General features: G+C 46.3%; 4 protein-coding genes and 1 long non-coding RNA gene across 6 annotated transcripts; 3 read left to right on the top strand and 2 right to left on the bottom strand.

The window, feature by feature from the left end:
* The first annotated feature begins 23,468 nt into the window (after nucleotides 1-23,468).
* LOC127318553 (protein trichome birefringence-like 14) lies at nucleotides 23,469-27,721 on the top strand. 2 transcript variants are annotated; one of them, XM_051349030.2, is made up of 5 exons: nucleotides 23,469-24,136; nucleotides 25,583-25,738; nucleotides 25,816-25,998; nucleotides 26,165-26,360; nucleotides 26,473-27,721. In XM_051349030.2, exons 2-5 carry the CDS (start codon nucleotides 25,585-25,587, stop codon nucleotides 27,299-27,301), a joined length of 1,362 nt encoding a protein of 453 aa, XP_051204990.1. In that variant the 5' UTR covers nucleotides 23,469-24,136; nucleotides 25,583-25,584; the 3' UTR covers nucleotides 27,302-27,721. The 2 variants fall into 2 exon arrangements, with proteins under 2 accessions (XP_051204990.1, XP_051204991.1); XM_051349031.2 differs by having other exon boundaries at nucleotides 23,470-24,136; nucleotides 25,834-25,998.
* Nucleotides 27,722-32,118: 4,397 nt separating this feature from the next.
* On the bottom strand, nucleotides 32,119-33,228 carry LOC139834160 (uncharacterized). The gene is made up of 3 exons (XR_011749590.1): nucleotides 32,902-33,228; nucleotides 32,704-32,824; nucleotides 32,119-32,242 (listed from the first exon to the last, which is right to left on the bottom strand). It is a non-coding gene; the product is annotated as an uncharacterized lncRNA (long non-coding RNA).
* Nucleotides 33,229-41,369: 8,141 nt separating this feature from the next.
* LOC127318535 (uncharacterized) lies at nucleotides 41,370-44,670 on the top strand. Its single transcript, XM_051349013.1, has 3 exons — nucleotides 41,370-42,164; nucleotides 42,426-42,749; nucleotides 44,602-44,670. The coding sequence occupies exons 1-3, from the start codon at nucleotides 41,370-41,372 to the stop codon at nucleotides 44,668-44,670; spliced, it is 1,188 nt and encodes a 395-aa protein (XP_051204973.1).
* Nucleotides 44,671-45,927: 1,257 nt separating this feature from the next.
* On the top strand, nucleotides 45,928-49,581 carry LOC127318512 (probable GTP diphosphokinase RSH2, chloroplastic). Its single transcript, XM_051348992.2, has 6 exons — nucleotides 45,928-46,675; nucleotides 46,812-46,997; nucleotides 47,809-48,269; nucleotides 48,397-48,555; nucleotides 48,628-48,979; nucleotides 49,083-49,581. The coding sequence occupies exons 1-6, from the start codon at nucleotides 46,001-46,003 to the stop codon at nucleotides 49,374-49,376; spliced, it is 2,127 nt and encodes a 708-aa protein (XP_051204952.1). The 5' UTR covers nucleotides 45,928-46,000; the 3' UTR covers nucleotides 49,377-49,581.
* Nucleotides 49,582-51,960: 2,379 nt separating this feature from the next.
* On the bottom strand, nucleotides 51,961-57,576 carry LOC127318414 (uncharacterized). The gene is made up of 6 exons (XM_051348895.2): nucleotides 55,658-57,576; nucleotides 54,984-55,417; nucleotides 54,118-54,279; nucleotides 53,267-53,342; nucleotides 52,475-52,627; nucleotides 51,961-52,337 (listed from the first exon to the last, which is right to left on the bottom strand). The coding sequence occupies exons 1-6, from the start codon at nucleotides 57,521-57,523 to the stop codon at nucleotides 52,245-52,247; spliced, it is 2,784 nt and encodes a 927-aa protein (XP_051204855.1). The 5' UTR covers nucleotides 57,524-57,576; the 3' UTR covers nucleotides 51,961-52,244.
* Nucleotides 57,577-70,819: the final 13,243 nt, after the last annotated feature.

Here is a 70,819-nt window from a genome sequence, read left to right as displayed (position 1 = left end):
ATGACAAAATTGAGTTCAAATTTTAATTCAACATAATTAAAAACTAGGTGAACTCCCACTCAAAACAATATCCCTCGAATTGTCTTAGTGATCACACGAACCAAATTCACCACACCAAGTCCGATCATCACGAGACAAGATGTAACTTCAATGGCGAACACTCAAAGTGTTCATCATATCAATCATATGATTCATGCTCTACCTTTCGGTATCACGTGTTCCGAGACCATGTATGTACATGCTAGGCTCGTCAAGGCCACCTTAGTATCTGCATGTGCAAAACTGGCTTGCACCCGTTGTATGCACTTGTTGATTCTATCACACCCGATCATCACGAGTTGCTTCGAAATGACAAGTCTTGGCAACGGTGCTACTAAGGATGAACACTTTATTATCTTGATATTTTAGTGAGAGGGATCATCTTATAATGCTACCGTCGTGATCGAAGCAAAAAAAGATGCATAAAAGGATTAACATCACATGCAGTTCATATGTGATATGATATGGCCCTTTTGTCTTTGTGCCTTTGATCTTCATCTCCAAAGCACGGACATGATCTCCATCATCAACGGGCATGATCTCCATCATCGTCGGCGTAGCGTCAAGGTCAATGGCGCCGTCTTCATGATTGTTCTCCCATGTAGCAACTATTACAACTTCTTTGGAATACTACTCAACATGAAATTTAAAGACAACCATAAGGCTCCTGCCGGTTGCCACAATACAATAATGATCATCTCATACATATTCATCATCACATTATGGCCATATCACATCACCAAACCCTGCAAAAACAAGTTAGACGTCTCTAATTTGGTTTGCATATTTTACGTGGTTTAGGGTTTTCGAGTGAGATCTAATCTACCTACGAACATGAACCACAACGGTGATACTAGTGTTGTCAATAGTATAGTAAATTGAATCTTCACTATAGTAGGAGAGACAAACACCCGCAAAGCCTCTTATGCAATACAAGTTGCATGTCGAACGAGGAGCAAGTCTCATGAACGCGGTCATGTAAAGTTAGCCCGAGCCGCTTCATCCCACTATGCCACAAAGATGCAAAGTACTCAAACTAAAGACAACATAAGCATCAACGCCCACAAAACCATTGTGTTCTACTCGTGCAACCATCTATGCATAGACACGGCTCTGATACCACTGTAGGGATTCGTTGCATAGAAAACAAAAAATTTCCTACCGCGAGAACGCAATCCAAGCCAAGATGCAATATAGAAGACGGGAGCAACGAGGGGACGAACGAGACTCACCCTTGAAGATTTCCAAAGCCTACAAGATGAGGCTCTTGTTGCTGCGGTAGACGATCACTTGCCGCTTTCAAAAGTGCGTAGAAGATCTTGACGGTGCCACAATCGGGCAGCACCTCCGTACTCGGTCACACGTTCGATGTTGATGAAGACGACGTCCACCTCCCCATTCCAGCGGGCAGCAGAAGTAGTAGCTCCTCCTTGAATCCGGCAGCACGACGGCGTGGTGGCGGTGGCGATGGAGATCTCCGGCGGAGCTTCGCTAAGCGTTGCGGGAGAGGGGAGGAGTGGGGCGGCTAGGGTTTGGGGAGAGGGGGTGGCCGGCCTCTATGGGGTGCGGCCAGGCTGGTGGCTTTGTGGTGGACGCCCCCCTCCCCTTGGCCCCTCATTATATAGGTGGAACCCCCAAGTGTTGGACTACAAGTCTTCGAATAAGACCCCAACCCAAAACCTTCCATGTTGTAGGGAAACCTACCCAAGGTGGGACTCCCACCCAAGTGGGATTCCCACCCTTCCATGAGAGGGGGTGGCCGGCCCCTGACATAGGCATCCCCAATGGGCCTGCTGAAGATGGTACCCGGGTTTACTGAAGGCCCACGACCCGAAGGATAAGGAGAATTCGGAAGCCAAACTTGCTAGTTAAGGAAAGCTAGAGTTGTATTAGGAGAGAATACTTGTAATATTACGGGAGAAGTTGGAAGCCTTCCCGGACTCTGTAACTTGTACATCACGAATCCCTCGGCTCCACCTCCTACATAAGGGGGAGTCGAGGGACAAAGAAAGCATCGATTCATTGTCTCACAAACCCTAGTTTTCATATCGTCGAGTACTTTTCGGCTGAAACCTTCGAGATCTACTTGCCCTCTACTTCTAACTAAACCCTAGTCTACAACCCGTAGGCATTGACAAGTTAATCCCTTGTCAATTGGCGCCGTCTGTGGGAATTAGAGGCGTCAAGGATCTGATCTCGATGGCACGTTCAAGATCGTCGACTTCGTCAACAGCAAGTAACGCGATGGATCGAGGTAAACAAATCGCAACTGGTCCTGTCGATTTTGTTCCTCACCCGCCCTCCCGTTTGGATGCATATGCGTATCTGGAGGAGCCTATGGAGATGACGTTCGGAAGGTTCCACTTTCGCATCGAGAAGGAGGGAGCGTATCGTCTCGAAATTCCGATCTCGTCGGGATTATCGGCGGTCGATTCCGATTTTTCGAACTCTGCATCGTCAATCAAGTCAGGCGAAGAGGAGACTTCATCGCCACGCTTCATCAGCACCAGGGCAAGCGAAAAGCTTGCCAAGATCTTCAGCGACATGTCCTTCGAGTCATCTGCGGACTCAGATATAAGCGATGACTCGGATAGCTTCGACAGCTTCAACTTCATCGACAGATCTACTACCATTGGCAAGGTCTTCACCAATCTCTATGATGGTGTCACCAAACCCAACATGATTTAGCATCCAAAATATCACCAGATCTACGCAATCGGAGAACCAAGTCGCCCACAAGAGAAGACGTCATAGAATTTCGACGAAGCAGGAAATCCGTATGTCGATCCTGCAGATCTCACGAGAGGTCTAGGAACAAAATATGTCGGACCAGGAACACGAGAGATGGTGCGATTTCCGCAGGAAGTATGGGATCGAGTCGCAAGAGCCATTAACGGTACAGAGCCAATGACTGTAACGGCGACACCGGAGGAGTTACAAGCATATCAATATAGGCTTGCACGTACCAGGCGGGAGCTCGAGAAGCAGAAAATCGCGCTGGACAGGAGGCAGGAAGCAGCCTCTGCATCAAGCAGGCGAAGGGCGGAGTTAAGTTGACATTCAGGAACTTCGGGAGATAGCCACAGAGAAGCTCGGAACAGGGCAAGATCTAGGATGCAAAACATACCTGAAGCTGATAGAGAGCACTTGGTGCAAATCCTCGACATGTCCTTTATGTCGATAGACACACGAGGGAACATTATCCCTAAAACACCGGAAGCTGGGTATATGGCGACACAAGCCTTTATCCTCGCGTCTAGGCCACCTCCTGGAGATCCAAGGGAGGCATTATACAACATGGCCATGGCAGGTGTTGGGGCCATGGGAACAGCGTTTGCATCAACACCTCCTGAAGGTTCAGCAAGGCAAAATAGTCCACGACCTGCGGCAGCAGCAACAGTTCCCGAAAGAACAGGTGGGGCAAAAGACACAGCAGCGCAAGCAAGGGTGGACAGAGCACGTCAAAATAGAAGGGAACATCGGCACTCCCCAGAGATAGATGACGAAGATATGTGCGGGCTACCGTGCTTCACAAGGAGGGTCCGAAAAACTCGAGTTCCTGCGGGGTTGAAACTGCCCGATAACTTCAAAAAATTCGACGGCCTGCAAGATCCAGAGGATTGGCTAGTCGATTATCTCGAGACGGTCAAATTGACAGGAGGAACCAGAGCAACGACAATGCAGAGCATCCAGGTACATCTGATTGGAGCTGCGCGTTCTTGGATAAAGAAGCTTCCTCCAGGTTCTATCGACAGCTGGGATAGCTTTGAGGATGTGTTCGTCAAGAATTTCCGGTCTACTTGCAAAAAACCTGCATCACTAGAGGAGTTGCGAGCGTGTCGACAAAAACCGGATGAATCAATGAGAAATTACATCCAAAGGTGGAATATCATCAAAAACTCGGCAGAGAATATATCTGACGAGAGAGCGATAGATGCGTTTGTCGCAGGAATCCGACAAGGAGATTTTGTCGAGGATTTGGGGAGGACAAACCCAAAGACAATATCTGCATTAATGGAGATAGCAAATAGATGGGCAGATGGAGAGGATGCTATTCACAACAAACGGCATAGGTCGCCAGAGGAGGACCGTGGTCAAAATTATCAAAATAGACGCCGGTTTTCTCGGCAATACTCAAACTACGATGCACCTAGCCAAATCTCGGCTGGATTTCGAGCAAGTGCTGGAGGAAACAATAGAGATGATTTTCAAAGGAGCAATGAACAGCGAGGCGACAATAGAGATGACTCCCGAAATAACAGGCCAAATAATGGGCCTAGGTTCCAAAGACCTTTCGTGTCCCCTGAGGAGATGATGAACGGGCCATGCCAGATGCATTTTTATCTCGACAACAATGGAAAGAGACAGTCAGGACACCTGCAGAAGGATTGCCGAAATTTCCAGGCAATGCTAAGGTGGGCAGGGCATGCCAATGCCCAGGCGACAAATAGAAACCCGCAAGGGCCCAGGAGTGAGATTCAATTACCACCTCCTCCCGCAATTACGGACGAAAATCGACACCAGCTCAGAATAGCGGCAGCACCAGCGCCACCACCTTACGTTGATCCCAACTCCAATGGAGCGGTCTCGATGATTCAGAAAGGCAGGCCATCCAATAGAGCTCAGAAAGTAATCTCGCGGCAGGTGTTCATGGCAGAGAAGATGCCTCCACCAACGATTGAGTACCTCAATTGGTAAGGGCAAGACATTGGCTTCACAATAGCGGACCATCCGCATCAAGTTCCTCGACCAGGGCAGTCAGCACTTATCTTACCAGCAGTAATCACGGGATTCGACGTATCACGAGTATTCATAGATGGAGGCAGCAGCCTAAACCTTATGTATGCAGATACACTAAGGAAGATGAACATCTCTCTAGCAAATTTGAAGCCAACCGATACGCGTTTCCATGAAATTACGCCGGAGAAGCCAAGTTATCCATTGGGGAAGATCAATCTCGACGTTCATTTTGGGACCCGAGAAAACTACAGGATAGAGAGGCTGGAGTTTGAAGTCGTGGATTTCCCATCACAGTACCATGCTTTGTTGGGGCGCCCAGCGTATGCCAGGTTTATGGCGGTACCAAATTACACATACTTGTTGTGGAGGATGCCTGGACCTAAGGGACCAATCACAGTTAAAGGAAGCTTTGCGCTAGCCAATAAATGTGACAAGGATTTTCATCGACTATTAGAAACCTTTGGGATGCAAGCAGAGTACATGGCGTCAAGGCTCACGACTGATTATGATGTGCTACCAGATGTAGGAAGGCATAACAAGGAATCAACCTTTAATACTGCGAAAAATTCTAAGGAGGTGCAGATTCACCCGACAGACCCCAAGAAGACGACGTCCATCGCGACAGACAAGGACCTCGCATAGGAAAGCGCGCTCGTCGAGTTCCTCCGTGGGCACTGGAAAATCTTCGCATGGTGCCCAGCTGACATGCCAGGAGTACTCAGGGAACTTGCCGAGCACCACCTAAACTTGGATCCACTAGCAAGACCAATCAAACAACCTTTGCGGCGTTTTTCGGAGCCAAACCGCAAAGCTATGCTGTCAGAAATTGATCGACTGAGAGAAGCTGGTTTCATCAAGGAGCTGCATACAGAGGCCACGTGGGTAGCAAACCCAGTGTTGGTGCTGAAGAAAAACACTCAAGTCCTTCGCATGTGTGTCGACTTTACGTGTCTCAATAAACATTGTCCAAAGGATCACTTTCCCCTCCCGAGAATCGATCAAATTATCGACTCCACGGCAGGATGTGAACGTCTTTCCTTCCTGGATGCTTACTCTGGTTATAACCAGATCAGATTGAAAGAAGAGGATGAGGTCAAAACAGCGTTCATCACACCTTATGGCGTGTTTTGCTATCGAACAATGCCTTTTGGTCTGAAAACGCGGGAGCAACATATCAGAGGATGATGCAGAAGTTCTTAGCAACACAGATTGGGAAAAACGTACAAGTATACATTGATGATGTCATAATAACATCAAAAAAGGGAGCAATGCTAATCGAGGACTTGAAGGAAACTTTTGACAACCTCGACAAATTCTGCCTCAAGCTGAATCTGACGAAGTGTTCTTTCGGCGTCCCTGCAGGAGAACTTCTCGCGTTCCTCGTCTCAGCAAGAGGGATTGAAGCTAACCCCGAAAAAATCCAAGCTATCGTAACAATGCGGAAGCCCACAAAGTTAAAAGAGATACAACAGCTAACTGGGCGAGTCGCAGCTTTAAGCAGATTCGTCGCCAGGCTGGGAGAAAAGGCGTTGCCGTTCTGCGCCTTAATCAAACAAGGAGAGAAGTTCCAGTGGAACGAAGACGCAGATAGAGCCTTCGAGGATCTTAAACGCACAATTTCGACACCACCAATCTTGGTGGCGCCGAAAGAGAAGGAACCCCTCTTGTTATACATTGCAGCCACACCTCAGGTGGTCAGCACGGTGCTAGTTGTCGCAAGAGAAGAAGAAGGAAAACTCCACGGAGTGCAAAGGCCGGTATATTTCATTAGTGAAGTTTTATCGCCTTCGAAACAGCGGTACCCGCAATACCAGAAGCTAGCATATGGAGTGTTCACAACCGCAAGGAAATTGCGCCACTATTTTTCGGCACATCCGATAGTAGTGGTCAATGAAGCACCTCTATCAAATATACTGAACAATCTAGAAGCTACAGGTCGTGTCTCCCTTTGGGGAATAGAACTTTCTCCTCGGGACATCACGTATGAAAAAAGAAAAGCAATAAAATCGCAAATTCTGCCAGATTTCATCGCAGAGTGGATGGAGTTGCAAAATACAGGACCCCCAGATTTATCGAGAACTTGGACTATGAACTTCGATGGGTCCAAGAGGGTAGAAGGAGCCGGTGCAGGCGTGATACTTATATCACCTGAAGGCGACAAACTGAAGTACGTCCTACGGATGACGTTCCCAAACGCATCTAACAATGAAGCAGAATATGAAGCTCTTATACACGGGATGAAGATGGCGAAAGCTTGTGGTGCAACTCGATTAAAAATCTTTGGCGACTCGCAATTGGTGGCTCAGCAAGTCATGAACCAATGTGATGCAGTCAACGACAGCATGGTGGCATACAAGGAAGTGTACAACGAGCTCGAGAAGTTATTTGATGGATGCTAAGTAAATCACATCAGCAGGCTAAGCAATGATGAAGCCGATGTTCTCGCAAACATCGGGTCGCAGTGCCTCGCAATTCCGCCAGGTGTGTTTTGGGAAGAGATAGACGAGAGATCCACAAAGCCAAAGAAGGCGCAGAAGAAGGAGAAGGAGGAGAAAACTTTGACGCCTCCCAAAGAAGCACTAGAAGAAGAAGAAGACCAGGAGCTGGTAATGATGGTGCAGGTCCCATGGATGCAAGCGTATATATCATATATCTTAAGGAAAGAAATACCTGACGACCCAGTTGAAGCAAGGCGAGTTATTCGACGATCCAAAGCCTTTACAGTGGTCAAAGGGGAGTTGTACAAACGCAGTATTTCAGGCGTGCTACAAAGGTGTGTTACACCCGAAGAAGGGAGGATAATCTTAAAGGATGTACACGAAGGAATATGTGGTCATCACGCGACCAGTCGAGCTACCGCAGCAAAGGTTTTTCGAGCCGGATTTTACTGGTTGACAGCAATCGAGGACGCAAAGGAGATAGTACGAACTTGTGACGCGTGCTAGAGATTTGCCGCAAAACCGCACTCTCTAGCAGCAGAGATGATGCCAATACCATTGTCTTGGCCCTTTGCCCAATGGGGTCTCGATATGGTGGGAAAATTACACAAGGCCTCGCCAGGAGGATACGAGTATATGCTTGTTGCTGTCGACAAATTCACCAAGTGGATAGAAGCGAAGCCAATAAATTCACCAGATGCAGCGTCAGCAATAAAATTCGTGAAGAGCATTGTTTTTCGATTTGGAGTACCTCATAGCATCGTCATAGACAATGGCAGTAACTTCACGTCCAAGGAATTCAAGGCATACTGCGCAGAAGTAGGCATCAAATTGCACTTCGCGTCAGTTGGGCACCCGCAAACCAATGGTCAAGTCGAGAAAGCCAATGGTATCATCTGCAACGGTATTAAGAAGTGCTTGCTAGGACCACTTGAAAATGCTCGACATACTTGGCCAGAAGAGTTGCCAAGTGTTTTATGGAGTCTTCAAACAACACCAAATACAGCGACACAGGAAACTCCGTTCTTTCTGGTCCATGGAGCTGAGGCAGTATTACCGATCGAAATAGAGCATGATTCCCCAAGAGTAACAGAGTATGATGAAGAAACTTCAAGAAGAGCATTAGAGGACGATGTAGATGCACTCGATGAAGCTCGAGACGAAGTACTATCATGGGTCACCAAGTACCAGCAAGACCTGAAAAACTACCACAGTCGACGACTGCGGCCAAGATCCTTTCAGGTCGGAGATTTAGTCCTACGGCTCAATCAACAGAGTACTGAAAAACTCGAGTCGCCATGGCTTGGCCCTTACATCGTCACAGAAGTAATCGAAGGAGGAGCATAGAGGATCAAGGACAAGAAGACAGGGGTTTCCGAGAAAAACCCCTGGAACGTGGCGCAACTCAGGCGGTTCTACGCTTAGAGTCGAAATATAGTCCCCCTTTGTAAAAATACAATGTACTGAAACGCCCGCGAGTTTTCAGACGCACTCTTTTCCTTTTCAGGGCACCGAGTGGGGCTGGAAAGGTTTTTAATGAGGCGGGCTCGCGGTGCTACAATATGGTAAAAGATATTGGTGACATACATCTTTTTCGTCGACAGGCTCGGGGGCTCATAACCACGACAGCAAAATATATATATTCTTGCAAAATAGTAAATTCATCGAGATGAAAAAATAGTATAAGCTCCGGCCAAAGGCTCGGGGGCTTCGCAATATAGATTACACTTCACAATATAGACAACTTCATTAACACAAAGAATTCGACAAAAAAATATAGACATGATTTCTCGCAATATAGTACAACTCAGTCAATGCCTAATATACTATCTATGGATAGACCTTTGTTATTTGTAGCAGTCTTCGTATGATCAGCATAGCTCCCCTTGACAAAGAATTCAGAGTCCATCCGAAGAAGTTCGTCCATCATTTCTTCGGCTACAGGTGTCACAATGTCATTAATTTTGTCGACGTTACTTTTTCGCTTCGATTGCTTGGCCAAGCATTTGGAGACAATCGTCGTCAGGTCTAATTTTCGATGACAGATTTGTATCATGATCATGGCGAATCTTGCTCCAGCAGTCAACTGAGCTCGTACAAAGTTATGAATACGAGGGGCATCCCGAAACTTTCCATCAAACCAAGAAGAGTGTCGGACGCCTCGTCCCGAGGAAACATCGTTTTGTAAAAAAGGGACAATGTTCTAGTGCAGAAATCAAGGAACTCGCGAACCTGACAGGCGCGGTCTTGAAACCTGACAATCTGTCGGGTCCGCTCTGGAGTGGCCCAGAACAGAGAACCGTGGTCAAGAGAAAGGTTAACGAGAAGATTTGTCCTTGTGCTTACTCTTTCATCTTCAGCAGCAGCGTCAAGAAAGGAACCTATTTGGTGACGGCACGAGAAATTCAAAAAAAGATACAGCAGAAAAATAGAAGAAGTTCTGGTTTGAAAAAGCATACCTGACATATCCATACTGGCTTCATTCATCAGTTCGAGCATACAATTCTCTCGAGTGGTTGCCTTTTCAGCTTCAGAAACGGCGGCTTCCTTGGCAGCTATGGCTTCTCGAGCTTCTTGAAGTGCAATTTTCTCTTTTTCGGATGCCTTGCGAGATTGCTCCATCATCACAAGTGTTTGCTTCTTCGCATACTGAAGTTGTTGACGAAGTTCTTCCAAATCTTGTGATAAACTATTACTCGAGGAATCTCCACCAAGTTCACTATTCACAAGCGCTTTCTTCGAGCGAGAAGAGGTAGGCAAAACATCGGAAGGAGCAGGAGTTGGAGTATAGTTATCGAACGTCAACTGAAAGAAAAGGTTCGACATCAATCATCAAGCAAGATAGAATTCCATTGATTTTCAGAATATTTACAAGACATTACAATGGAGAAAGCCCTAACAAACTAGTGGGGTGGGCGTCACCAAAGCTACTTTGGCGACAGCATCAAAAGAAAAAAAAGAAAGAAAGGGTGGTCTACTTGACCTCCGGCTTGGATGCGCTTGGAGCAGGAGTTGGTTTAACACCAAGGTAGGCAAGGATTGGCTTTGAGGGAGGTTTGGCAGCTCTAATTAGAGATTGCCACTTCTTCGTTTCCATCTGCCCTATGTCGCCAACCTTGGTCAAGTCGACATTTTGCTGGCTATCAGCAATCAGCGCGATGGTGCCCTCCACGCCAACCTTCAGGCCCTCTTGGCGAAGTTTGAGCCCAAGATCTTCCGGCATGTTGAAGCTTTTGGCAAGAGCAACAAAAGTGTTGGGCTCCTCTTTCTTCGGGAAGAAGTAGGGGAAAAGTTTCGACAGAACTGCCTCAGCATCAGCAAGGCCTTCGCGTGCTTCATCCCCATGGATTTCAAGAAGGGTCAGCGCGTCGAGAAGCTCGTCGCCTTCAGGACCATCCACTTCGTATTCTTGACGAGTTCTCCCTGAAAACAAGCAACGGGTAGCTCGTAAATAAAGAATGCTCGGAAAATGTGAAGTAACCCGAGGAAATGCACAAGGATTCGAGCACTTACTAACAAAACGTCGACTCTATGACTCCAAGCGACTGAGGATGTTTTCCTCTCGAGTAGCTTGCTCAGTTATTTTGTCGCTCAAAGCAGTTTCTGCGTTGTGAAGCCTCTTCCGAAGATCTTCAACACCAGCAGCATCTACCTTGGCCTTTTCAGCATCTGCCTTGGCCTTCTTAGCATCTGATTCAGCCTTCTTATGAGCCTTTTCACTTCGCTCCAATTTTTGAGCAAGTGCATCGGCACGCTTGTTGGCTTCCGCAAGTTTTTCTGCCAAAATAGTCAAAAACAGTCAAAATCACGACAAGAAAGGAGTGAGAAGTCATGGGCCAGGAGAAGCAGAAAAATATTACCTTCAGCTTTGCTAACATATTCACGGTACCCGACGAATTGGGCACCGAAGAGGATGAATTCCTTAATCAAAGGCTGATAAAGAAAGATAGAGAAAGAAAGCGTCGATATAGTCAAAAGCTCGATAGCACAAAGCAAAAAAGAAGCAAATAATAAAAAAAGTCGATAGCATCGGAAAGTACTTAGGGACTTACATCATCCAAAAGAGGAGTCGTGGAGCTACCCAATTGTAAGGCAGGCTCCATGACTGAATCAACCCTTGCCCTTTTTGGCGAAGGGACACGGGGGCTTGCAGGAGGAGTAGGTTGTTCGGTGTTTTGTTGAGGAGGCGAAGCTTCTCCTTCAACTTGCACTTCAGAAACAACTAAAGTACGCGACGTACTCGTTCGAGCGGTCGCGTCAATAGCTTGCGCTTCTTCCTCGTCACCACTACAGTAAAATGGCGACAGTATAAGAAGCGAGATAGACACAAAACATCAAGAGCAAAACAGTATGAAGCAAGGGGTAACTTACGAGCTGACGAGGGCATCAAGGTATGGATCGAAAGCTGCCTTCATATCTGAAGGACCAGCTTCTTCGGCTTTGGAGGTGCCGGAATCTTCGACTTCGTCCCTCTTCCTCTTGTTCCTTGGAGAAACAGCAGGATGAAGGGAGTGTGTTGAGGCAGTGGCCTCAGACTCAACGTCTTTTTCATAAGAAGCCGCGTATTTGTGAGAACCCGCGACATCACTTTCAGGACGCGAGGTGCCTTGGTTGTCATCATCGACAACGGCACGGTCTTCCACTTCTCCACCCTCAGGAAGAGGAGGAAGAGAAGCGAGAATGGGGTGGTTCTGAGAAAAAGAAAGAGTGTCGATAAAAAAGAAGTTATGCAAAAAAACGAAGCTAGCAAGATAGTAGTCGATAAAATAGTAAAACTCGAGGAGACAATATAGCAGCCAAGAGGAAAAATTACCTCGGGGAGGGGATTGGCGCCACTGTATGGCATAATGCGGCAAGAGGACGGAATTGGATCCTTCTTGTTGAGCGATGAGATTTTGCGGATAAGCTTTTCAAAATCCTTCAAAGGAATGTCTTTTGAGAGCCTGTCGACATCTTCTTCACCAGCATACTTCCAGAGGGGATTTTTGCGAGCCTGGAGAGGCTGCACTCTAATCCTAAGGAAATAGGCAGTAATCTCAATACCCGAAAGTTCCTTGCCGCGGGTGTTCTGAAGCTCATGGATGCGAGTCATCAGCGCTTCTGTCGCCAACTTCTCAGCTTCGGTAGCTTCAGCATCCCAGGGCCCGCGGTGAAGGATTTTGGCTTCTCCGTCGAAAGGGCCGATGTTGTCCTCCACTGGATTGGAGCTTTCTTCGTGGATATACAGCCATTTCTTCCGCCAGCCTTGGACGGAGTCGGGGAATTTGACGTCGAAATATTCGACGTCAGAGCGAACACAGATAACAACGCCGCCAATGTTGTAGGCGACGTTGTGGGAGCCATTACGGCGAAGGCAAAAGATGCGCTTCCACAGAGCCCAATTAGGTTGGACCCCGAGGAAGCACTCACACAATGTGATAAAAATCGACACGTGGAGGATGGAATTAGGCGTCAACTGATGCAGTTGAAGCCCATAGACAAACAAAAGACCCCGAAGAAACTCGTGGATTGGGGGAGAAAGACCTCGGATGAGGTGATCAACGAAACTGACCCGATACTCGATTGGAGGCTTTGGATAGCTCTCCTCCTTGGGGAAGCGGAGTGAGTTCTCCTTCTTGTTGAACCCCATCTTCTTCAGCAGATTGATGTCTTGGGCAGAGATCTTGGATCTCTCCCACTCGGCGCTTCCCAGATCCGCCGTCGCCATCTTCGACTCTGGAGTGCTGTGCCTAGTCAAACGGATGCGAGGCGGCATCAATGAGCTTGGCGGCAAAGGGTGTGAGTGTGGCGGAGTGCTTGAAGCAATGGGAGCAATGGAGGATTTTGTAGAGGAGAAGCAGAGGAGCGGCGCAAGCGAAAGGACTAGAGGAGGAAGACGATGCCTTTATATAGAGGTGCGGTGAATCGACGCACCGTTGGATTGAGAGATTGCGGGACAGATGGTGTACACGTGGACAAGGGGTAAAAAGTAATTTCATACAGGCGCGAAAGCACAGGAGCTACAGTACGTGCGCCAGGAAAAGCGGAGGACGTGTGTCCCCTACTTGCACGACGTGTCAATACGATGCGTAATTTGGGCCCACCGGGCAGCGAAAGAGAACTTCTCGCGTTTTCCAGGAACAGCGGTCGTGGCTATCGTCAGCAGTGATGTCACCTTAGCAAGAGAAAGTTTCGACTCAACAGCTTCATAGAAAAGGCGACAGCAGAAGATGATGGATCATTTTGAGAGCCTTCGATCAAATACAAGTTTTTGATCAAATGCTCGGGGGCTACTTTGGAAAAATGAAAAATTAGAGAAAGACAAAATAGAAATGGTGAGAGCCTATGATCAAATACAAGTATTTGCTCATAGCCTCGGGGGCTACTCCCATCGGGAGCGCTGTTCGCGCACCCGAGAGATTTGAAAAATTATGCGATAGGTAAAAAATATAGCGACATAAGGCGTGGAGCCTACACCCAAGCACAAGTCCTTGGTTGTAGCCTCGGGGGCTACTCCCATCGGGAACGCTGTTCGCGTGCCCGATGAAATTATAAAAAAGAGAGAGAAAAAGAAGAAGAAAAAGTGAGCATATTTTGAGTTATATAAATAACTCTACATATACTCCCATCGGGAGAGCAATATAAGTCATCCGTTGACTCAATAAAATGTGCTATTCCAACAGCCGAAAAAGCACTCGATAATATATTCTCAGAACGCCAAAGTTGCGAACAATTTCTGAATGCCGCAAAACTTTGCGAAGGTAAGACCCCGGATCCGTTCTGTGTGGCGTGGCGCCGTCTCTGACGTCGGTTTGCTACTTTTTTCCATATCAACAGATACGAAGAAAAATCCTAAAGGACGCGTTAGGTACCCGATAAATATTACTGGGACTCGACAGAATGGTAACACCTTAAGCGGCACCTGTCGAAGTTTACACCGGTATCCCGAGATCATGTCCAGGGACGTGATCTTGAAGTAGGTTTTTGCGGATTGCCACTAGAGCAGTTAACTAGTACCTGATCCGTCAGATGAACTAGCCCCAACTACCATTATCCCTGTACAATATAGAAATTCGTATGCAAAGATATGTGGTAAAGATCAGAGTTATCGAATAAATATAAAGGTGGTGATTTTCCCTGACTCTACGATTCAAGCAAAATCTCGGGGGCTCCTGACATAGGCATCCCCAATGGGCCTGCCGAAGATGGTACCCGGGTTTACTGAAGGCCCACGACCCGGAGGATAAGGAGAATTCGGAAGCCAAACTTGCTAGTTAAGGAAAGCTAGAGTTCACTACTAGGAAAAGGCCTAGCCGTAAGACTGCCAGCAGTGGCGCACCATGACTGCCGTGCGCCACTACTACTTAGCAGTGGCGCACCACAAAACGGTGGGCCACTGTTACAAAAGTAGTAGTGGCGCACCATGATTGTGGTGCGCCATAAGTAAGTGGTGACAGGAGTCCAGCTCCTCCCCCAAACTAGTAGTGGCGCACGTCTCTGTGGTGCGCCACTGCTACATTCCTTACCTATGGCGCACGTTGTTGAGGTGCGCCACTGCTAGGACGTGTCCAGAGCCCGTTTAGAGATGATAGGCTTAGCAATGGCGCACTTAGGTGGTGCGCCACTGCTACATAGGTTACCTATGGCGCATGTCGTTATGTGCGCCACTGCTAGGGGGGTGGCCAGAGCCCATTTAGAGATGAGAGGCTTAGCAGTGGCGCACCACCAAGCAGTGCGCCATTGCTATGTCACCCTAGCAGTGGCGCACGGCTCGGTGGTGCGCCACTGCTAACCTGGGACCATTTTCCCGCTTTTACCCCCTCCACTCACATGTGCCACCCACTTTCCCCAAACACTCTTCCACCACCACCTCCCACCAAATCTGGATCTGGTCGTGATGCCGTTCGAAAGGATGAATGGTGTCATCAAAGGGTACGTTCGCAACAGGGTACGTCCAGACGGAAGCATAGCCAAGGGCTTTCTGACCGAAGAGTGCATCTCCTTCTGCACGAGTTATCTAGAAATCGAGAATCCCGTCGGTCTGCCCGTAAACAGGCACCTCAGGAAGCTCGCTGGATGGGGTCACCGCGAGGGTAGCCGCGAAATGCATGTCGACTTCAAGGGTCGAATCACCGACTTTGAAAGAGAAAACCTAGTCGCGCTACAACACATAGACGTGGTCGATCCTTGGGTGGTAGAGCACAAAACCTTCATCGCCACGACGTACAATGATCAGGGCCAACAGAGGACGGACAGAGATATAATCAAAGAGCACAACTCAACCTTCACGCGGTGGTTCAAGGACAAGATGCTGACGTACCCTATAGACGAGGATTCTTCTGCGGAAGAAAAACTCATCTTCGCCTTGTCACAGGGCGCCGAACACAACCTGATGACATTTCAGGCGTACGATATCAACGGCTACACATTCTACACCGAGGAAAAGGACATGAAGAGCGATTATCAGAACTCCGGGGTAAGGATGGAGTCATACACTGGTGACATCAAACAGAGATACTACGGAAAGATCGAGGAGATCTGGGAGCTGAGCTACGCCGGAGAGAATGTGCCGATGTTCCGTGTCAGGTGGGCCAAGAACGTCGTAAAAGAAGACCGACATTTCACCACCATGGTTATACCCGAAGCCAAATCCAAGACAGCGGGCGCAAAGGTCACCGCGAAATATGAGCCATGGGTACTAGCTTCCCAAGTGGACCAATGCTTCTTCATTACCGACCCGCAAAAGCCCAGCCGTGTTATCGTGAGGAGAGGCAAAAGGAGCATCATCGGAATGGATGGAGCCGCCAACGAGCTAGACTTTGACCAGTACGGCGATCCGAAGATGGAAGATGACGACGACGATGATGAAGAACCATACACAACAAGAAGAAGCAGGACCACCATACCTAAAGGCCGTCCATTCAAGAGAAGAAGTCTAGGAGTTCCGGGGCTAAATTATTCAACCGCGAGAAAGAAGGGCAAGAAGATTGTGAAAAGATAATTATGTATCATTTTCTTGTATGAATAATGGATGTCATATTGTTAATCTACACATTGTACCGATCAAAATAGACATATAATTCATATTTTTGGATATTTTCTAGATTCTATAGTATTTTAAATATTCTACATAATTATAATTATTTATGCCTTTTATTTTGGTGTATTGTGCTATTTTGGATGTTTATGATAGTGTTAAATCAATTTAAAAAGAAAAGGAAAAAAAATGGGGCCGCCAGGGTTCGAACCTGGCCGGCAGGGGTTTGGCACAAACCAACCAGGGACAGAGCCAGTGCGGTACTAAGCGGGATATGTCAATCCCCCCCGCATTATTCTTTTGACCCAGACATAAAGAGGCAGTGGCGCACCCCTAGAGGTGCGCCATTGCTAAGCCTCATAGTGGCGCACCCCGAGAGGTGCGCTATTGCTAAGGCATCAGGGGACTTAGTGAAATTTCCCCTTTCTTCCCCCGTCCCGACCACATCCCACCTCTGGTTCAAACTGCCTCGCGACGCCGCCGTCCCTCTACCTCCCCACGCACCACTGCCTCCTCTCCAACGCCACCTCCCCGGCGACACAAGCGACCACACCCCCGGCGACGCCCTCCTCTCCTCGCCACCCTGGCGACGCCCTCCTCTGCATCGTCACCGACGCCCAGATCCCCTCGATTCCCCTCCTCCCACCGACGGCCAGATCCCCTTGATTCCCCTCCTCCCACTGGCGGGCGCCTCTCCCCATTCACCACTCCCTCTCCGCCGGTGCCTCTCTCTGAAGCCACCGGACTCGCCGTACTCGCTGCGCCCTCCTCTGCATCATCATCGTCGCCAAGGTACCCCCGATGCCCCTCCTCCTCCTCATCCTCATGCAAGCCCCCGGTGCCGCTGCTTGCTAGGTGCTTGCTCCCGCTGCTTGCTGCTGCTAGGTGTTGCTGCTTGCTAGGTGCTTGCTGCCGCTGCTTGCTGCTGCTAGGTGTTGCTGCTTGCTAGATTTTTAATATTTCTGTTGCTCATGATGGATTTTTAATATTACTGCTTGCTGCTGCTCATGATGGAAATGTTCTCTGTTAATTAGCTACTAGCTACTAGCTAATGTTCTCTAAAAATTTGGAAATGAAAATTTCGAAATGTTCTCTCTGTTGATGAGGTTTAGTGGTTTGAAAATTTGGAAATGTTCTCTGTTGAAATGGAAATTTGGAAATGTTCTCTCTTGACAGTAGGTTTAGTGGTTTGAAAATTTGGAAATGTTCTCTGTTGAAATGGAAATTTGTAAATGTTCTCTCTTGACAGTAGGTTTAGTGGTTTGAAAATTTGGCTGATCAAAGAACTTCATGGTAAATATGTAGTAGGTTTAGCAGCTGAAAAATTTGAATGCACCAACCAATTTACCCAAAAATTCAAGATGAGGAGAAAGATGGTCAATATATTTCTCTGTTTAAGGTATTTTACATTGATATATCAAGCAGTATTGAGTGAATATATGACTCTGTTGTGTAATAAATAACATTACATTACAAAAATCCTGAATAGCTAATGATTATTGAACTTGTATTCCACTATAAGAAAATATGAGGAAAAGGTGAAACCATACTTGAATGTGGGCTTGTTCATATCTAGTTCTGTGTCTGTATTTGGCTGCTCTAGTAGATATCTAGTGATTTTAAGCTACTGACTATTATGTATCTGATATTGCCGACTCTATCTTCAATGAAATTCTATAGTACTATGTATGCATTAGATAGTTGATCATTTTATCCTAGTGCTCTGGCTATTTGTGAGTTAAGTTGTTGGACTGAAATTTTAAATCTGCTTTGGCTGTATGTGAGACAAGAGTCCTAGCTTGCTGCTATGTGCTTGCTAGGTTGTTTGCTTGCTGCTGCTGCTAGGTTGCTTGCTTGCTGCTGCTGCTGCTAGGGCTGTAAAATTGGGTATTTTTTGCTTGCTGCTGCTCTAGGGCTATAAAATTGGGTATTTTTTGCTTGCTGCTGCTGCTAGGTTGCTAGGTTGATTACTGCTGCTGCTAGGTTCTTGAAGTTCACATTTTATACTGATTTGTTACTATTTTTCCATTCAAATGCATATAATTTGGGATCAGAGTGAAGGGTTGATGCTCACAGTGTTCATTTTGATGTTTACAACACTAGTTGTTGCACGCCGCGCCGCCCTGACCTCCACGCACACCTTGGAGCAGCAGCTGGAGAAGCACGCCGCGCCGCCCTCGACCGCTGACGCCGCCGCAGAGGACCGCCGCCGCACTTGCAGACAGGTAGCTGCCATATTGTCATTCTTTCACAGCCCTGGAACTTACCATATTGTCATTCATTTTCTTACCATATTGTCATTCTTTCACAGCCCTGGAACTTCAGCACCTGACCGTCGCTGCCATATCTTCCTCGACCCGGAGCAACACCTCGCCTCTCGGTGACTCCACGCGACTCACGGTGAGCATGCTTTGCTAGATGCTAGCTGCTGCTTGTTGTTGATGCATGCTTTGCTAGCTAGTTCTTTGCTTGCTAGTCGTTGATGCATGCTGCTAGCTGCTTCTTGCTACTAAACTGCTAGCTTCTTCTTTCTTCTTTGTTGATGCATCTTTGCTAGTCATTCTTCTTCTTGCTAGGCTGCTTCTTTAACTTCTTTGATGATCTTCTTTGGTGTATATGGTGTCATATTCTTGTGCATGTGCCATGGTGCTCAGCTGGTGTATATGAGGAACAATTGTACATGTGCCATGGTGCTCAGCTGGTGTATATGGTGACATATTCTTGTGCAGGGATCGACAGAGTTGCCCATTATCGCCGAAATGTTGATTCATTTCCGTTTCGGCGAAAATGGGGCACTCATATGTACATAAATTAGCATAGGTCATGCCCAATTTTTCCGTAAATCTTGCGCTAATTTATGCATTTTTTCTTACTTAGTTCGAACATGGCCGACAACGATGAGGCCGGCGGCAGCGGCAGCAAGCCATTTTGGATGCTAACCGATGAAATGGAGGTGATGGAGTCACAACCTCGCCGTGACGACGGCGAGGATGATGGCACCGATCCAGAGTACCGAGCGGACGATGCCGCTGACGATGACACCACTGATGGTGCCGGCGAGGATGACCACACCACGGATGGTGCCGGCGAGGATGACACCGGCAAACGGAAGAAGCTACGGAGGGAGCGTCGCCCAAATGTGCTCAGCACCGTGAAGCAGGCATTCACCGAAATGAACGCCAGTGGGCATCCAACGGCGCCCCCTGAGTTAGTCAAAGGGTACTCGGCCCAACTCGGGTGCATCCTCCGGAGCACGGTCTCGATCAACACCGAGAACCTCAGGTATCCTGACCGAGCGAATTTGCGCACCCTCCTCTTCCAGAAGCTGCACGAACGATACGAGTTCCCGGTGGACTGCCCAGAAAAGCGTCTCATGCGGAACAAAGTGCACAATGCCGTCCTCACGAAGATGAGCACCGCCCTCGCTAGTTGGAGGAACCGAGTGAAGAAAATGATTAATAGTGGTGAGAGTTACGAGAAGATCAAGGAGTTAAATCCCTCGATCACCGAGCAAGACTACGCTGATTTCAAGATCAAGTGCGAGAGCGAGTCAACGTCGGATTCTAGTCAGTGGGGGAAGGACATGCGAAAACTGAACTTAGGCACCCACAAACTTGGTCCTGGCGGTTTTAGGGTGGCGCAACTGAAATGGGACGCCGCGGATGAGGAGCGTGTGAAGAACGGCCTCGATCCCCTCTTCCGGCAATACAAAAACAAGCAAACCAGGAACTTTCTCCTGGCCCGTTACCGTATTGACCCGAAAACAAAGGAGCTCACCACCACTCCGGATGTGAAGGAGTTTGAGGCTCTTCTGGTAAGGAATGCACCCGCTTAATTAGCTCCTTTATGGTTGCATTCTTATTGATGAATCCAAATTTCTAAATGGTTCATGCATGTTCATCCCGTAGGCTAAGGAGCTCACTGCGGAAAGTGAAAAGGAAGCTAGTAGCGGCGCGGGGTCCACGAGCTCCTCGCAGTGTGCCCCTTGGGACAACCCTTTAAATAGGGCGTTGAATGCCCACAAGAAGAGGGATCCATTGAGTAAGCCGACGTCGGCTGGTCGTGTGGTCGGCGAAGGATGCTCTATGAAATGGTCAGAATACTATAAGTCGGGGAAAAAGGAGAAAAAGGCCACCATCGATGAGAAGGAGGTCGCACATCTCAAGGCACAAGTTGCGCAGATCCCGACATTGGTCGAGACATTGGTCGAGGAGCAAGTGCGGCAACAAGTGCAACATATCGTGGAGACCCAACAGAGGACGCAACGACAGCAAGTGGAGGACCAAGTGGGCACGACGCTTAGCTCCATCATCCCTACCTTGGTTGCCGGTCTGGACGCGTGGTATAGGGGAGGAAAAAAGGGGCCTCCCCGTTCCCAGTTTCACGGGCAGCAACTCCCACAACGTGGAGCCATCGTTGAGTCCGCAGGCGGCAACAATGGTGTCTCCGGCGGCGCCAGCATTGGTGGCTCCCGCGGCGCCAACCTTGGTGGCTCCGGCGGCGCCAACCTTGGTGTCTCCCGCGGCGCCATTACTTCAGCTCAATGCACCCGTCGCTGCGGATAATACGCCGCCCGGCACCGCGCCAACAAGCGGCCACTCCATCAGTGGCACGCCCGCCGCCGGCGGTGCCTCGACCTTAGCCGAGCTGGACGCCATCACGGTAACCAACCCTCATCTCCGATGACTTCCATATCCTTGCCTTTGACTACGCTAGCCATCCCTAACGCCCTACATGTTTTCCGCAGGGTGCCGCCGCCGACGTCCCATGCACTCTCCTGCATTTTGTGAACGGCGAGTTGATCGATGTTGCCAAGGCCAAAATCGTTCAACCGAGCAACCGCCAGTTACACGGTGTACCCATGGCACCCGACGTCTATAGGATTCAACTGGTTCGGGTGCTTAGTGGCTATGACGACATGGTACCTCCCTTTCAACCCCATGGCGCCGACGCAGATGAGGTCCTTGCCCTCCACCAATGCTTCAATTGGTCCATGGTTTGGCCAAAGAGCCAGATTCGTTTGGGGGCGAGCGACACCACCCCACGGACAGCACCCCAAGCCGTGCCGGCGCCAAGCCATGGCAAGACCACCCCAACGGTGCCGCCATCAGCCGACGAGGACATGCATATGGCACAGGATCCGAACGATGGTCCGGACGAGGACAGTACGTTCGCCAACCTGGATTGCCACTTCGATTTTGGGGCGGACTACGATCTCAGTAGCCAACCCTCTCAAGCTGCCGCCGAGGGGAAAACCTATTGCAACAAGCGGCGCCTATTCTGTTCTCAGGAGACGCCTCCAGCTGCCGACTTCACCGAGACTCAGCCGATAGCCGAGGTGAGAAGTGTTATCAGTCCTAACACACTGAAGAAGGCTTGCGAAGAGGAGAATGCAGTCCCAATAAATACGAAGAAGAAGGGACGGAAAAGAAAGAATAAGAACGACAAGTCTGCCAGCCAGCCGGCACTGATCCGTGCTCAGGACGGGCCACCAGTGCCCAAGAATATCGAGTCGAGGGTGCATGTGTCGGGTCAGCGGATGCTAATTCAAAGATCGTACGATGCTGCACCCGGTCCTATGCGATCTCTGGTTGACGGTATTCAGTTTATGGAGGAGCGGCGTATCAGGGAGAAAGATCATGGATACCCAGTGTATGTTGCGAAGGTCCCCTGGGGCCATGGCTTTGTCGATAGTGGCTACGCGGAGAAGATCTTCCTGCGGTATGATGACATCTTCGCCATGCTGAACAGTTATCCGCTGCACTACACCTTCATTCGCCTATACTCGCTCAGCAAGGCGATGCGGATCATTAGAAACAACATCCCGGACATCGCGATAGCCGACCCCTTCTACATGCGTGCCGTCCACTTGGCCACCGCCGGAGACCGGGCAGTCGCGAGTGGATACCTCAAAGACTTCTTCCTAGCGAACCAGAAGAAGTGTAACCTCCTCCTGCCTGTATTTTCCGAGTAAGTCACCCCTCACCGTACCGGTCTTAACTCGTGATTTTTTTAGATTTCAATCGTCATGTTCTTAAACATTATGTGTTCTACGCAGAGACAAAACCTGCACACTCATCTCCATAACCCCGAAATATTCTGTGGCCACATACCTCGATGCGGATGGTGAGTCAAAAACGGACTACACGAATGTCAAGGCCGTACTTGATGATGCTCTCAATGGCTACGTCAAAGCGAAAGGCCACATGCAGAGGCCAAATGTTAGGTACGGGAAGCATGTGTTCAAGCACCAAACAAAGTTTCCCTGCGTCAAGAAGCCGCCTTCTAGTAACAAGGATGCCTACTACGCCCTCTATTACATGGATAAGTTCATACGGGACCGACGACTTATGCTACCGAGCATCTCGTAGATCGGGCCAACAAATTGTCGCGGGTCCCTGACGACGGCATAAAGCAAGACTTCTTTCGCATCCAAGTAGAGTTCTGTGAAATCATCTTTCAAGATGTCATTAGAAGCGCGGGGGAGTTCTATGCCGGCTATCAGCCGTCGAACAGTGAAATAGACACAATGCTCCAAATGCAGGGTGACGACTACCGCTCATGGATGTGCTTGAAGAAAGGCGACGGTTTTATCCACGCTCCTAAGTCCACATAGCCGAGTTTTGATGTGCGAGCCTAGTTATGTAGTTGTGAACTAAAGACGAGCTTGTGTTGTAATAAACTTTATCCAGCACTTTACTTGCATGTCTGTTTAATTACTAGTTCGACTATGTTTGTGAACTTATATATATGGCTCTGTCGTTTTCCACACTTGATTTGGTCGTTAATTTTGTTTGCATATGCCGATGATTAGAATGGTTGGTCACTTGTACACTCGGGGGTGAAGCAAGCGAGCCTGGTGTGATGGCACAAATATCCATGTCTTGTGCATCCTACCTGGCCTCGCTTACTCCATCCCTGAATGTTAAAATTTGTTTTGACCAACAATGTATGAGGCCCTCGTCATTCCATTTGCTTTGGTTTTTCAGAATGCCGATGATTAGAATGTTCGGTCAACTGTACACCCCGGGGTGACGCAAGTGAGCCTGGTGTGATGGCACAAGTATCAATCTCTTGTGCATCCTACCTGGCCTCACTTACGCCATCCCGGGATGTTCATATTTGTTTCGACCAACAATGTATGAGGCCATCGTCATTCCATTTGCTTTGGTTTTTCAGAATGCCGATGATTAGAATGTTTGGTCACCTAACCGGTTCATGTCAGATTCCCAGCCCGAGTCCCTCGTCTCGCTCGACGCTCGCCTCTCCATTTCCTCTGGCCAAGGTTACCTGGCCGGAGCTCCGCGCCCGGCGCATTCACGCCTCCCTAGCTCCCGCCTCGCGCCCCCGCGCCACCCGCTGCCACCGGTCGGAGCTCCGGTTAACGCCGACGCCCCGGTAAGAGCCCCCGGTTCGAGCTCCACCACCTCTGCTTCGAGCCCCAATTCCGGTCCGACCCCAATTCCGGCCATCTCATCCGACCCAGCGCCCGCTTCAAGCATCTCCTCCCCCCTCCCCACCTCTCTCTCTCTCTCTCGTCTCGTCTCCCGGCGCCCGCGCGCGCGCTCTCCTACCTGCCGCTAGGGTTCCTCCGCCGCCGCCGGTACCTCGACCGCCTGCCGCCAGGGTCCCCCTCCCGTCCTCCCGGCCGTTCCCCGTACCCGCCACCGGCCCCGTGTCCTTCCCGCCTTTCCAGTCCACCCAGCGGGCGCTCGAGCATCAGACCTCATCTCCCGAGCACCGCCATCCATCTCCCCTCCCGATCTCGACGACCTCGACCCCGGATCGAGCACCTCCGCCTCCGCATCGAGCTCACCCCACGCCGGCTCCGTCCACCTCGGCGACGACCCTAGCTGGCCACGGGCAGCTAGATATCCAGCTCGACCTCGCCCGCGGAAGTGAGGTTGGTCTTCTATCACATTACGCGCTGCAATTGTTGTGTGATTCTTGCAGTAAGATGCATGAGTGAAATTTCTCGATGCTTGTTGATGCAGAAAGTGCAAAAGAAAGTTGCAGTTTCTTGTGTTAGATGCCAAATCATGCTAGATAGTACAGTTTTTATGTAGATGAATGCAAGTAATAACATGCCAAATCATTCTAGAAGTTTCCCATGATATACTTCTTTCAACTATGAATCCAATAGCATAATTTTTGTGCCATATAACTTGCATTTTGTTGATAAATTTAATAGTCGAAGTTAGACTCAAATTACAACGTGGCCTTGGAAAACAGTTTCTGAGAGCATCTCCCCACTGGAGCTTATCTCCACAGGAATCCATAGACCAGTTTCTCGAGAAGCTTAAGCAAGAAGTGACCCTTAATCTGCGTGTTCTTGCATGGATCATGAAATGGGAGTTGATGAGGCTGCGGGGGCATGTGATCTGATATTAGTTCGAGCGAGCTGTGTGCCGGAGTTTGATTCATGCTTCTTTATTCCTGGATTTGAGCTGTGTGCTGTTCATCAGTTTCTGACAGATTGGGCGATAGATTTCAGTTCTCCCATGCTGTTGTTTGCTACATTAGTTCAAGCAATTCAACTTCTGGCTTGTGTAGTACTACAGAGGAATTGTTTACTAGGAGCAGGCTTAGTTTGCATCAACTTAATGTCCCTGAAGTAATTTGCCTTAAGCACGCTTCGGGCTTGAAGGCATCCTTGTGCATTGCCCTAGTTTAGGATGATTTAGAGTGGTTACTCGATGATTTTGTGCAATGACGCTGTTGTGATAGCTTGTTGGATAATTTGCAGTTTCATTATTGGTGCTGTTTTTTTGCATGTTGTATGAGTGAATTGATCTGCAGCTTTGTGCTCATAACATGTTTTTTCTTGATACATTGGATCAAATTTGTTTCTTTGCTCTGGTAGATCTTTGAATCCAAATAGGTGCCACTCACAATGTGCTTGTGATTGCACTTTTAGATATCAACACAAATACCAAAGTTGTGTACCTTCAGGCTCCCTGCATTCCTGCAAAGCATTCCGTGTGGTCTTCATATCTGCAGTACGTAATCGTAGTCATCCAGTCAATTAAGGTCGTTAATTATACGGAGTAGCATTTCTCCATTTTTTAACAGGCTCAGAAAATGATTTTGTAAGGTGGATGAAAGCCATACTTGAGCCGTTTATTATATCGCTGTTGATGTATTAGTAATACTAACTAAAATGATGAGTACTATAACTCTTTTAACTTTCCTTTGCTTGAGAATCTACAGATTAATATCATATTTTAAATATTATATACTAGTAATAGTAGCACTTAATTAAGTTTACCCCCTTTCTGATATGGCAACTGGTTTCTAGAATCATAAGTTGTGCTGCTCTTACATGGATTTTTCCTAAATATGAATACAGGGATGAGACTGGGGAGCATAAATGGACTGCGGTGCAAGCAGCTTAAACTTGTCATTCTTGCTTTTTTCATGATCTTTATTCTCTGGAAATGGGAGGAGGGAACATACTACAATACTGAAAATCTCCATCCTGATTCGTTGGTTTTGACTCATCCAGGTCATTACAAGCATATACAATTTTATTTTTTGTATTCACACCTACCTTTATTCTCATTTTGCTTCAAATTTCTGTAGCTAACTCAAGGTTTGTAGATCAGCATACATCTTCAGAAGAAGACTTCCCAAGTGTGGATTCATTTCCAGATTCAGTAGTTAAGGTAGAAAAGCAAGCTACTGGTGCACCACCACCACTGTCAGCTGTGAGTGTTTCTGTTGACGTGGCAGATGAAAAGGAAGCATCACCCTCTGATCCGAAAGGTAATTATTCATCTTCTATGACTGTAGGAGAAAGCATAAATTATTTCCCCTGCATGCCATGATACACCTTTTTGCTATATCCAGAAGACTTTGTTTTGGCCTTGTATGTGAGTTAGTCATGAGTTATCTGGCCTACTCTCAGATGTTTGCTTTATCTATCTTACAGAATGTAACCACAGGAATGGAATATGGGTTTCTGACAAGCGCAGACCACTATACTCTGGTTTTGGCTGTAAACAATGGCTTTCTGAGAGCTGGTCCTGCAGATTAACACAGCGCATGGATTTTGATTATGAACAGTTCAGATGGCAACCTGAAGGTTGTGAGATGCCAGAGTTTGAGGCCTCTCAGTTCTTGAGGAGGTACATGTCCATTGCATGTGCAAGTTGAATCTGGAAATGATATGCTGCATTCGTTAGCCTTATACTATCTCTTGAGTCATTGATGTTAATTACTAATTTGGCCACATTTCAGAATGCAGGATAAAACCATTGCTTATGTGGGTGATTCTTTAGGGAGGCAGATGTTTCAGTCCATGATGTGTATGGCTACTTCTGGGAAAGAGCGGGAAGATGTGGAAGATGTCGGTGTAGAGTATGGATTCATCTTAGCACCAGGTGCAAAAAGACCGGATGGCTGGGCTTACCGTTTCCCGAGTACAAATACAACCATTTTATACCATTGGTCGTCGACACTGTGTGATTTGGAGCCCCTGAATTCATCAGATCCGACTACCAGTTATGCTATGCACCTTGATCGTCCACCTGCTTTTGTGAGGGATAACCTACATAGGATCCACGTTCTTGTTCTTAACACTGGCCACCACTGGAACAGGGGTAAGCTAAGGGCAAATAGGTGGGAAATGTATCTTGGTGGAGTGCCAAACAACAACAGGAACATTGCCGTCATCTGGAAGGCCAAAAATTTCACCATCCACAGCGTCGTGAAGTGGTTGGATGCCCAACTTCCTCACCACCCCCATCTGAAGGCATTCTATAGGTCGATATCACCTCGCCATTTTTTCAATGGGGATTGGAACACCGGGGGTAGCTGTGATAGCACAAGTCCTTTGGCCAAGGGAAGCGGCATCTTCCAGAATCATTCTGACGATGCTGATGCTGAGGGTGCGGTGATGGGAACAAGGGTCAAGCTACTGGATATCACTGCTCTATCACGTCTGAGAGACGAAGGGCATATATCACGGTATAGCATTAAGGCCACGCAAGGGATTCAAGACTGCTTGCACTGGTGTCTTCCTGGTGTACCAGATACGTGGAACGAGATCCTTGCTGCCCAGTTATAGTCTGTAGTTGGATGAAAATGGAGCTAATTGTCTATCAACTTTAGCCAAGCTATGACATACCGGGATTCTTACTGTTTACTGGAGAGCTTTTGTGGTGCTGGACTATGAACAACAGAGAGCAGAAAGTGATTCTTTGGAAGCTAAGCATTCTTGTAGCTATATGCTTCTTTCTGTAATGTAACTTACTTGTAGGTGTCAGTTCTTCTGGGGAATGCATTACTATTGTAGGTGGTGTTGGAGCTGCCGTTTTGCTCGATCAGGGCTTAACTCCCCGCATCATGTTGTACCATTACCACATGATTTGTCTCACAATAGCAGTATATACTTTAAACACTTTGCTTCATTTAGTATACTACAAGATCATGTATGTTATGTTGCCCCATCTTCAGATTTATTGTATGTTCTGTTGCCCCATCTTCAGATTTGTTGTACTCCCTCCCTCTATAAAAGGATGTCGAAGATTTGTCTAATTTTGATGTATCTATCTATAAACTAAAAGTATCTAGATACGTTCACATTTAGACAAACTTTTGACATGGTAATATTTTTTGTCGCCCCCATCTTCAGATTTGGTACCACTGGATCTTGAGTTTTGGTCAATTGAATTTTAGGAAGCTGAGCGGTAACAGTGGCACAAGCATTGTTCAATATTTTATCGTTATGTACTCCGTTTGCCCCCTTCTGATTTTTACACTGGTATAATTCCTCTATTGAAAGCCTTGCCATGGAGGCGAAAGTGGTATCCAAGATTTCCAAACATATCTTACTAGTAATTAGTACGTGCTTTTCGAACGTTAGCATCCATTCCGAAAAACAAGTTGTATAGTTTTTTAGTCAAAGTCAAAGCATACTTTGTTTGACTAAAGATGTACACAAAAATAATACTCTAATGTTTAGACAAACTTGTGACATGCTTTTATGGACAGAGGCAATCTGTCGCCCCATCTTCAGATTTGGTACCACTGGATCTTGAGTTTTGGTTAACTGAATTTTAGGAGCTGAGCAGTAGCAGTGGCACAAACATTGTTCAAAATTTTATCGTTATGTACTCCCTTGCCCCCCTCTGATTTCTGCACTGGTATAATTCCTCTATTGAAAACCTGGACGTGGAGGCGAAAGAGGTAGCCAAAGATTTCCGAACATACGGGATAGTTCAACCCAGGAAGGCAGGAAGGAAAGGTTAAAGCAGAAACTGTTAAACGGCCTGGCAGCTCGATTATTTTATTGCAACGGCCGATCTGGCCGCTGCACCGACCATGGTGCACTGTAACTAGATTTAAATGTGCGCCTTGGCGCACGACCCCGTAGAGCTCTTACCAATATAAATTTTATATAACTGTGATTTTTCTTTTGTGAATTACAAAAGCTCCAGAATGAACAAACCTACTAAGCACATAAATCGGTTACATGCAACCAAAAGAACCGACAAAATGGAAGAGAAAATCAGTACACTGAACTACAAAGCCAGAAAATATATAGAGATTAGTAACTACACAAACATCCAAACCAAAGCATCCATGATTCAGAGTAAAAGAGTAAATCCATCCAGAAAACCACAAACACAGTGGTTCCGCATGAACCTGTACAAAGAACAGTCAGAAGCACACATCAGAAACAGACTAAAAGGAGATCAAGAACAACACAACCTTGGATCGGGAAATGGGATGGAAAAATGTGTTTGGAACCAACCCCAACCAGCCAACCACCGGTTCAGGTGTCGGCCATCCGAAACCACGCAGCAGCACACCGCTTCCCCTACACCTGAGAAGAAACAGATGCAAGTGATTTCGAGTGATGGCACTACCATATAATATTAAACAGAATATTTCGGTGCTCATTATTAGTATATAGGAGAAATTGTTTTGACTCACTAAAGATCCTAATGTATTTCAGTGAAGACATGTTTTTCGCCTCATCGCCAGATTGCACACATCACACCCGGTTCATGATTCAAAGAACTAATATTTGATTCATATAAAGTTGACCAAATCACAATCCTAGAGCGATCCAAGCTAAGAACTTTATCTAACTAACTGCCTTGATACGTAGTAAATATTAACACATTTATACTCTTATTTTTTCTTGATATGATATTGCCAAAAAACAATGGACAAATATCACGTCAACATGGATTAACTATTGCATGGATTAACTATTGCTGAGACCATCCAGAATTGTAGCCAAATCTGCGTACAGAAGGAAAATAAAGCAGGTCATGTAGCCCCGATGAAATGTCAACGCACATGGCAGGCTCAAGCATCACAAAAATCTATGCAATACTTGCACCACCAGCCTCGAGCAGGCAGTGAGCCAGTGACCCAGCCAGTAGGGCAGAGGCACACCAAATCCTCTCATCCAACTTCACTTTACTTTCATCAAACTATACTTCACAACATCATTTCAAAACTCAAAATCTCAATAGAAAATTCTAGAGAAATACAAGTATGGAGATGGCATTAAAATTTTCAGAAGCATATTCGATATAAAAGCTGATTTTCTAGTATGCAACAAATAAAATATAGTAGCTAGTCGTGATATTTATGCAGTGATTTCAGTATTTAACCAGACACAAAGCAGCCATCTGAATGTGGATTTGCTAGCCCAACCGTCCAAAAATTTAAAAGAGTGCAGATGTTTAAATATTTAACACCAGGCACAAAGCAGCTAGCTGATTGTGGTTTCGGTAGCACAACTGTCCCAAAATGTAAAATAGTGGATACCAACATGCTTGACTAATTAGAATCACCAAAAGAATGTGCTTACGAAGAAATAAATGATCAGGTATGGAGAGAATACCTTCTCCCTCCCGCGTTCGTAAAAGTATATTTACATCGCCGGCGTACTGCTTGATTCATAAGGTTGCCCTGCATGGAAGTATAGCAAAGTCCTAAATAATCTCAATCATAGTTGAGAGAGGCGACCAAATAGAAAAAAAATTAACAATATGTAACATCAAAAGCCATAAGGGAGTAGATGCAAACCAGTCATGTCAGAAAATAAAATATTTCACTTACAAAAAAATTATGTATGTTAATACTCAGATTGACTACATCAAAGCCTGAGAAGATGCATCTGGAAATATATCGGAAAGCCTAAAAAAGAAGTAAACGTAGCAGCATAATCGTGAATATGAAGCTACGAACAAAGGTTACTGGGTTTGGCAGCCTTAGTAATGACCATGAATACGTAGCATATTTTATAATAGCTTGTATCTACCACTCAAAGCAATCAAGTACCTATCAGTCTATCATAAGAAAAAATAGTTGCATCATATATGTAGCTGACCTAATAACTAACTATCACTGTCCAACGATACTATAGGATAGGATATGGTATACACCGATGTTTTTAGCAAGCATGAAACTAAAAAGAGTCACTAAAAGCTGGAGAAGAGATGGGGAAGGCAGAAGTGGCCGAAACTTAATCAAAATTGCTTAACCCTAGTCCTAAAGCTCCTACAACACAAAATGAAACATAAATGCATTTCAGGCTCTTGTGGGACAAGCTGGCACAAACATCATCCAAGAAATGGACTGCAAATAGTTTAGAGATGTGTTGTAAACTTGTAATTAATTTTTAAGCAAAGTATCTGAGCCAAGAGCATAACTACAGGCAGCAGAAGTACTATACATATACTTGCAACTGAAATATAAACTAAATTCGTGAGAAACTAATGCAGTCGACAATTCTTTTCACAGAAAAGAGAACACAAGAAAATCCTCATATTTGCACCCTTTGGTTTTGCATATATGCACCAACCACAACATGGCAGTACTTCATAACCTAGCGTATACCAAGCATATTCGAAGTAGCTCTTATAGATCAAAGTCGGATCACACATAAAAAGTAAAAGGAGAATAAGGGAGAGAAAGGACCTACCACCATTGCACTTTCAGATACAATGCAAGCATCCATCTGCCACCGAAAGGAGTAGTTTCCGATAAAATGACCGTAGGTTTAGCTCATCACGGTAGAAATCAACAAATGAGTAGTGAGCACTTACAATCAACATAAATAAATAGTAGTTTAGTATCGCAGTGTAATACAAACATGAAAAAATAAGGAAATTTAGAAGCACCTTGATACCCTTTGATCAGTGTAATCTCATTTTCCAAACAAAAATACATAAGAACCTGCAGCAAGCTAACAACATTGCTTAGATAATCTAGAAAAATATATTAGGTGAAATAATAAATTTACAACATAAACTGATCGGCGATATTAACAAAGACAAAGTGAGGTTTAGCTCGCAGTTAAATGCTAATAATTCTGTAAGGCTTGATATATTGAATAAATAAATTCCTTGGATATACCAGAACATGAAAGGTAGCAAAGAACAAAACCTTTTACTCGAAGGTAGTTTCATATAGAAAATTTGGTCATAAATCAGAATACAATGTTGAATGCCTACGAAATGCCGATTCGAAGACACAGATACATGAGTATATTAACCTTTTCGGAGCACGCTGTTTATCCTAGTGAAACAAGCAGATGCTAATGTGCATGAACATCCTCTCTAAAAAAAAATATGCACGAAGAGGATGTGATTACCTGAATCTGGTCAGCCAGCTCCACCCCCAGCTTATCAACTTGTATGCAATGGATATGACCAAAATTGATGTTGCTTATCGTTAGCACCTCTCCACGACAGTAGGTCCGTTGTTGATATTCAGAGCATTGCGCCATATCCTTGTATGACTGCTCTTTCCCCTGTTTCTCTTTCTTGTTTCAGAGACAAAGAAAACGTGTGAGTGCAAAGTATACTGAATTGATCACTGTATTTAGGGAAAGAGAAAAAAATATTGTTTATGTAACTGGCCGTACTTTTGATCTTTGCTACTGCAGCCGCATGTTCTTCTTGATTTTCTTGGAGAGATGAACAAATTGATTGCTTGTAAGGAGCTCCTTGCTGACAGTTCCATGGAGGTATATTCGGTTCCTCTGCAATCAAATGGTAATGGTGTCAGCTTGTGCTTCTAAATAATTTTGAGACTTGAAAAAAAAATGGTTCTATGTTAGGACTGGATCGACCACCAATCGTCCAAGCAGAACAGTGCATATTCCAAAGAGATCACTGGTTAATTTGGTTTAAATCAACATATATGATGGGTTGTTCTCGAGGTCCCACAAGAATATAGTCTCTAAAAGCATCTTCAGTTTCCTTGCATCAACATATATCCATTTTTCTTTTAGAAATTCTGTGCCCAGTTCACAAAAATATATACAATATATACTGATCATTTCTTCAGTGGTACAGACTACCTAAATTTGTTGGGTGTACGGACTATTTCGATGGTCGGATATAAGGTGTTCAATGGTATTGTTATTTACGGATATAATCCAATGTCTCAAATAACTGAAGTACAATTCAACAAAATAAAAGTGAAGATTGGAGCCTCAACCTGCAAGAGCCTACTCACGTAAATAACAATAGGCACTCCATCTTGTCCTCCACTCCAATCCCTTGGGAACCAACTGTGTAAATGGTGTAGACATAACAATAAACAGATCGCATGCAACCTACTGAAACACCATATATGTCCAATATCAGGAACAAGTAAGGAAAATAGGGGAAGGGTGGATCGACCGGGCCACCATACCTCCAGATTAGACCTCCTCGCTGGAGTGATGGAGGTTGACGCGGCGCCCTGCCTGGGCTCTCTCGCCCAGCCCCTGGCAAGGTCGCCCGCGCCGACATGTCCCGCCGGCCCCTATGGAGGTCGCCCACGCTGCCCTCCCGTGTCGTCCCTGCGGAGGCCGGCCGCGCCACCCCTTGCCCGCGCCGGCTGCCCCTGCTAAAGGTCGGACGTGCCTCCTGTCGCCCGCGACGACGGTTCCAGAGAGGGACGCGGTGGAGGCAAAGGGGCTGGTGACGAGGATGGAGCCAGCGGCCGCCATGCGCGCAAGGGAGAGGGAGGGGTGGAGATGGGAGGGCACAACAGGGGATTGGAGGAGGAGGCGCAGGAGAGGATTGGTGGAGGAGGCCCGTGAGGGATTGGTGGAGAGCTAGGGTTTTTTTTTCACTTTCAGCCACAAATTTATACGGGACATTGCAAAATATCTACGGCTGAGATTTGCTGCGAGACACGATCCGACGGTCAGCATCTCAAAGCGCTGTGAGACCCCCTATCGGGGGCATCTATTATACCTTTAGATCCGCAAATGCTAATCTCACGGAGTGCTACTTAGAGCAAGTATAATAAGTCCTAATCAGCTGGCTATAAGGATTAAAATTGTACATTATTGCTTAGTTGGAGGAGAGAGAGGAGAAGAGAGAAGGAGAGTGGGCTCTTATGCAAGAGCCAGCTCTAGCATGTGCTCCTAGACACTTGTGAGAGTGAAAGGTGGGCCATACATTGATAAATTACTACACTTTTATAGCTCACTATTGTATGTGTTGACTCTAAGTTGGCTATAAATGATATGACACTTGGCTTATAGCCAGCAGCTGGCTACACTATTGGAATTGCTCTCAGCTGGTTATAAGGATTAAAATAGTATATTATTGCTTAGTTGGAGGAGAGAGAAGGAGAGTGGGCTCTTATGCAAAAGCCAGCTCTAGCACGTGCTCCTAGGCACTTTGTGAAAGTGAAAGGTGGACCACACATTGATTACGTACTACATTTTTATAGCTCACTATTGTATATGTTGGCTCTAAATTGGCTATAGATGACATGGCACTTGGCTTATAGCCAGCAGTTGGCTATACTATTGGAATTGCTCTTATAGCGAGAGTAGTAACTAAATGTCCAAGTCACTGAATGTGCTTATGTGGCAGTGAGTTAATAAGGAGAGAGGAGGATAGAGTAAGAACAAGTAACAATAAGAGCAATTCCAATAGTATAGCCAACTGATGGCTATAACAAGATGCCATATCATTTGTAGTCATCTTATAACTAACATGTATAATAGTTGGCTACAAGAATGAAGCACTTTACTAACATATGGCACACCTTTCACTCTCACAAAGTGCCTAGGAGCACGTGCAAGAGCTGACTATTGCATAGTAGCCCACCTCCCTTCTCTCTCCTCTTCTCTCTCCTCCAACTCATCTAAAATATATTATTCAATGTCTTATAGTCAGCTGACTGGACTCTATTGTACTTGCTCTAAGTCCTAGTTAGCTGGCTACAAGGATTAAAATAATATATTTGTGTCTAGTTGGAGGAGAGAGAAGATGAGAGAGAATGTAAGTGGGCTCTTATGCAAGAGCTAGCTCTAGCACGTGCTCCTAGGCAAATTGTGTGAATGAAACGTGAGTCATCCATTGAGAAAGTAGTACTTTCTTATAGCCAACTATTGTACTTGTTGGCTACATATTCGCTGTAGATGACATGTCATCTTGCTTATAGCCAACAATCGGCTATACTATTGGAGTAGCTCTAAGATAGCTAGTTATTTTAACATCACATTTTTCCAAGATACAATGAGTCTACAAGCTAATTAATGAAGATATCTATGATACTACTTTGATGTTACTAACCACTATGAATGTAATAACATAGAGCATGTTACTTCCCACTATGACTAGCTCAATGGGTATGGCGGTCGTGGGTATGGGAATGCAAAACCTATACCCGTGTACCCACCTACCCTTTATGTTACCTCATTCGAACCTTTATTGTAATCTTTAAATTTCTGTGAACTTATGGAGTTTACGAGTTTGAATTATATATTTATATATTCTTATGCAACTTATGTTGGGTTGTAATGTTTTTTTCCATATATGTTAGGTTGTACTAAAATGTTGATTTTTTCACATAGCTTGTGATGTTTGCTATTTATATTCATATGTCATGTTGTTTTGTTGTTTTTTTCTTATACATGGTCTATTTTGATGTTTCTTTTTCATGTGTTCTGCTTTGCTGAATCAATGAAGGAATGACATATATATATTGCTGTTATTATTATATGTTGTGCTATTATATTACCTTGTTGCATTGTTTGGACTGTCGGGTGGGTATTACCCATGGGGTTTTACCCGTTCAGGTGCGGGTATGGGATAAAATTTGTACCTAGGTGGGGGTGTGGGTAGCGTGTAAGATTTCAGGACATGGGTGCGGGTTTGGTTAGACTACACCCACACCCAATGACCACGGGTGCCATCGGGATAGGTTGTCGCTAGTATGATTTTTAAAGTACCGTTGGGCTAGCCTGGAAGGAAATGCCGAATGGGTTGTTTTCATAAAAGGCACTCTGCCAATATATATAAAAAAACTTTGCGTGCATAATCGGCCGAACTACAGATGGCAGGAGTACGCGTGGACTACGATAAAAACGGAAAAGGCGTATGGGAAGGATTACATCATCTCCCGCCGAATACCCTCATCTATTTCTACCCCCTCTCTCATAGCATGTATCCAACCCTCCACCCCACCCATTTCCCCCTTTTTGAGCTCCATCTCCCGTCCCGGAGTAGGTAATTAAGCGGCGCACCAAACTTCGTTTGGCAACAACAACGATGACAATGCTTATTTCTCTTCTTCATTGAGTTTTCCTTCGCCTCCATCAATGACTGTAAGTTACCACACAACTAGCTTGGCCGGCTAGCGTTAGATCTTGTAGTGGTGGGAAGATCTTAGGATTTGCATGTGTAGTGCTTGTTCATCGGTGATATGGCCCATATTATGTTTGTAGCGATGTAGATTCACCTATTTGGTACTAGATTAGTGGCTGCGCAGTGTTAGATCTGATAGTTGTTACATTGATCTATGGTGCGTGGTTAATCTAGGACTCGATTGTGGCAACTTTAGCCATGCCATGATCTGCGTTGGGGACTTGCAGATCCCCTTGCAGGTGTCTTATTCACAACCCATTGATGAGACTCATCTGGATGATGTGCCATCAGAAGAGAGCCCCGTTGATACACTCGTGGCTAGAGGTGGATCTAGAGCTTTCAACACCATGGTGCCTACAGGTGCCACACCAGATAAAATATTTTTTTTGTAGGGTTCATACATGGTGAAAATTGCCATTTTACAAAGGAAAATAATTTTACCATGTGTCCATTGCACCCCCTTAGCCTCAATTAGATCCGCCACTGCTTGTGGCCAAGGTCGCGGCAGAGGTGACGACAAGGATTTCCGCTAGCAAGAAGATGATTGATTGTCGCAGCTGAAAGGACACGAATGTCGCCTAGAGGGGGTGAATAGACGGTTTAAAACTTTTACGAGATGGGTTTAAAATATGGAATAAAACGAGCGTTTAATTTGTCAAGCCCTAAGCTCTATGGTTCACCTATGTGCACCAACAACTTATGCTAAACAATACAAGCAACTATGTGATAGCAAGATATATAACTTCAAGCACGATGGCTGTCACAAAGTAAAGTGCATTAGTAAAGAGCTCGAGTATAGAGATAACTGAGGCACGCGGAAGACGATGATTTATCCCGAAGTTCACACTCTTGCAAGTGCTAATCTCCGTTGGACAGCTGCGGTGGCTTAGTGTTCTCGAACGCTACAAGAGGCCTCACCTTAAGGTGTGGTTGCTCGATGCACACCAATGCCACAAAGGTCTCACCCCAAGATGCAGTAGTCACACCACACACACCGAGCGCCACGAAGGCCTCACCTTATTCTTCGGTGCCCCTTGTCACCAAGGCCTAGGTCACGGTTCCACTAGGGATTTCCTTCGAGGCGGAAACCGGGCTGTACACAAAGCTTGGGGCACACATTCACAACTTAATTGGAGGATCCCAAGAAATCATCACAAAGGCCTCAAAACCGTCTAGGGTTCCAAGAACCTAAGAGTAACAACTTTCTTGCATTCACTTCCATGAATCACCGTAGAGAACTCAAACTGATGCACCAAATGCAATGGCAAGAACACCACTAAGATGCTCAAGTCCTTCTCTCTCAAATTCCAATAAAGCTACAAAAGCTATGGGCGAAATAAGAGAGGAAGAATAAATAAGAGGAAGAGCACCAAATTTATCCAAGATTTAGATCTAGTGGATTTCCCTCACAAAGAGAGGGATTTGATTGGTCAAGATGTGGATATATATCTCCTCTCTCTTTTCCATCAAATAGGTGCAAGAATCATGGAGGGATTAGAGGGAGAGGAAGCTTCTCAAGATCAACAATGGAGTAGGGAGAGAGTAGAAGAAGCAACCAGCCCAAGGAGGAACAAGGGGTCTTATATACCCCCTCCCAGTGGAATATGACCGTTTGGGACCTCCCGGGCCGGAACATCCGCCCCAGGCTTCGAAAAAACATGTAAGGACTTAAGGGAACTGCTCGCATAAAGGGGGGAAGATATTTGGTCGGATGTTTTGTGTCCGGGCCGGAATTTCCCCCCCCCCCCCCCCCCCCCGAAAATTGCAGAAACATCAAAACGAGAATGACCATAACTTGAGCATCTGGACTCTGATTTTGATGATCTTGCGCTCGTTTCGAAGCTAGTAACAAGAACTACAATATCATGCAGTGAACCATCATATTCCAGCAAGGTAGGATAGAAATAAATGATGAATTTTTTTACCTTCATAAAAAAGACATACCGGTAAAACCTCCAACCTAAAAATGCAACAAGTTTCCCGTCCAAAAACCATTATCGGTGAACTAGAGATTGTCATGAGAATAAACATAATCTCTAACACATCACATGTGTAAGATCCAAATAACAACCAAGAAAAATGATGCAAGAATCCAAAGGTTTGAGCTCTCCGAAGGATACGATAGAGTTACTCACTCGAGAGCCCTCTTGATAGTGCGGCAACTAAACTATAAACCGGTTTCCAACTACACCATAAGACCGGTAAGAAAGAAACTCTATCAAGAGCAAACCTTAACCTTGCGTGTTCCTATTGAGATTGATGATGACGATCTTGACCGCAACAAGATGGAACACCTTTCTTGATAGTGCTTGCTTGACGAAATCTTGTAGATTGCTCCTCCATAATCCACCATGGGAGAGCTTTTTCTTCGGCGCATCTTCACATATCCATGATCACCCTATGGATGGAAAGTTTAAAGCAAATGATCTCTTCGAGATGGCTCATCTTGAACTTGCACTTCATTTCTTCATTCTTCATCATGTTGATGTCTTGAAATTAACTTTGAGGGCTCACTTCATCTTCATCTTCAAGACATACTTGAAACTTGATATTCTTCATCAATTTCTTCTTATTGCAACCTTAAAGCCAACATATGGTTCAAAAATTACCTATGGACAACTCCTACAAATATAACTCAATGCAAACATTAGTCCATAGAGATTTTCATCAATTACCAAACCACACATGGGGGCTCCATGCACTTCAGTGGACAAGGTTCTCCTAGAGCAATGTGGTGCTGACGTTAGCTCAAAGCATGCATGTGTACAACCACCTTAGGAAGTGGAGTGTTAGGTGGCTCACCATTAGCCTTGCGATGTTAGGATGACATCCACTTTTGTTGTAGTGGTAGGTTGATACCATAGTTGCAGTGGTAAGGTGAACTTATGATCCATTTTGGGCAATGAACATGTATACTCCTCTTAGTTTATGATCTCATATGAACTTGTGATGCTTTCTTATGACTTCATTCTTGTGGCACATTCCTTACTTGTTCATCAAAGAAAGGCATTCATGAATCTACAGTTCATGAAGCACCTGCGAAGATCAATTCAATGATTTCTCCAACAACAACTACGAGAGGTACGATACTTTGGAAGAGACACGCGAGAAGTACCAAAACTTCTTGGTTTATCAGGAAATGCCTATTCCGACTATGCCTCACCAGCAAATACTTCTTCTAGCTATGCCTTTAGGAGAAGGACCACCTCAGATATGAGAGAGCAAGGTGAAGTATTTCATGGCCGTCGTCATGATCGTGGAAGCTCTTGTTTTATGATTCCTCTATAATCGGATATGTAGAAATGAATTGATTTTTTATACGAGTAACATTTCTTCTCAGTTTCAAACGATTTATCAGTGTACCTATTTGTGAATATCTACAAAGATTTAAAATCAAGACCTATTTATAGAGGTTTGTATATGACTGGAGAAGGTGGCGAGCCCATATGGATTGCAGCAATTTATTTGAAGTGACTATCCACTATCTTTTTTTTTATGTAACACAGTAGCACAGTATAGTCGCAGACGCTCACACATGCGTAGATAGGCTCACCTCTATAAACCCACACAGGCACACCTATTTCGAGTCTTTGATATCTTGTATTATGCGTCTTTTTTCTTTCTATGTATCTTAACTATGTAGAGGCCAGGTGTTAACCTTGTATACTAATTTTTAAGAAATTTAATAAAGAGAATATAAACAATAGGGTACCATTGTTTAGTTCAGTATTCGCACCCAGCGAGTTGCTCGGAGCAATAAAAAAAGATATGATCGAGAAGCGGCGCTGAGCATGAATAAAGTAGTAGCGAACCGTTTTTTCCTTACCTGGCGCTCTCGCGATCGGCGATCGCGGGGCGACTAGGGACTTCGCTCCTTCGCTGGCCGTGATCTACTTCGGTCCGGAGTCTTTTCTGCCCCGGCGACAGGTGATCGCGGGTTGGTTTCGGAAGGAGATTGTTTTTTGGTTCCTGCTAAAAGGTGTGTCGCTGTTGCTTCGGTCAGAACTAGGGTTTGGCTGGTTTTTGCGATCTGTATCTCTCCATGGCGTCGCCAGCGAATAGCTCAACAAATCAGGCGAGCGGATCGGGAACGAAGAAGGATGAGACGATAGATGACATGCTCAACCGCCTTGGAATAGAGGAGGACGAGTTTGACGATCTAGTCTTTGAGGAAGAAGAAGAGGCTCCGAAGGAGGGCCTGAAGTGGATGGCGTTGGCGAAAGTTCACACATCAAATTCGTTCAGTCCTCAAACTTTTGAACAACACATGAAGGTTGCTTGGAGCCCAGCAAAATTGGTATCGTTTCAGCACTTGGAAGGTAACCTATTCACAGTTCAATGTAATTGTTTGGGAGATTGGCTTAAGGTTTCGGAAGGTGGACCGTGGCTATTTAGGCAAAGTGTGGTTTCTATTGAACCATATGATGGGTTAACATTGCCTGAAACAGTAGACCTGAATTTCTTTACAACCTGGATCCAGATACACAAGATACCAGTGGGATATAGAAAGGTATCACTGATTACAAACTTGACAGAGAAAAAAGTTGAGAAAGTTGTTCAAGTTCAGCTAGATGTCCTTGGAGCTGGGAATTTTGTCAGAGCTAAGGTGCGATTGGATGTTAGACAACCATTAGCTAGGTTTGTTTCTATGTCTCGTGGTGGTACACGTGAAGTTTATCCAATCAAATTCGAGAAAATGCCAAGGTTTTGTGCTGCATGTGGTCACATTGGACATTCATATCTGGAATGTGGTACTGGGGAACATGAAGAAGACAAACTGAAGTGGGGGGATTTCCTGAAGGCGGATTGGGAATCATGGTATGGCCGTAGTTTTGGAGGAGGTAGAGGTGGTGCCCGTACAGGACGGGGTTCTTGGGATTCAAGGGGTGGTCAGGGTCGTGCCGCAGGGCGAGGAAGAGATGGAGCAGTGGATGGTCGTGTTGGACCCTATGCATGGCGCCATAATGCCCTTGCGTATGTTGAGGGTATTGCACAAGCTGCGGGAAAAGAGGATGGAAACGGAATGAACTATCACGACAAAGAGGACGATGATCTCAAGGACACGGGTACTAGTCCGGTTAAAACTAACCAGATGGAGGTCGATCTTCCCCAGAAGAGTGATTCTGGGGCAAAGAGGAGCCTAGAATTGGCGCTACTGGCTCAAAATATGGCAAATGATAATGCAGATGAGGGTGATGGTGTGCACTCGGTAAACGCTGCGGCGTTAGCAGATCAGGGAGTGATCGACAGAACTGACAATGCTGAAATAGACCGTAATAAACGGTCGAAGAAGGATGGAGCTATCTCCCCTTCAACAGGATCGGCGGGTTCCCTTGAGGTTCCCGTCCGGTCGCAATGAGGATCCTAGCTGCGAACTGTCAGGGTGCGGGGAATCGCCCGACAGTTCGGTCGCTTTTGAGCGTTCAAAAGCGTTGTGACCCCGATGTGATTTTCCTCTCCGAAACTCACTTAGACTCTTTTCCTGCGGATTGTTTACAAAAGAGACTGCGAATGGACTCAAAAATTGTTAAATCTACCACCTCCCGAAGTGGAGGTGTTTTGCTATTATGGAAACGTGGAATCAACATACAACAGATCTATGCTGCTCCGAATTATATTGATGTTTCAGTCCATGAAAGCCCTGAGAAAATTTGGAGACTTACAGGAATTTATGGTGAACCTAAGTGGGAAGACAAGTACAAGACTTGGGACAAGCTGCGTGAGCTGAGGACTCAAAATAATATGCCGTGGGTTGTCATTGGTGACTTTAATGAAATTCTCTTCTCAACTGAGAAAGAAGGGGGCAACTCCCGACCTGACCATTTTATGCAAGCGTTTCGCGATGCGTTATCTGATTGCAATCTCCATGACTTGGGTTTTTTGGGCGATCCATTTACTTGGCATCGTGGACGGATTCGTGAACGCCTGGATAGAGCTGTTGCTGACCATGATTGGTTGTTGATGCACCCGGAGGCGACTCTTACTCACCTCGACTGTATGAAATCTGATCATCGTCCGATCCTTTTGGAGACTGAGCGGCTTTCCGTTCCGTCGAGAGCTAGTGGTCCGAAGAGATTTGAAGCCAAGTGGCTCAAAGAGGAAGGCTTTCGTGAAGTTGTTGCTAATGCATGGACACAAGCGGCGGTTGATCTTCCTGCTGGAGGGGTCCTCGAGCGTCTGGCCCATATGCATGCATCATTGCATACGTGGGATAGCGATATCCTCCGACAGCCGAAGCGTCGCTTGAAATCTGCTCAAAGAAAACTTGAGCGAGCAATGGCGGGGCCTTTAACAATGGAAAATGAGGTAATTGCAAAAGAACAAGCGACACTAATTGAGCTTCTTCTTGAACAGGATGAAGTCCACTGGATGCAAAGATCTCGGGCTAATTGGCTGCAGTATGGGGACCGCAATACTAATTTCTTTCATCAATATGCTTCAGCTAGGAGGAAAAAGAACTTGATAAAAAAGCTAAAAAATAATAATGAATGGGTGGAAGGTACTACAGCTCTAAAGCCTATTATTCTTGAGTATTTTTCTAACCTCTTTACATCTGAAGTTCATCAGGTTGATCCGGAGTTGCTTGACAAAATTCAGCCTAAAGTTACACCTATCATGAATGATGGTCTCCTCGCCCCTTTCAATGCTGAGGAGGTCAAAAAAGCTGCGTTTGCTATTGGCGATCTCAAGGCGCCGGGTCCTGATGGTCTTCATGCAATTTTCTATAAAAGATTCTGGAGTATTTGTGGAGAATCTATCACTTCTGAAATTCTTCAGGCCCTGAATACTGGTGTTATCCCGGAGGGGTGGAATGATACTATGATCGTGCTGATTCCAAAAGTGGATAATCCTGAATCTGTTACCCAATATCGTCCTATTAGCCTGTGCAATGTGATATATAAGATCATATCTAAGCTTTTGGCATCTCGTTTGAAGCTGATTCTCCCGGATGTTATTTCCCCGATGCAGAGTGCCTTTGTCCCTGGGAGACTTATCTCGGACAATGTGTTGGTAGCTTATGAGACTATCCATACTATAAAGAATAAGAGGACGGGATTAAATGGAGCGTGTGCGGTTAAGCTGGATATGCATAAAGCATATGATCGTGTGGAGTGGATTTTTCTCGAAAATATGATGCGAAGATTGGGGTTTGCTGAAAGGTGGATTTCTTTGATGATGGCGTGTGTCAGTTCGGTTAAGTACCAAGTTAGATTTAACTCTGAAGAGACCGATTCTTTCACTCCTTCGAGGGGCTTGCGCCAAGGAGACCCCCTATCTCCTTATTTGTTCTTATTATGCGCGGAAGGTTTATCTAGTCTCTTGTTGTATGAAGAAGAAGTTGGTGGCATTGCTGGGGTTAGGGTGTGCAGAAATGCACCGTCGGTTTCACATCTACTATTTGCCGATGATTCTCTGATTCTCATGAAAGCTGAGACGAATAATGCAACTTCCTTGCAGCAGGTCCTGGATACATATTGTGCTAATTCTGGACAAATGGTGAGTTTGGCTAAGTCAAGCATATTCTTCTCTCCAAATACGAATGTGCTAACAAGAGTAGAAATTTGTGAGGCTCTGCATATTACCACTGAGGCTATCTCTGATAAATACTTGGGGCTCCCTGCGGTTGTGGGAGTGGATAGAAGTGACAATTTTATTCATCTTATTGAGAGAATTATTCAGCGCATTAATGGGTGGAAAGAGAAGTTCTTATCTATTGGTGGAAAGGAAATTCTGTTGAAGTCCGTGGCTCAAGCAATTCCAGTTTATGCTATGTCAGTATTTCTTATTCCAAAAGGGGTGTGCAAAAGAATGATTGATGCCATCTCTAGTTTTTGGTGGGGAGATGATGAAAATAGTAACAAGATGCACTGGATGGCTTGGTGGAAATTGTGCTATCCCAAGAGAGAGGGGGGTATGGGTTTTAAAGATCTCCACTCTTTCAACCTAGCTATGTTGGCCAAACAAGTGTGGCGTCTTGCCACAGAAAATACCTCTCTTTGTGCTACAGTTTTACGTGCTAAATATTACCCTCATGGGGACATTCTAAAGGCTGGACCAAAGGCGGGATCTTCTTTTACTTGGCAAAGCATCTTTGCTGGTATTGCCACTTTCAAGCGAGGATACATATGGAGGGTTGGGACGGGAGAGAATATTAACATTTACACTGATCCCTGGATACCTTCAAGTCATAATAGGCAGATTCTTTCTCCTCGTGGGCTAGGCGTTTATACAAAGGTTTCACAATTGATATGTCCAATGACTGGTGCCTGGGATGTCCCACTTCTTCGATCACTCTTCATGGATATTGATGTGGAACGTATTCTTGAGATTCCTCTTAATGTTTCAGGTTTTGAGGATTTTATTGCATGGCACTTTAATAAGAATGGAAGATATTCGGTTCGATCTGGGTATTATCTTCAATGGAGACACCAATTTGGGGCTAGAGCAAATCAGTTATCCCTACCAGGATCATCGGCGCTGAACCCAGTATGGAAGAATTTGTGGGGTTTAAAAATTCCAAGCAAAGTTAAAATTTTCCTTTGGCGTTCCCTACACGGTGTGATTCCCCTGAAATCGATTTTGGCCAATAGACATATTGGTACCTCCGGCCAATGTCCTATTTGCATGCAAGGGCCTGAGGACATTAAGCACCTCTTATTTCAATGTGATACGGCGAGTCAAATTTGGATGTCACTCGAGCTTTCTGAGGTAATCAATGATGCTATGCTAATTGATCGTGCAGGATCAGCAATTCTGGAACATCTCCTTCGCTCTGATGGCCCTATGCCTGGATTCAACTCAATCGGTGTGAGAGAAGTGATTGGTACAGCGTGCTGGTATCTTTGGTGGATTCGGCGACAAAGAACAAATGGGGAGCCGGTTCCACCTATTTTCAAATGTAGATTATCTATCCTATCAATAACGGCAAACGCGGCAAAGGTGGGTGCAAAAGTTTCGGCAAGTCAGCACAAATGGGAGAAGCCTCTAGTACGACAAAATAAGGTGAATGTTGATGGTTCTTTCTTCCAAGCCTCACATGCTGGTGCGGCAGGTGCTGTTATGCGTGATTATAATGGTAATTTTATGGCGGCCTCTTCGATCTATCTACCAAATATTACATCGGCGAATGTTGCTGAAGCCATGGCGATGAAAGAGGGGCTTGCCCTTGCTAATCGTATGGGGGTTAACAATGTGATCATGGAATCGGATTCTCAAGAAATAGTTGATGCGTGTTCGGGAGTGGATGCTTGGTGGGGAGACGCTTCGGCGATCTTTGTGGACTGTATGGACCTAGCTGCTGGTATTGGGAAGGTCTCCTTCAAGCACTGCCGGAGAGAAGCAAATGAAGTTGCCCACTTGCTTGCTAGAAATAGTTTCTCAGAGCAAAACTCTTGTAATTGGGTCGATGAACCCCCTAGTTTTATTTTAGAGAAACTCATATCCGATGTAACTATACTGTGATGTGCGGCAGCAGGTTCCAGACGCACTCTTTTCCTCTCAGGGTACCGTAAGGGGCTGGGAGGTTTTTAATGAGGCGGCCTGCTGTTTGCTTAATAGAGTGGTTTTAAATTTCAAAAAAAAAGTAGTAGCGGAGGCGCATATGTCAGGGTAGGAAGGAGCAGATCTTATCCGGAGCCGGAGAAAAGACCCAGAAATGGATGAGGTAAAATAAGCTGGCGAGATTCTCGTCTAAAACGGGGCAGTTCCGGCATTTCACGCGCTCCATCGTCAGCGAGGCCGACGAGCCGCACACCCACACCTCACAAACGAGCCACGCAACCCAAGCAAGCAAACCCACAAAAAACACGCGCACCTCCGCTCCCTCCCTCCTTCTCATCCATATTAGCCAAGCAGATTCGCCGGCTTCACGCCGCCAGGCCAGGATCCAGGCTCGGCCGCCCAATTCGTCTTCTGCAGCTTCGGCTAATTGCTGCTCTGCCTGCTGCTCGGATTGATTTTGTTGGCACGCTCTGTTTGCTCGCTGTGATTCTGCTTGGAACCGTCGAATTGCTGCTATCGGAAGGAAGGAACGCGTGCTGGTGTTTCGCTTCCTCGATTCGGCCTGCGCGCTGCTCGGGATTCCGGATTCGAAGCTGGTGGTGGGTTGAGTGAGCGGCCGGGGAATCGAATCCGCGGCGACCATGTCCGTGCCGACGATGGCCGTCTACACCAGCCCGCCGAGCCCCCTGTACGCGTCGCCGGAGCTCGAGACGCCCCCCCGCGGCTCGGCTGCGCCCTGCGCCACGCCCGCCTCCCCGTCGCCGGCCACCTCCCACCGCCACGCCGCCGTCGCCGGCGGCCTCTCCCGCCTCTTCTCCTCCTCCCCCCGCGCCTCAACGCTCGACGAGCTCTCCGCGCTCTGGCACGACAGATCCGACGACCCGCCCCTCGCCGTCGCCGCCAAGGGCGGCGGCTACTCCTGCCCGCAGCCCTCGCCGTCGCCGCTCAAGTGGCGGGACCAGCTCCACCACAGCCCCGCCCCGCTCTTCCACAGCCCGGCCTCCTCGCCGGCCGCCAGGAGCCCCTCGGCCTCCTGGCTCGCCGGCCGGGACCGCGACCGCGACCGCCTCTTCTCCAGCTTCGTGCGCAGCGCGCTCGGCTCCTGCATCGACTACGCGCCGCTCACCACCTCGCCCCTGCCCGTCGACGCCGCCGAGCTCGCCTTCGACCTCGACGACAGCCTCGCGGAGGCAGAGCCGTCGAGCGAGCCTTACGCTCGGGACCTCCTCGTCGGCGCCCAGGACCGACACCGCATCTTCCACGACGAGCTCGTCGTCAAGGCCTTCTTCGAGGCCGAGAAGGCGCACAGGGGTCAGGTAAGATCACCCTGTCCCCAGCAACTGCCACAGGAAATCCATCTTTTGTTCTTGATGATTTATTTGCAACTTCTCGTCTGCTGTGTGTTGGTAATAAATCCTACTCGTATGTGGTTTTCTGATTCCGTTCCGTCAGACGCGGGCCAGTGGCGATCCCTACCTGCAGCATTGCGTGGAGACCGCCGTGCTTCTCGCCAAGATAGGCGCAAATGCCGCGGTTGTCTCCGCTGGGCTACTGCACGACACAATCGACGATTCTTTCATGGACTACGACCATATCTTCGCCATGTTCGGTGCAGGCGTGGCTGATCTTGTTGAAGGGGTATGTGTTTTGTTTACTTGATCCTGATCATTATTTGAGATTGGTTGGAATAGTTTACGAGTTCACTTATGATTTCTGGATGGCTAATTTCTTGACATGTCAGTATCACTAGTAGTGTTACTTAATTTCTTGAGTCAATGGGTCATGTGCTCTTTTTTTCCTCAAGATCTCAATAATATGGATAACTTCACTACTGGTTAGACAAAGCGATTGGCAATTTCAACTCTACTGTCATGACTTTCTGTTGTATGCTTGCCCAGCATGCTATGCTATTTTTCTCTGTTATACTTGTTGCAGCAATCAATTTTGACAACTCTTTTGCATTACCAAGTCAAAGTTGGCCATTGGTGTACTGACAACGTTTCGCTGTTCGGTGTTATATTTTCCAACACCACAACTTGGGACAAGTTTTATGAACTGAAGATCATTGGTAGATGTGACAAATAATGCCTATTCATCTACTTAAACCATCTCATTCATTTCTTTTACATGCCGGCCATTGTGGTTATCATTTGTTTTGAGGCAAACAGAAACAATAGTAGTAGCTAGGAGTGTGGTTAGTCTAACTGTATGATTCATGCTTAGCTGATTGAATAATTATTTGATTGCGTTGCAGGTTGCAGCCATTGCTACATTTTCCTCACTGTGTAATTTTAATATTGCCAATGCATCGATCAATTTTCTTGCTCTTTGTTTAAGATATCATCTTCTAAAGCATATTTCAGTTACTTGTGATTATACATAGTCCAGAAAAATATGTTACATGCTACTGCAACTTCATGAGTTACAAACTTGTTGTTCATTTGTTTAGGTCTCGAAATTAAGCCACTTGAGCAAACTTGCTCGGGACAACAATACTGCAAGCAAGACAGTTGAAGCAGATCGCTTGCATACCATGTTTCTTGCAATGGCCGATGCACGAGCTGTTCTCATAAAGCTAGCAGATCGTCTGCACAACATGAAGACGATAGAAGCTTTGCCTTTCGTAAAACAGCAAAGATTTGCTAAAGAGACTATGGAAATTTTTGTGCCATTGGCTAATAGGTTAGGAATTGCTAGCTGGAAAGAACAACTTGAAAACATTTGCTTCGAGCATTTGAATCCAGAAGAGCACAAGGAGCTTTCCTCGAAACTTGTGGTATATTTTGACGAAGCACTTCTTACATCTACTCTAGATAAACTTGACAAAGGTCTCAGAGATGAAGGTATTCAGTACCACAGTGTATCTGGCAGGCACAAGAGTCTGTACAGCATATACTCGAAGATGATAAAGTATGTTCAAATTATTTTCATTAGTATTTTTTGCAGGGATTTTTTTCCATTTATGTTGACTGTTTAGATAAGTGATAAGTTTGATAGACAATATTAACTAGTACGGCTATACTGGTGATGTATCCAGGAAGAACTTAACAATGGATGATGTGCATGACATTCATGGTCTACGTCTTGTCGTTGAGACAGAGAAAGATTGTTATCGAGCTCTTGACATTGTACATAAGCTGTGGCCCGGAGTTGCTGGGAGATTCAAGGACTATATACTGCATCCAAAAGTGAATGGGTATGGCTATTAAACTTTTTGATCAACTTATTAAATGTTATACTGGAATTGCTGCTAATTTACTAGTAACAGGTATCGATCATTGCACACTGTTATTATGTGTGATGGTGCCCACCCATTCGAAGTTCAGATCCGAACAAAAGAAATGCATCTACAAGCAGAGTTCGGATTTGCAGCACATTGGAGATACAAAGAAGGCGGCTGCAGTCACTCCTTTGTACTCCAAATGGTGGAATGGGCGAGATGGGTACTCACATGGCAATGTGAAGCAATGAGCAAAGAGCGGCCCTTGGGTGTAGGAAGTTCCGATTCCATTGAATCACCATGTCCTTTCCCCTTGCATTCAGAGGAATGCCCTTATTCTTATACCCGCCAGTACAACCATGAAGGCCCCATATTTGTGATCATGCTTGAACATGACAAGGTAACTCTCCATGGTTCATTTCTCTCCTACTTATATTTTTGAACATGGTCAGATATAATGGTGGTTGTCTTGGTTGCCTGACAAGTTCGTATTTGCAATTTAGATGTCTGTCCAAGAGCTCTCTGCAAATTCAACCATAGTCGATCTGATGGAGCGAGTCAGCGCGAATGGTCCAAGATTGAGCCCTTATAACTTCCCATTGAAAGAAGAGCTCCGGCCAAGAGTTAATCACCAGCCCGTGAGTGATCCGAACCGGATGCTGTGCATGGGCGACGTGGTGGAGCTGACGCCTGCCCTCCCACACAAGTCACTAACCGAGTACAGGGAAGAGATCCAGCGCATGTACGAGCGAGGCGGGTTCGCCCTCGCCACCACCCGTGGCAGTTCAACAAGCTGACAACATAGCAATGATAACCATGTTACTTAACCTTCTGTTGTAAATGTACAATGCCCTCGATCTCCATCTGTTTCCTTGTAAATATGAACTAATCCCTGCAGAAGAGAGCAAAGCCCAATGAACACTCCAACTGAACTGTCAGAAGGTGTGGAGTGAGGTGCTCTGTGTATGATACTTACAAAAATGATAAAATTCGTTCCAGATACACCTTAGCATCTGGTGCCACCGTGACATCTTTATGTTTGATTCATCTCTAGCATATTTGCCCACAGCAAACATCTTGATAATAATCCATCTTGGCCAAAATATTGAGTACTCCGTATTAATTTCGGTCAAAATCGAACATTGTACTGCTTGACCATTATATAGAGAAAAATATTAACATCTACAATATGAAATGCATACAATCTGAATATTTCATGGTGGTTGTAACAATATGAATATTGGATGGTGGTTGTAAAAATATTGATTTGATAGATGCTAAATTTTCTTATACATGCTTCGTCAAATAATTCCGAAGTTTGACTTTAGGCAAAAATTATATGCACCATATTTTGGCATAAAGAAGGTATTATTTACTTCTCTGTATTTACAAACAGCACATAACAAATTTTCAAAATACCATAGGTTATGCTAGCCGCTCCTACTTCGCTTCTGGGGATAGCGCAAAAGGGGGTGTGTTTGCTTTCCCACTAGAGCCGGGTTTTCTTTTAAAATTCGTCTAGACCGATTTTGTGAAATTTATCCCACAAGGTTGATATTTCCGCATACCGGTATCTATCAAGAAAACAGAATCACTCTCCAGCGACGCCGACTAGGTTATTCGGTTATTTTTCCGCATACTGGTGTTAGTACTTTTGCCGATGTTGATTGACTACATCAATGGTTGCGCGCGTGCACGTAGCCTTGGCACGGCTTAAATTAAAATTATGGGATAACCTTTGTTGGTATCTACAGGTCTATGGTATGGTTTCTATTTTTGGTTGCCTTCAAGAAAGTACAAAATTGTGCCATGAAAAAGAAAGAGTTTGAAGATCTCTAAGATTTGCTTGTTTCTTTTAGATTTTATTTTGTAACTGTTATAGGCAGCTCGTGTATCTCTACCATGTATTATTTGTTACTATGAATATATGTGGTATTGATTGTCAAAATAAAACTTCACTTTTTTGCGAAAAATCCACCTATCTATTAATAATCATCAACAGCAGTACAAAGATGACTAAAAGTAATAAAAATGACAAGTAGTTCATTGGACCACCTAGTGACAACTACAAACACTAGCACGAGCCAGAAGTGCGTCGTTGTTCTCGCACCCCCATCACGGGGCTAGACAAAGCTTGTTATAGTAGAGCTTATTGTAGTAGATAAATGTGAAGTTGTCGTGCTAAGGTTCCAAAAGACAAGCGCGCCACAACATCAAACATCACCAATGTTGACAACCATAGATCAGAAGAGACTGACCTAAAACCACCAAATCAAACACGAAAGACGGCGGAATCACACGCCGGCCCAGCGCTAGATGCGCCACCGAAGCGAGGATAGAATAGGGATGACCTTATTCCGACTTCAGGAAGTACCGCCCGCTCACCACCCCGAAGAAGACATCGAAAACAAACTAAACGAAGAACTGAAACCTTACCGACAGCAACAGTCCACCATACCTCTAATACCCTAAAGCCACCGGAGGCAGAGCAGACCGGCAGCATCGCTGGCGACAGGGACGAAATCCTAGATGAGTTTTAGAGCCACCTCCCAATCGCTTGTTGTCTTTCTCTTTCCCATACCGGTTCGAGTTGAACTCAATTCGGTTTCCTCGCAGCTCCAATCTGCTACATAGCTAGAGCGTATGGAGCCTTGGTATCGAACAGACCTATGTACTCCCTTCGGTTCATATTAATTGACTCCAATATGAATGTATCTAGATATATTTTAGTTTAGTTCTAGATACATCCATATTGAAATCAATTAATATGAATCTGAGGGAGTACAAAATTTAGTAAAAAATAAAGAATGCAACTATAAACCTCTACAATGTCAAATTGATCTTATTATCGGGAGTGGTGTTTTGGAACATGGGAGCATATGCTCCCTCTATTTTGAAATTCATCTTGCACATATTTTGAATTTCAAAAAAATTGAAACGAAAAATTCGCACGTACCTCTTCACGTGCTACACGCTCACAAAGTTGTTTCATAAAAATGAACTTTTCATGTGACGTGTGTAAAAAAGACAAAACTCAGTGCTAAAAATAATGTTTTTCACAAGATAAATTTTCTCTTTTGTACATAGACCACAAAAATATTGATTTTTCCTGAAACTTGACGAATGCACATATATTATGGAGATGTACATGTAGAATTTTTTGTCAAAATTTTTCGACAACTCAAAATATAATTTTTCGGTATAGGGACCCGGGAGCCAAATTGAATTTCACCTTATTATCTTCATAGTATCTTTGTAGTATCCTAGTTGTTGGTAGTTATTTCTATAAACTTGATCAAACTTTGCACTGTTTAACTTTTAAGTAAATTTATACGCTTTGTTGTTTTAAGGAACGGATGTAGCAACTTTCTATAGACCTCCTTCACCCATGGCCTAGTTGAGTGGTGCTTTAAGCAGCGTACAGATCTGGCCCGACCCCTCAGCAACCAACACAGAAAATTGCATCTGACGACCTAGTTGGGATTAGTTGAGGTTGGTGCAGGCTATCAATCGCAGCACAACAATTTCTCTGAGCATACGAAACTGCATTAATGTCCTGAATACAAAGCTGGACCACTAAACCATCTAGAAAAGAAAAGCTGGACCACTGACAGTCGGCGGAATGCAGCATTCATTTTGTAAAAGGGGGAATGTGGCAGTTCCAGCTAGCTTCTATCCATTCGATCCAGTATGCTCCCTTCTATCCCGATAATTTTCACCAATGAGTTCGAGTGGCCCTTGAGAAAAACATCCGTTACCTGCAATGAAATGATTCGCACACTGAGTATGGTTCCACGAAATGAAGTCTCAACCAACTGATGCTGTCACGAGTCATGACTAATGTCATCACACCGAAGAACTATGAATTGGAAAGTTCTTGGTGATGTCAGCGTACCTGGGTACACCCAAATAGCTTGAGGATTCTCAACGATGAGCAACTGTCAACAATCAGTCCCAAAGCTTCATCGGTCAAACCACGGCAGAAGGAAAGATCCAGAACCTCCAAGGAACACTTGAGAGCAATCGCCTGTGCAGTAAGATTGCCAACCTGATAAAATGCAGTAAACCAGAGATATAAATGGGCATAAAGTTGGTCATATATGAAACAACTGAGAAGCATCAAGCCAAAGGAATATAAAATGACTGCTCTACGTCAGTAATAGAACTACCAAGGTCAAACACCAAAAAACAGCGAGGCGGAGAATGGTAGTGCATCTTTGTTCCACGAAATAGGAGTTCGATTAGTTTTGTGAGAACTGTGGGCATGGCTTATGTATGTGTTGTACTACCTCCGGTCTCTATTAATCGACGCAGATACAAGGTATAACGTGCTAGCGATCTTCACAAGGGCGCGTCAATTTAATCGGACCGGAGGGAGTACACTTATATGTGGGAGGTTTTAACGTGAAACAGTATTTGCCCAAGAGAGCATATTAGTATTACTACTTTGTGTTACAAAAGTATCACTACTTATAACAGATTTAATGATGACTTTCTTGAAATTTTCTGAATAACTGAACTTAGATTTTAATAACATTCTAGCGTATTTTTATTCCAAGTATGCTGTCAATTTTGATGAAAAAGTGGATGCAGGTGCATGACTGGATGATAATAGTCGTGTTTTGAAGGTTTCATATCAACAAGAAACACACAGCTGAGCAGAGGAAAGGAAGTGTGGACAAAGTACCTTCCCAACGTTGTTCAGGCTTAACTCAGTTAAGCATCCTCCAGATTCTTCCAAATATTTAGACACAGCTTCATCACTGCAAAGTTTATTTGGTTGATTGTTGCATAAGAAAGAATATTGCATGTTCTCATTACACAAAAATCATGTGCATATCAGATCAATACAAAAATAACATACATACGTGAATCATGCTAAAATGGAAGAGAGGTTCAAAGTATTCGTGTTAAGCTGTGCTGATGCGTTAGGTTGAGACAGCAAACATCTCGAGAGAATGGTAAATGTGTCAATATGAAATGATCAAGGGTTCATATCTTGTACATATAAGACATAACTAACATCCATAACAGTGGACCCTTTTCCTTCTAGTTCAAATTTCCAGGACAACTTTTGGGAGATAGGAAATCAGTCAAGAGTTTCAGTGTGTGCCTGTTTTTCTTATTTCTGAATTTACCACCTTTGGTGCCGGCATCCTAAATGGACAGTAGAAGATCAATTCTATTGAAACAGGACAACATGACCACCAAACAGGTTGATTGCACAGATTCACATGCCATCCAGCAGCACATAAAACCTTGAAAAATAGTGTCGAGTAAAAAATCATGAACTCACTCCTCATAATCACTCTTTTTTACACGCTCATTTAAGTCAGACTAGACCATATCAGCACTTACACAAGTTCACCAGCATTCCAATGTGTAAATTAGTGGGTAGATTGGTAGTTGAAAAGCAAAGCTACTAACGTCGTATTAGAGTAACTTATCCACTACACAATTTTGAAACCATAAGATTCATATAAAAAAACCACAACCTATAAACATGAATATGGATATAATTGCAAAAGGAGTGAATACCTGAAAGCATTCTTTTGAAACTTTAATTTCTTTATAAGCCGGCAGCCACCACGAAGATGTTTTAATGCTGAGTCACGCAACCTATTCAAGTTGCGAAGATCTAAAGATGATAACTGGGGGCAGTTCACCCCAATAGTCTTAATGGCAGACGAGGTCAGCTTCCTGCAATTAAACAGCATAATAATAGTAAGTCAGAAATGCACCCTGGTATCCCTTCTCTTTGTCTGCAATAAACATGTCATATTACACTTTAAAAAAACTTGACTCGTCACATTTGTTGGTCAGTGGGCACATAGTGTAGCCATCATCATGGCAGCAGATCTCTAGTTCGTTTCATTAACAATGTTAACATCATCTCAGGTGTGAAAATAAAGAGCACAAATGACCATTGAGTCAATGACTCCAACTATAACTGAATTAAGACCAGGGTTTTAAACTGGAAGACAAGATAAAAGTAAGGTACCAATGCCATTAGCAGCACCGAAATATCGTGATACAGTTCAACTTTGGTCTCTTACACACACGTGCCCACACAGAAATCTTACTAAGACTTTGCAAATGCATAGCATTTGTCAAGCTACTTAACTGACAGAATATTGATTACGAATAATGCAGAGCAGTCAACTAGCATATATTGATCACTAAAGTTTTGTAGTTTTATTAACAATTTTAATTTAATAGGACTTCTAGTTAATTTACAACTTACAACTAGAGACTTCAGATATAGAATTAAATTCCATGGACAAAATGCTCCTTGCTACCAAGTAAAAGACGAGCAGCAAACTGTAATCTACTAAGAAAACTGCGGTATAAAATATACATTGAAGAAACTATTGACTATAAGTAGAAAATTGAAAAAGACTTACAGGCAACCAGCAAACGCTAACTCCCTCAGATTTGAACCATGTGTAGGAACGAGCTCATTCACAAACTTGTCACAGACAGACTGTATGCGAGACATTGATAGAACCTCCAGATGTTCAATTTTCTGTAGAGCAGGAAGAATCACCATAGCGTCCACGTTTAGGCAGTCATCAATATATAGTTCTCTCAACACGGAATGCAACCTCTTAGCAAGATTCTCAATTCCAGTTGAAGTCAGAAGAGAGCACTCCCTTAAATTTAGCGAACTCAAAGAAGGTGCCGCAGAGATGATTGTGTCTAACCCGATATCAGAAAATCGGTGATTTCCCATAAGAGATATTTTTCTCAATAATGGCATGCAATTAGGCGCCTTAGCCAAGGTAGCCGGCAACATATAATCAGGCATGCATCGCCCAGATAAGTCAAGCTGCAGAACCTTCATTCAAGAAAAAGAAAAGAAATAAGCTCTCAATAAATGGCTTACCCCAAAACAATAAAGCAGCAAAGCTGTTAGTCAAAATATGCATGATCAACACAAACATTGATGTCTAAGTTAGATTTGAGAAGTTCTCCAATTTTTGTATCCCAGCAAAAATTTCATATGTTTAGCAAAAGCAGTAGTGCAGTACACAACATGATCATTAAACATGAATTGCATAAGTGGAAAGCAATATACCTCTAAAGATTCAGTCATGCATTTCCCAAAAATATTCCCGAAATCATCCTCACTCAACCACGAACACTCACTGAGCTGCAGAGTCACAGGATTGTCACACAAGAGTTCAGTAAGAAGATGGGTATTCATCTTCCTTGAATGGCAGAGTTCCATTAAGAGTTTATTCTTGAGCTCCTCGGATATGCCCCCAAGTGACTCAATACCTTCAGCATTGTTTGCAAGGGTTCGCAGGCATAGGCTTGTAAGTGATGGGACGGGTCGCACTGGAGTTTTTTTCTTATCCTTTGAAGGTGTCCAGGAAATGACCTTGTCAGCAATACTGTCTAGTTTAGACGGATTCAACTCCCGGGCTCTCAATTTAGCATCCCTATCATCCATGATCCTCATCGCAGTAGAAAATGGACCTGGCCAATCCTGAGGGCCAGCTGGAGGCTCCAGCTCTTCCGCGTCATCTTCCTCACTCTGCACATCTTCATCTGGTTTGAAGAATGCGAACTTGGGGGCCAGCTTAATAGCTCTCTCTCTTGCTGCCTGCCTCCAAAGCGGCTCAACGGGAGCATCAGCCGCTCCTGGTATGCGCTGATTCGCTTCGGAAGCCACTGGTTCCACATCCATGTCAGCATTACCTAAGCCCTGAGGCAATAAACCCTCCTCCGCAACCATTTTGCCCTTCCCTTTATCGTCACGGCTGAACTTCCGGGTCCTGGCACCAGCTCGAACGCCCGCACTCGCAGCAGCAGCAGAATCATTGTTCCCCAGAACCAGCTTCTCTTTTAAGTTACCTTTGTCTCCAGACTCGTGCCTAAGCAAATCTTGGGTGGAGTTCATGCCCGCATAGGCTTCAGCTGTTGCAGACATTGCTACAGGGGATGCTAACGGTGACTTGACAATGCGAGCAGCAGCTGCTGAAACATGCAGGTGCATAGACTCCCCACTCAAGAGGTGTCCGTTCCTGTTATTAGCTTCTCCAATCTCCCCTTCACCAGCCCTCACAGAACCATCCCCTCTCCCCACATCAGTCACATCCGAGCCCATAGGCACCACATTCAGGTCAATCAGGTTAGGATATGCAGACAAGCGCGCCAGCACCTTCATGCCACCACCCCGCAGCGGCACACAGTCCTCCTTGTCGCTCTCCGAATCGGGCACGTAGTCCACCACTCCTGCAGTCGACACGCTCGTACCCCCTTCTGCCAGCAGCACAGAGTCCTTGTCAGATTCGCTCTCTGAATCAGGCACGTAATCCGCCCCCCGAACCAGCGTGCCCTTGCGCCGCTTCGCGGCTGCGTCGCTGCGCGGCATTTCGTCATACACCATGCCTCCAGCCCTTCCATCTGATCGGACTCCCTTCTCCCCGCTCGCGTCAGCGGATGGGTCCATCTGCCGCTTCGCAGTGCGCGGCCCTGACTGCAAGCTTCCCGAAACGCCGCTGCGGAGCGAAGCCCTGACCTCGCCGCCCCCGCCCCCGCCGGCTCCATCGGTCAACGACGCGACATCCTTGGGGGAAGCAGCAGCGGCAGGAAGGGCGGACAGTCGTGGCCTCCCCCTCTGCTTGCCAGCGGCCGATGAAGCGCCATCTGGCACCGAAGACCCCGCCGCGTGGGTGTTGGGGCTCGCGGCGCCGGCGAGGCGCAGGCTGCGGCGGGGCGTGCCCGCCCCGGCCCCCGCGTCGGGGGACTTGAGGGCCCCGCCGTCGGCAGCGGAGGAGCCGAGGCCGCGGGAGGCGGAGGTGGACGGGGAGGGCGCTGGTGTGCCAGACAAGGCGCCGGTCTCCATCGCCGGCGGCGGGGACTGCGGGGCGGGGGGTTGGTCGGCGGCGGGGATGGTGGGGGTCGCGGGCTTGGCGTGGGAGCGGAGGCGGCGCATCGCGGATTGGCTGCTAGGCGCGCGTTGGGGGGCGGGGCGGGGCGGGGAGGGGAGGGGAGGGAGAGAGGCGGTATTTGGAAGGGAGGAGGCTTGCGGAGGAAGAGGAGGCGGCGGAGTTTTTTTTAATAGGTTTTCTTCCCGCGCGAACGAGAACGAGGTACGGTGGCGGCGGCGCCTGCAACCGCAGTTGGGTCCCTAGGTGGGAGCGAGGCCCGAGGGCGGGCGCGCTGATCGTGGGTCGGGCTCGGCGCAACCGTACGCGTGGGCTCCGTGTGTGCTCTCGGCCTACGGTGTACACTACAGTATAGACGTTTCGCAGTGGCCTGCCTCACAACGTGAGTTAGGATTATTGTTTTTTATTTATTCGTCGATACATATAAATTGTTACTAACAATTTGCATACTATCTAAACTATAGTGAAAATGGGTTAATTAAGGACATATGTCTATCATCAACACACATATCCATCGCATCTAAATTTTATAAAGATATACTAGGAAATGTGCCCGTGCGTTGCAACGGGTTTTGATTTGTACTTGTTATTTTTAGTCTACGAAAGAATTCCACTGCTGCATTTTTTTTATTCATTAGAAAAAAAGATCTTTGACATTGACACATCTACCTATCAGCTGGTTTTACAAAAGTCCATCTACACTAACTGATGTATCACATTCTTTTTAGTGAAGATTATAAGCGGGAGACAGTATTTGTATTGTTTTGAACCTATCAAGAAACAATGTGCTTCTTTTTCAATTCTCGTCCTACTTAGCCTTTCGCATTACCCATATGGGCCATATCATAGTTTTTAGTTTAGAAAATAATCTAGTTGTACACACTAAGAAGAAAATATGACCCTGTGAGGCTAGCAAAACAGTTGTCTTTTTAGAGCTTACATCTGTCAAAGGTACGGAGTAAAAATACTACTGTATTGATCACTAAATCCACATACATACATGGAATTGTGAAGGTTCAACTTTTTTGTTTTGAGAAGATCCTTAGGCCGTCACCATGATGAGCAACACCTGCTATGGTTACACCTTCTTACTTCCTACTTCCTCCCACATCTGTATTCCAAGACCTGTTCAGCACTGCCAGAAGAGTAGGCTAGTTGCCCACCATGGGCATCGCCTGATGAATACGCTATCCGGTCGGCGGCTCTCACAGAGCGCAACAAGCGGAGCAATGGCTGAGCTGCGCAGGCAGCAGTCACCTTGATAAATCTTACCTTGTCATGTCTGGACTATCGATCTTGCGGGACAGTAACAGGCCGGAGCCGCGCTGGACGAAAAAGGCAGCGAGGGGTCGCTGACCAAAGCCATACGCGCACCAGTGATTGGATGGCTTCAAGGAAGCGCTGGAAAATTCCATTGGCATGGACCTTGTCCTCGTCAGCTTCCCAGACTCCCAGAGGACGCAGAGGAAGAGGCTGAGGAGGTCGGTTGGAGATCATCCGGTGAGTTGATATGAAGAGGACAACGCATCCGAACGGGAGCCCAGCACCGTGTTCCATGCTACCCCGGCCAGGCGGCCACCGTACGTGGACTCCAGCGCCAGCCGGCCCCCCGATTCGTCCGGCACCACGCCGGTGACCAGCGGCGGCGTGCTCTAGGTCCAAGCCGTGGACACTCCGCCCAGCACCGCGTCGTTGGCCCGTGCCGGCGACCAGCGGTGGCGTGCTCTAGGTCCGAGCCGTAGACACTCCGCCCAGCTTCCTGATTCGTCCAGCACCGTGTCGTTGGCCCGTGCCGGCGACCAGCAGCGGCGTGCTCTAGGTGACAGAAAGGAAAGGCTGGCGACGCTGTCATTCTTCTCCGAAACCGAGTCGTCGCGGGGTGACGATGGCGCCGACGGGATCGGCAGTTGCTCATCGATGTATCCTTCTTGCGCGGTATATACAACAGCGACGACTTGATGAATCAGTGTTGCGTAGTGGCGAACTGTTGCACAAATCGATCGATCATTGATCGATCGATACCTTTGGCTGGGCTGCCTGGAACCTCACATCGCTCGCCAGTCGCGACACTGAAATCAAGATATGCTAGAAGATCCTGCCGGCGTGGCCGAGCTCCGCCAGCTCCACGAAGAGCGCGTAAAGGTACAACAACCGGCTTTGCTCTGGAAGGACGTCGGCTAACAAGCGCCCCGGAAGCATCGTACAGGCCAAGGCCGGCCATAGCCTTCTGGTTAGGCACTCCTGATCGTCAATCGTTTCCTCCGTGCAGAACGGCAATGTCCGCGAGTTTATTTGATCGATCAAGTGGTTTGTTTCCTATTTGTAAAGAAAAATCTGATATCGATCTGAGTCCATGTCGGGCACGTTCGCTTGGAAATCGTGTGTGACATGCAGAGAGCTTAGAAAGATCCGATTGCAAACCCACACCCACGGATCGATAGGTTAAACATAAAACGCGATGGTTTCCTTATGAAACACGGACAATGGCCAAAACAATACGCTAGCGGGACTCGCTCGGAACTCTCATATCATACGGTCGCATAATCGACTATCTAAGGACAGTGCGATGTACGAAGACGCATTGGCGATGGACGAAAACGCACTTTGACGTACGAAACCAAGGAAACGTTAGCTCCTTTATTATTAGGTAGAGATTCTATTGTTTCTTCCACATACAGTAGGAGCCATAAATAGATGCAATCCGTTCACACCAGCAAATATCTCGATTTTTCATATATAAACGTAACTATATCAGGTGGAAACGCCTAGATCCTGAAAACCTGCAAATTTTCGCTAAGGACCATTGGATCCTGTACCAACGGTTGTGATCTGGTCACTGTCATTTTGCAAGAAAACGCCCGCAGCCGGGAAGTTTACGTTTGAAATAAGACCCTTTATAAATGTTCGCTCAAACAATCAGACCCGCTGGTACAGTTCGTGCCTCCCGTTCCTGGACATTCGGTCCTTCCTGCGCCGCTTTTTTTACTCGTCCTTCGTGTGCCTGTTACTTTGTTCGTCGTGGGATTTTTTGGATATATAGGATGACCTGATTTTCCGTATGTTTCACAGAATAAAAAGAATCATGAACAGTCCATCAATCAGATCCCATGATTTCAGATCAAATCGGGTGGCAAAAAGGCAGGAAAATCAGGAAATCTTTAAAAGAATTATACTGGGACGGGTCAATAAATTCCACAATTAAAGAGCAGAATCAGAACATGAACTTGTCTCCAGGAACAAAGTCTCTGCTCCAACTCCAATATCAACGAAAAAAATATCTTGTGTATGGATCTGCTCCACTAATCTTGCACGATCGGGCGAGTGGCCGTCGGACTTGCTGCGAGAGGAGTCAGGGGATTTTTCGAAGAGGTGGTGCTGCTCGTCGCCGGTAACCGCCTCCGTGCGCAACCAAAATCCGGGGAGAATCGGAGGTGGGCTGTAGGTGGAGACTGGACAGATAGAGGTAGGAGAGATGCTGAGGACGGGATTGGTCTTTCTTGTGACTGTGAGGGTTATTTTACAGAATAGGCGGAGGTGGGATTGAAGTTGGGATCTGAACGTTGGTACAGAATCCAACGGCTCTTATAGGCATTTTCAGATTTTCAGGAACTGTGTCATTTTCACATGATACGTTCCCCCCTGGTGATTGGTTTCAAGGCTATTTAATTTTGTATATGCAAGGGGACTCATTAAGACATAAAGTCCAACCACCGCTGTAAGTTTCAAAGTCTGTGTTAGTGTATTCCCTAAACAAACTTATATGCAACCATAAACAAAATCTTTCGCCATAGCCATGAACAAGTCAATATTCAAATCTAGACATAGAGATATAATAGATCATGGAAAAAAATAGATTAAATTCAACATCATGTTTGCTAAGAGATTATAGCGGGGAAATGGAGAGGATGAAGGCGGTGTTGTTGTAGATATTGATGATGACCACGTCGCACAGGGTGGAGCCACTCGGAGGCAATTCCGGTAGTTGTCCCCCCCCCCCCCTGATCTCCGCTGGCGACAAACTTTTTGTTTATGCGTTTTCGGTGTTCGCATCCGTACGTCGCAATAAAGACCGCCAGAAGTATATATATATAGAGAGAGGGGTTTTTGGACTAAAACATACATGTAAGGGAAAATATTAAGGCCAATCGGACGGGCGAGGTGGGACATCCCCTCCATGGTGCGGCAAGGGTATCATGCCACGCCATGGGCCTCCATTTGCATCCCATTGACCTCTTTCTGCCCGCCTTTAGCAATGCTGTTTTGAACAACCTGTGTAATGCTATTTTGAACAACCTTGCTACTTACTATATGTGCTCGTTCTTGTTACCTGTGGGGGTGCTGGAAAGCATCGATAAGAGACGCCGCACTTTTTTTCTGGACTGGTAAGGACTCCTGTTCTAGAGCTCGTTGTCTAATTGCTTAGGAAAGAGTGATGTTGTCTAAGTAGGAGGGCGGTTTCGGCATCAAAGACCTCCACCGGCAGAACAGGTGTTTACTGCTAAATTTTGTACATAGGTTGCATAGTGCTGACTCCCTCCCCTGGAAGGATTGGTTATTTTCTCACACAGGTCAAGACCTTGGTGACTCCTCCTCCGCTCCCTCTTTCCTTGAGAGGATCGTCGTGGAGTGTCTCCCCCTCTACCGTGCCATCACCAGGTGCACGGTGGTGGATGGGAGATCGACGTCTTTCTGGTTCGACAAGTGGCTGGCTGGGGGGACGCTAGCGACGCGTTTCCCTTCCTTGCTCAACCATTGTACCCGGCCGCACACCACGGTGGCCTCAGTGTCGTATGTGGGGCTGCACCTCCAGCCTCGCCTCTCGACTGTCGCGGCGAGGGAGCTCATACAGTTTCTTCGCATCATCGACGACACCTCCCTTCAGGCCCAGCCTTCAGCTCATGCAAGGCATACAGTATGCTCTCCCCGAGCCGCCCCACTGACGCCTCGGCATGCACGACTTGGGCCCTACGGCTCCCCACGAAGCTGAAGATCTTTGCGTACCTGGCGAATATTGACATGCTCGGTACACGGGTGAACCTGTTCTACAAGCACTGTGCTCCTTCGGCGATGTGTGCTGCTTGCCCGGATATCGAGACCGGGCGGCACTTGTTCTTCGACTGCCCGCCGGCGATGACCCTTTGGATTCGCCTAGGCGTCTCCATCCCACCGGGGCAGTTTTCCATTTGGGACCTGCCGCCTCCCATTCAGATCCCCGCCAGTGCATGGCTGAAAGGACGAGATGTCGCCTAGAGGGGGGTGAATAGGCGTTTTAAAAACTCTTATGGATTTGGCTTGTAAGAATGCGGAATTAAACTAACGTTTATTTTACAAGCGCAAATCCTAAATATGCTAGGCTCACCTAAGTGCAACAACAACAACTAGAGCTAAGCAAGATAGGCACAAGATATATGTAGCACAAGTGATAGCAAGATATATGTACTTCAAGCACGATGGCTATCACAAGGAAAGTAAGCTCGGGTATAGAAATAACCGAGGCACGCGGAGACGGAGATGTATTCCCGTGTTCCCTTTCTTTGCAAGAAGGTACATCACGTTTGGAGAGGTGGGGTCCCACGAAGAATTCCCCAACGCCACGAAGGCTCACCTTCTTCTCCGAGCCAAACCCACAAAGGATAATGGCCTTTTCCTTATGGTTAGCTTTTCCTCCGCTCCGGAGATGGCAAGCTCCACGAAGGAGAAGCCCGGGCCTCTTCACACACCGGGACAGCCACCAAGCCAACTAGGAGGTCACCCTCCAAGAGTAACAAGCTCACGGTCTCTCACTCGAACTAATCGTGGTGGAGAGCTCAATACTATGCAATAATGCAAAGCAAGAACACTATAGGTGTTCAAATCCTTCACACTCAAATCCCACCAAAGCAACAAATGCTAGGATGAGATTAGAGAGGAAGAACAAAGAAGGAAATCAACAAATGACTCCAAGATCTAGATCCCAAGAGTTCCCCTCACTTAGAGGAGAAATGGATTGGTGGAGGTTGTAGATCTAGATCTCCTCTCTTAGATCCCTCAAGAATAAGCAAGAATCATGGGAGGGAAGCGAGAGGAAGCAAGCTCAAGAGGTTCAACAATGGTGGTCAAAAATGTGCTCAAGAACCCTAGAGAACTATTGGGGAAGAAGCCCCTTTTATAGCCAAACGAAATATGACTGTTTGGGGAAGATATGGGAGTTTTTCGTGCAGCCTGGTGTGAGAGCTGGTCGACCGGGCCAGGCACCGGGACGCCTGGCATTAGATCTGGTCGACCAGGCTAGGCACCGGGTTCTTAGCGTGAGAGCTGGTCGACCTGGCCAGGCACCGGGACGCCTGGTGTGAGAGCCGGTCCGACCGGGCCACAGACCGGGCCGTCCGGTCCAAACCGGACCGGGTGCCGGGTCAGCGCTGGGCGAAGGGGAAAACTCCCCTGGATGGTGCCCGGTGTGCACCGGTCCAGGGGCCGGTTGAAACCGGGCCATCCGGTGGGCGGCCGGTCAAGCCGGGCGAGGCACCGGGCCAAACATGAAAACATGTTTTACAAAAACCATGATAACTTTTGCGTACGAACTCCGATTTCGATGACCTTGGGCTTGTTGAAATCAGAACAACAAGCCCTACAACTTTATGCATATAAATATCATTGTCCATCCACGGAGTAAAAGCCATGAGATGAATGTTTTGACCTATCTATAAAAGAGACACCGGTAAAACCTCCAAGCTCGAAAACGCAATAGAGGATGCATACGAATTCCGTTTTCGATAAACTTGGGCTTGTTGTAAAGCTAGAAACAAGCTCAAGAACCTCACACAGAGAAACACCAAGAAGAAATAGGGATATGCAAAGTATGCAAACGATTGAGCTCTCTAAGATGATGCGATCAAGTTACCCAACCGAAAGCCCCTCTTGATAGTGCGGCTATCTATCCTATAATCCGTTCTCCCAACAACCACCTTGAGACCGGTAAAAGGAAAACCTAGCAAGGCCATACCTTTGCCTTGCGCATCGCGCTTGATCTTGATGATAGATCTTCAAGCTCCACTCAAGCCGGAATGCCTCACTTGATCTCCTCTCTTAGATCCCTCAAGAATGAGCAAGAATCATGGGAGGGAAGGGAGAGGAAGCAAGCTCAATAGGTTCAACAATGGTGGTAAAAAATGTGCTCAAGAACCCTAGAAAACTGTTGGGGAAGAAGCCCCTTTTACAGCCAAACGAAATATGACCGTTTGGGGCAGATCTGGGAGTTTTTCGTGCAGCCTGGTGTGAGAGTTGGTCGACCAGGCCAGGCACCGGGACGCCTGGCGTGAAGTTGGTCGACCTGGCCAGGCACCGGGTTCCTAGCATGAGAGCTGGTCGACCGGTCCAGGCACCGGGACGCCTGGCGTGAGAGCCGGTCCGACCGGGCCACAGGCCGGGCCGTCCGGTCCAAACCGGACCGGGCGCCGGGTCAGCGCTGGGCGAAGGGGAAAACTCCCCTCGATGGTGCCCGGTGTGCAACGGTCCAGGGGCCGGTTGATACCGGGCCATCCGGTGGGCGGCCGGTCAAGCCGCGCGAGGCACTGGGCCAAACATGAAAACATGTTTTACAAAAACCATGATAACTTTTGCGTCCGAACTCCGATTTCGATGATCTTGGGCTTGTTGGAATCAGAACAACAAGCCCTACAACTTTATTCATAGAAACATCATTGTCCATCCACGGAGTAAAAGCCATGAGATGAATGTTTTGACCTATCTATAAAAGAGACACCGGTAAAACCTCCAAGCTCGAAAACGCAATAGAGGATGCATACGAATTCCGTTTTCGATAAACTTGGGCTTGTTGTAAAGCTAGCAACAAGCTCAAGAACCTCACACAGAGAAACACCAAGAAGAAATAGGGATATGCAAAGTATGCAAATGATTGAGCTACCTAAGACGATGCGATCAAGTTACCCAACCGAAAGCCCCTCTTGATAGTGACAAGGGATTAACTTATCAATGCCTACAAGTTGTAGACTAGGGTTTATTTGGAAGTAGAGGGCAAGTACATCTCCGGGGTTTCAGACGAAAAGTGCTCGACGGTTATGAAACTAGGGTTGCGTGAAACAATGAGTCGGTCCTTTCTTTGTCCCTCGACTCCCCCTTATATAGGAGGCGGAGCCGAGGGATTCGTAGTACACAAGTTACAGAGTCCGGGAGGGTTTCTGATCCGTCCCGTAATAATTACAAGTCGATATTCCTAATACAATTCTATCTTTCCTTAATACTAATTGCGCTTTCAGGCTTCATATTCTTTGACTCGTGGACCTCCAGTAAACCCCGGGTACCATCTTCGGCAGGCCCATTGGGGATGCCTATGTCAGTAGCCCCCGAGATTTTGCTTGAATCGAAGAATCAGGGAAAATCTCTAACTTTATAATCATTAAACAACCTTTCAACCCATCATATATCTTTAGATAGGCGTTTATATATTGTACAGGGATAATGGTAATTGGGGTTAGTTCATCTGACGGATCAGGTACTAGTTAACTGCTCTAGTGGCAATCCGCAAAAACCTACTTCAAGATCACGTCCCTGGACATGATCTCGGGATACTGGTGTTAACTCGACATGCGCCGCTTAAGGTCTTACCATTTGTCGAGTCCCAGTCATATTTTATCGGGTACCTAACGCGTCCGTTAGGATTTTTCTTCGTATCTGTTGATACGGAAAAAAGTAGCAAACCGACGTCAGAGACGGTGCCACGCCGCTCAGAACGGATCTGGGGTCTTACCTTCGCAAAGTTTTGCGGCATTCAGAGATTATTCGCAGCTTTGGCGCTCTGAGAATATATTGTCGAGTGATTTTTCGGCTGTTGGAATAGCATATTTTATTGAGTCAACGGATGACTTATCTTGTCTTCCCGATGGGAGTATATGGAAAGTTATTTGCATAACTCGAAATATGCTCATTATATTTTTCATAATGTTATCGGGCACGCGAACAGCGTTCCCGATGGGAGTAGCCCCCGAGGCTACAGCCAAGGACTTGTACTTGGTTGCAGACTCATCACTTCAATATCTTTTGTCGCTATATTGTCATGTTGCCGAGTTCTTTTATCTTTATCGGGTGCGCGACCAGCGCTCCCGATGGGAGTAGCCCCCGAGGCTATGGACAAATGCTTGCATTAGATCATAAGCTCTCGCCATTTCTATTTTACTATACCCGAAATCTTCCTTTTCAAAAGTAGCCCCCGAGCATTTGATCAAAAACTTGTATTTGATCAAAGGCTCTCGAGATTTATCAATAGTCCTTTACTGTCGCCAATTTCCTTAACCTTACAGCCGAGATTTTCACTTGGTAAAGTGACATCAGTGCTGACGATAGCCACGACCATTGTATCGGGAAGACGCGAGTACTGTCCTCTCTCTGACCTGCGGGCCCAAAACCCACGACACGTTGACACGTTATCGTAGTGGGGGACACACGTCCTCCACTTTTTCTGGCACGCGCGCTGTAGCGTCTGTCTAGTTCCATCACAGTAAAAATATTGTTTTACCCCTTAGGCCACATGTAAATCATCAAGTCCGTTCGTAGATCATCCAACGGTGCGTCGTTTTGATTGAACCTGCTATAAATAGCCATCGTCTTCCTCCGTCAATTCCCTTCGCTACGCCGCACCTCTGTTCTCTCTCCGAAGAATCTCCCATTGCACCCAAACTTCATGAGCTCAACTATACTCTTGTGCACGCCTTCGCCATTGTTGATGCCACCCCGCGCAAGGCTCACCAGGCACAGCACACCGGAATCCAAGATGGCGGCACAAGATCTGGGAGAGGCGGAGTGGGAAAGATCGAAGATCTCCAATCAGGACATCAACCTGATGCAGAAACTCGGGCTGATGAAGAAGAAGGAGACTCTGCGCTTCCCCAGCGAGGAGAGCTACCCGACGCCTCCTATCGGATATCGGGTTAGCTTCGTTGACCACCTTATCAGCGGCCTCTCTGTTCCTATTCACGATTTCCTCCGCGGTCTTCTCTTTGTGTACGGGTTGCAGCTTCACCAGCTGACTCCCAATTCCATCCTTCATGTCTCCGTTTTCATTACTCTTTGCGAGTGCTTCCTCGGAGTCCATCCTAATTGGGCTTTGTGGAAGCACATCTTTTGCGTCCGCCGCAATGGCTCCCACAACATCACCTACAACATAGGTGGTGTTGTTATTTGCGTTCGCCCTGATGTCGAATATTTTGACGTCAAATTCCCCGACTCTGTCAAAGGGTGGCACAAGAGATGGTTGTACGTTCGCGAATAATGCCCCGACTCGGTGGAGTACAACATTGCTCCTTTCGACGGAGGTGCCGATATTCTTCGCCGCCGATCTTGGGATGCGGAGGCCACTGAAGAAGAAAAAACGGCGACAGAGGCGCTGATGTCCCGAATCCGCGAGCTTCAGAATACCCGTGGCAAGGAATTGTCGGCTATCCAGATTACAGCGTATTTTCTTAGGATTAGAGTGCAGCCTTTACAAGCTCGCAAAAATCCCCTCTGGATGTACGCTGGCGAGGAAGATGTCGACCGGCCCTCTAAGGACCTTACTGTAAAGGACTTGGAGAAGCTTGTCCGAAGAATTTTGTCGCTCAACAAGAAAGATGCTATTCCATCCTCTTGCCGCGTGGAGCCATACAGTGGCACCAATGCCCTCCCCGAGGTAAATTTTATCGACTACTATGTTGCCCTCTCGAATTTTTAACATTTGTCGACTACTATTTTGCTGACACCCCTTGTATAACTTCTTGTCAACATATCTTGTCCTTGTAGAATCATCAAGTTCTAGTTTCTCTTCCTCCTCATCCTGAAGGCGGGGAAGTCGAAGAACGAGCTGTTGTCACCGACGACAACCAGGGTACTTCTCGCCCTGAGAGTGAAATCGCGGGTTCTCAAAAATCCACGGCTTCCTCTGAAAGAGAAGTTGAATCCGAGGCTACTGAGTCGACACACTCCCTCCCCTCGGCTGTTTCTCCACGAAACAAAAGAAAGAGGGATGAAGTCGCCGACTCCGGTACCTCCAAAGCCAGCGATCCTCCTGCCGAAGAAGTTGTTCCTGACGAAGAGGGGACAACTTTCAACCCTTATGATGATGCACTTGTTAGCTCGTAAGTTTCTATCCTTTTTCCTTTTTGTACCCGATATTTTGCCTGTCTTTGTTTCTCATATTTCGCCTTGCTTCTATAGTGGCGACGAGGAGGAAAATCCTCCTATTGACGTGACTGCTCGAACGAGCACGTCTCGTACTTTAGTTATTTCCGAAGCTCATCCTGACGCGGATGAAACCTCGCCTCCTCAGCAACGTATGGAGCATCCGACTCCAGTTGCGAGCCCCCGTGCTTCTTCGCCAAAGAGAGCTAGGATTGAGCCGGTCAAAGAACCTAATCTTTTGATTGGTGATTCTGCAACTCCTTTAATGGATGATGTAAGTCCTTCTTTCTTTTATGTTCTGAACTTTTCAACGGTTTCGACTCTCCTTTGGTTTTATTTGTTGTTGTCGAACTTTTGCTTCCTATGTTGATTTCTCTTCCTCCGTTTTCCGTTTCAGCCTTTGATGAAGGAATTTATCCGTCTTGGTACCCAATTTATCGGGTACCGTGACCATGCTAAGAATCTTGAATGTATTCTTTTGTTGCCTCTTTCCATTGAATAGGTTCTCCTCCATTTTTTTGTCGTGACATATGATGTCCTTTGCTTTGCCAGATACTCTTGCGGAGGCTAACAAACGCGCTAATGCTCTTGCTCTTAAGTTAGAGCAAAGCGACAAAGCTCGTAAGAAAGCTGAATCAGATGCCGCCGCTGTCGAAGATCTTCGAAAAAGACTTCATGACGCGGAAAATTCTTTAAGCGAAAACCTAGCTCAGCAGTCAGCTCGTGAAAAAGAAATCATCACTCGCTTGGAGTCACAGAGTCGACGTTTTGTTAGTAAGTACTCTGACCGTTTCTATTTCTTCGGGTCACCATGTTTTTCCTGGCGTGTTTTTTGACAAGCTTTATTTTGCTTCATTAGGGAAGACGCAGCAAGATTTTGATCTCGAGAATCCTGAAGGTGATCGCCTTCTCGACGCGCTCTCCCTCCTTGAAATTCATGGAGACGAGGCACGCCAGGGCCTTGCTGACGCTAGATCAGGTCTGTCACGGCTTTTTCCCTACTTCTTCGCGAAGAAAGAAGAACCCGAGACTTTTACTGCCCTGGCCAAGTGCTTCAATTCCCAAGAAGATCTTGGGCTGGGTCTTCGGCAAGAAGGCTTGAAGATTGGGGTTGAAGGCACCATCGCATTGGTTGCTGACAGCCAACAAGACGTTGACTAGGCGAGGTTGGTGATGTGAAGAAGATGGAGACGAAGAGGTGGCAGTCTTTGATTAAGGCTGCCAAGCCGAACTCGAAGAAGATCCTCTCCTTCCTCGGATGCAAACCGACTCCTGCCCCTAGTTCATCGAAGCCGGAGGTCAAGTAGACCATCCTGTCTCTACTTTTGTTTTGTTTCTCTTTTGATGCTGTCGCCGTAGTAGTTTTGGCGACAACTGCCCCATTAGTTCACTAGGAACCCTCCTTTGTAATAGCCATGTAAATATCTTGATCTTATCAATGAAAAGCTATGTTGCCGAATTATTGATATCGAAATATTTCTCTCCAGTTGATTTTTGACAACTATACCATGATGCCTCATTCCTCGGATGCTTTACCCGCTGCGTCTTGCTCGAAAAGGTCCTCCGTTGTCGGGTTTATTGGAGGTTCTTTGAGTGCTGCACAGAATGAAGACTTGGACAATATCCGACAACAACTGCAGTCGATGAAAAAGCAAGCTCTTGTGATAATGGATCAGTCTCGAAGATCGTCTGAAAGGGAAAAACTTGCTGTTCAACGAGCTCGAGAAGCCCTAGCGTTGAAGGAGACTGCGGTTACTGAGGCTGCTGAAGCTGCTTCCCGGGAAAATTATATGCTTCAACTGACGAATGACTCCAGCTTGGATATGATGGGTACACTTCTTTGAACTTGGTCATATTATGTTTTTACCGTCTATTCTTCCTCTCTAATGCTTCCGTTGAAAATAGGTTCTTTTTTGGATACTGCTGCCGAAGATCAGCGTGTTGAAGCTCGATCCAATGTGCTTCTCAAGCTTGCCCTGGAGCATGGTTCTAATTTTTGGCTTACACCTGAACGTACCCGCCAAATCGTCAGATTTCAAGATCGCGCGAGTCAAGTCCGTGATTTTCTCGACTTCTGCACGAGGACGTTGTCTTTAATTTATAACACCATGTTTCCGCGCAACAAAACGCCAGAAACTCTTCCTGCTCTGATGGATAAGTTTCGGGATGCCCCTCGAATCCATGAATTTGTGCGG

The sequence above is a fragment of the Lolium perenne genome, chromosome 7, assembly GCF_019359855.2.
Source record: "Lolium perenne isolate Kyuss_39 chromosome 7, Kyuss_2.0, whole genome shotgun sequence".
In the NCBI taxonomy this organism is placed as follows: Eukaryota; Viridiplantae; Streptophyta; class Magnoliopsida; order Poales; family Poaceae; genus Lolium; species Lolium perenne.
This window is presented reverse-complemented; position numbering and strand designations above follow the sequence as displayed.

Coding starts and splice junctions, on each gene's coding strand:
- LOC127318553 (XM_051349030.2), top strand. CDS start 25,585: ATGAGACTGGGGAGCATAAATGGACTGCGGTGCAAGCAGCTTAAACTT. Junction 25,739..25,815: donor GTTGGTTTTGACTCATCCAG/GTCATTACAAGC, acceptor AAATTTCTGTAG/CTAACTCAAGGTTTGTAGAT. Junction 26,361..26,472: donor GCCTCTCAGTTCTTGAGGAG/GTACATGTCCAT, acceptor GCCACATTTCAG/AATGCAGGATAAAACCATTG.
- LOC127318535 (XM_051349013.1), top strand. CDS start 41,370: ATGGACTCAAAAATTGTTAAATCTACCACCTCCCGAAGTGGAGGTGTT. Junction 42,165..42,425: donor CTTTAACAATGGAAAATGAG/GTAATTGCAAAA, acceptor GAAGTTCATCAG/GTTGATCCGGAGTTGCTTGA. Junction 42,750..44,601: donor GTCCTATTAGCCTGTGCAAT/GTGATATATAAG, acceptor TTGATCGTGCAG/GATCAGCAATTCTGGAACAT.
- LOC127318512 (XM_051348992.2), top strand. CDS start 46,001: ATGTCCGTGCCGACGATGGCCGTCTACACCAGCCCGCCGAGCCCCCTG. Junction 48,270..48,396: donor ATATACTCGAAGATGATAAA/GTATGTTCAAAT, acceptor TGATGTATCCAG/GAAGAACTTAACAATGGATG. Junction 48,556..48,627: donor CTGCATCCAAAAGTGAATGG/GTATGGCTATTA, acceptor TACTAGTAACAG/GTATCGATCATTGCACACTG.
- LOC127318414 (XM_051348895.2), bottom strand. CDS start 57,523: ATGCGCCGCCTCCGCTCCCACGCCAAGCCCGCGACCCCCACCATCCCC. Junction 54,280..54,983: donor TTAGCGTTTGCTGGTTGCCT/GTAAGTCTTTTT, acceptor GTTTAATTGCAG/GAAGCTGACCTCGTCTGCCA. Junction 53,343..54,117: donor TTTCAAAAGAATGCTTTCAG/GTATTCACTCCT, acceptor TAAACTTTGCAG/TGATGAAGCTGTGTCTAAAT.